General features: G+C 42.7%; 1 protein-coding gene across 1 annotated transcript; it reads left to right on the top strand.

The window, feature by feature from the left end:
• Positions 1–26,240: 26,240 nt before the first annotated feature.
• On the top strand, positions 26,241–63,584 carry ZNF268 (zinc finger protein 268; the record flags this gene model as incomplete). Its single annotated transcript, XM_079717269.1, is given in 7 exon segments — positions 26,241–26,273; positions 43,182–43,382; positions 56,471–56,597; positions 56,892–56,978; positions 57,426–57,496; positions 63,408–63,464; positions 63,468–63,584. Coding segments are annotated over 7 exon segments (693 nt in total).
• Between the last annotated feature and the right edge of the window lie 8,505 nt (positions 63,585–72,089).

Below are 72,089 nucleotides of genomic sequence, written 5' to 3'. Positions count from 1 at the left end.
TTTTTTAATCAAATAGATTAATTGAGGGTGTGTATGTGTTTAACCTAGTTTTACTTTTCAGAGATAGCTCATAATTATTATATTTTTATTTTCTCTTGACAGTTAAACGAATCAAAGTTGTACATAAACTAACACCTGGTATGAATGTGAAAGATGAGGTTGACATCAAAATTACCTAGATCCCACCCAAAGTATGTGGAGAAGGTGCAAGAATTTAAGTTCTGTCTTTACTTCATATACAGAATATACTGTTAAAGAAAAAAATAAGACGTAAAAGGGAAGACAGGTTGTCATCCACAGTGCTAGCTGAAAAATATTAGTCACCTTAGTGGTGTTGACTAAGGTTAACCTGGGACATAAGTAGCACAACCCCTCCCTGCCCCTTTTTAAACTACCTCAACGCCGCAGTAATTTTCTTCGGTGACCTAACTAATCTCCTCTTTTCTTGTTTCATTAAAATTGTCCCTCTGTCTTGCAAAGCTTCCTGGACAGTGGATGGCACACACTCCTGCCCTTCTTGAAAACTGTTCATTTGTTCTTTCATTCCCTCTCTCAACACATATTTCTTGAGCTCTTAGCATGTGCCAGTCACAGGGCCGGTATTTGAGATATATATCATAAGTTAAATGATGAAGTCTGCTTATCAGTATTTTATATAAACATCTCAAACTTTTGTTTAGGACACGATATTAATAGTATTTACATAGATACAAGGTGTACCTTCTGGAAAAGAGATGACAAAGTATCTAATTAATTAACTCCATCCCCAGCATGTACAAGAGATTTAGTTAATATCAGTGAGTTTAGTAAAGGGACTGGAAAGAGCCTATATATTAACAGGTTGCTTAACTGTCCTCAGGAACAAATTTGCAAATACCTTTGTAGAAGAAAGTCTGTTCACAACAGGAAGAAGATGCCTAGTAATTTTAACTAGAAATGTATCTGAATAATAAGAGAAAACTTAAGAATAATCCTAGGAGTCACAAATAAGAATAAAGGATGAGTAGGAATGAGAGCAGTTCTGTTTATGGATTAAATGCACTTGTCAAGGAAATATTTCTGGGATTGTTTTTTGAAAGAACCCCATGCAATTTGTTCTTTCTTTTATATCTCCATCTTATTAAAAATGTTATGAAAGTGACTCATTCCTTTGCCTTTTAATTAGATGAGAAAATGTTTCTGTTAAAGGAAAAATACTCCTAGAAATGATGAGTTCCCTTGGTTTTCATCACATAATTCAAACACTGAAAGCTTAGTAGCATATAGTTTAAAAAACATTTTAGTTTTAAAAAATTTTTGTTTTAAGGAAAAAGAAGTTTCATTGCGTGATATCTCCGTTTTGCTTACAATAGACTTTCACCTGTAGTTTTCCTTATAGCATGACTCAGATCAGCCAGGGTCTTAAATCTTCTGGCTCTGAAGCAAGCTCAGGACTGGTGTGTCACCGGCTGTATATGCTTCTCTGGCTTAGAACCAACACCAGGAGCATAATTTTTGCCTCTTTCCACACAATACCTTTCTGCTGTCTCATCCTTACCTTTTCTGGTCAATATTTTATTATGAAAAAGTTTGAACATACAGCTAAACTGAAAGAAGTTTACAGTGAATACTTGTAACCTCCCCTCCTAGACTCTACCATTAACATTTTACTATACTAATTTGAACATATATCTGTCTGTCCCTTTCTTCATCAGTCCCTCTTTTTTGGGATGCATTTCAAAGTAAATTGCAGCCATCAGTATGCTTTCCTGAAATACTTCTGAATGCATGTGCATTGTTAACCAGAATTTAAGGTTTGTTTCGCTTTTGCTTTTGATGTGAAATTTACATAAAATGAAATGCACAACCTGAGAGTGTCCATTTGTTGAGTCTTCAGAGATCTTTGCCTTTTGTATCTTTGAGTATGTCTTTGCTGTCCCTGCTGCTGGGTCCTTTTGCTGATGATCCCTTGTCCTTCACAGATGCCAAATACCAGTGAACTTATTCAGAACCTTAAGAGATCTGTTCTCTTTTGTTAAGAATTACATACTCCATATGCCCAAGGGAAACGCTATCCCTGAGAAGGTCTCGCTGGTCCGTGGGCGCTGGTCCTCAAGCACTGGGTCTTCCAGTCTCCATTGCCTGCCCTGAGGGCAGACATCTGTGCAAACCACAAGTTATCGCCAAGTGTTTGACAAATGCCAGAGTGAACAAATACAAAGCACAAAGCACTGTGCTGGCCTCTTGCCAGGTTTTAGAGTGAGGTTATCCCAGTTCTCAAGTGGTTCTTCATCTTATAGGGAGGTGGACAAATGAGCCGAGTGTTGAAGTGCTAGGAGCGTGGACAAAAGACTCCAGGGATTTTCTCTGGGACGATGGGAAGGCTTTTGGAAAAGGTGGCATGTGAATGAGGCTTATAGAACATGGGGCAAGTGCAGTAGGATTGAAGGTTGAAAGGTTGTCAGGGCCCAGAATGTGGATGGTTGTGATCAGAGCTGTACATGGAACCTCTGTGCCTCAGATCGTAACTTCCATAGCCTTCTTGCTGGTGCTGGAAGCTTCTTTCAGGCCATCTCCGCCCTGGTGGTGGTCAGAATAGCAGCTTTCAAAAGACATCTGAGTCCTAACTGCCAGAAACTGTGGCTGTATCAGCTTATTGGCAACAGGAACCGTGTAGATGTGATTCAGCTGAGGACCTTGGAACGGGGAGCCTGCCCTGGGTTATGTGGGTGGGACGGGGGCAGAGGGTGGGGGTCCGAGGACTTGTGACAGCGGAGGCAGCAGGGCACAGATGGCAGTGACCTTGCTGCTGCGGGCTTCCTGCCTGCAAGTCTGGTTCCTCCCTCCGAGCTGTTGAGCCCACCCCTGCCCTGCTTCCCGCCCACAGACACGCCCAGGTCCCCACTTGATCCTACCGCCTCTTCTAGCTCTGCCCTTTCACTGCTGTTCTCGCCTCCAAACTTTTCAGCCCTATTGTGGAATTTGTCTGCTGTTCCCGCTTTAGTGAACCTTCATCTAGCCAGTCAGGGCACTAGAATCCCTAATTCATCTGAACGCTGTTAATCCTCCCTTCCTTGAAATTCTCCCTTCTGGCTTCTGATATACATCTCTACAGCTCTTCTATAGATCTGTCTGTAGATCTTCTCATTCTCTGGTGGATCTTTCTCTGCTTCCTATTTGGGCTTCCTTTTCTCCTCTGTTTTCTTCCTAGATACTAATTTATCCCACATTTTTTCCCTTTTAGATCCCCATGATTTTTTAAAAATTAATTAATTTATTTATTTTTGGCTGCGTTGGGTCTTTGTTGCTGCTTGCGGGCTTTCTCTAGTTGGGGCGAGCGGGGGCTGCTCATTGCGGTGGCTTCTCCTGTTGCGGAGCACGGGCTCTAGGCACGTGGGCTTCAGTAGTTGTGGCTCGCGGGCTTCAGTAGTTGTGGCTCGCGGGCTCTAGAGCACAGGCTCAGTAGTTGTGGTGCACGGGCCTAGTTGCTCCGCGGCATGTGGGATCATCCTGGACCAGGGCTCGAACCCATGTCCCCTGCATTGGCAGGCGGATTCTTAACCACTGCGCCACCAGGGAAGTCCCTATCCCACAATTTTCTGGTCCTACAGTTTATTTTACTCTCCATGGTATCTTTGGTTGATTTTATACACTGCCATGGTGTCATCTGATAATGCCGTTACCCAGCTTTACCAGATGTTCTGTCTCCTGGTGGGCTTTATAGGAATCATGTCGCAGGGATGTATAATCTCCCTTAGACCCCATCTGTCTCCTTCACCCGCATCAGAGTAGACAAATACATCACCCCCAAATCTGCGACTAAAGATCCACCCCCACTCCTCCTCAAGAAGTTGTCCTGTTTGAGAATATAGCTGTGCAGCTTGAGTAGATCCAGGTAGAACAGAAATATGGATGGCGGGTGATACAGCTGGATAACCCTCACATCTAAACGTGTCCTTCTCCCTCTCCCTTCTCTGGCTCACGCACCGTGTGCACAGCCAATCCTACCCCCAGACATTATTGTTCATTCTGTCACCCAGAAGCCTGGGGTCACCTTGAACCCTTGACCTGTATCCCACCCACATCTAATCAGTTCCACTGCTGCCCTCCTTTGTGCTCCTGTCTTCTGGATCAGTTTCCCTCCTGCCTGGTTTCTTTGCAGGTGTTTCATCCCCCTCTAGTCCATCACACAACTACCTCAAAGGGAGACACATCTGTTGTCATTGCCCAGCTGACAGCATGTAGGCAACAGTCTGTGTTTCTGAGGACGGCACTTCGGGCCTCTGTGACCTCGACCTGGCCTGTTTCTGGCTGCTCCCTGCCCTGCACCACATTCGACGGCCACACTGAGCTTCTCCCGCCACGTCACCGTCGAAGGCCCTGCCTTTGTTCATGGTTCCCCACCCTCGCTTATCTGGCTGAACTCCGACGCGCTCTGGACTCAGCCTTAGACCCCCAGCTCGTGCTAGACTAAGCCTTGAGACTCCCAGCTCGTGCTCTGGACTCAGCCTTGAGACCCCCAGCTTGTGCTGGCTGCTGTCTGTGCTCCATGGAGGTTGGTTTCTTCAGCTTGGCTTAGCTGCTGAGGGCAGGGATAAATGCTTCACTCACGTTTTATCCCCTGGGCGTGGGACACAGCTGGGATCATAGTAAAGTGTTCAGGAATGATTTAGAAAAATGACAGAAGATCACAATAGTTATCAGCTTACCTGCTGTTTCCCTAAATACAAATGAAAACTCATCCCGGTGTCCCTCCCCTGGCAATATCTGTTATGTTAGAGAAGTCAGTTTTGTTCAGTTGCATAAGAAGATCCTTTGTAAATCTGGTGTCTGATGGAAGGATCTGATTACCCCCAAGAAATGGTAGAAACTGAGAATTAAATAGACTCCATGACAGCTTGGATCAGTGGCTCTCAACCATGGTGCATGTCAGAACCACCTGGAGTGCTTCCTCTCCAGAAAATTAAATGAGAATCTCTTGGTGGGGAAGGGTGGCATGGGACCCAGGTATTAATAATTTATTAATATAGGGGGAAAGTCCAGTGTGCAATCAGGGCTATAAACTGCCAGTTTAGATAAAGTTTTAAGTAAATTATCTAGAAGTGGGCGTTAAGGGAAATTAGGGTGACATAAGACTATTTGCTTTAAATCATAAAACAGGAGAGTCACTGGAATGAACCTTAGATGTCCATGTAAACTGGAGGCTGTATATAGTTTGTTTTTTTTTCTTTTTAAATAAGATCCTATTGAAAGTTTATCAGTGACCAGAAATTTCCTGCCTCTTTCCGTGACCTGATCTGTTACCAGGTGTCGTTTGATTAATGGTGTCTTATTATTATTGACTTGTAATTGACTTCTTTGTGACTCCACACATTTCTCCTAATTCTGCCCTCTGGAACAACTCAGAATAAATATTATCCCTGTGGACTTCCCTGGTGGTGCAGTGGTTAGGAATCTGCCTGCCAATGCAGGGAACACGAGTTCAATCCCTGGTCTGGGAATATCCCACATGCCGCAGAGCAACTAAGCCCGTGCACCACAACTACTGAGCCTGAGCTCTAGAGCCTGCGAGCCACAACTACTGAGCCCGCAAACCACAACTACTGAGCCTGTGCTCTAGAGCTCACGAGCCACTACTGAGCCCACAAGCCACAACTACTGAGCCTGTGCTCTAGAGCCCATGAGCCACAACTGCTGAGCCCGTGTGCCACAACTACTGAAGCCCGCGTGCCTAGAGCCCGTGCTCCACAACAAGAGAAGCCACCGCAATGAGAAGCCTGTGCACCGCAGTGAAGAGTAGCCCCTGCTCGCCACAACTAGAGAAAGCCCATGCACAGCAACGAAGACCCAACGTAGCCAAAAAAATAAAACATAAAATGTTTAAAAATATATATATTATCCCTGTTCCACAGGACCTGTAAATGTGTGAAGACCATTCTCTTGCTTCACCCAAGTAATTTCTTATGCAGGCTGGACGTCCGTGGTTATTTCAGCCTTTACTCACCTGAGCTTAGTGAGGGAGGGGCCTGTCTGAACAGTCGCTGCTCTGGGCTCAGCCCCTGGAATAGTACTTGGCATGTGGTTCGTGAGCCCTTGGTTAACATCTGGATCAAGAAGGTGTGAACAAGGAACACACACGTTCATCCCACCTTTCCATCCTGCTGACTGGATTCTGACTCCTAGAAATGAGCCTGTGCTCCTCTGATGATACCCCACAGAGAACACGTGTCCGCTTCTGTGTCTTAACTCCCACAGCTGGTGTGTTCAGCTAAAATTACTCAAGTTTCTGGGGAAGGGTTAAAAGCAGTAAGGACAGACCTGTGCCTGACATCAGAGACCTCACCCCAAGCAGACATGACCTTGGGCAGGTAGCTGTGCTCTCTGGCTGTACTTTTGTTCAGTTCATGTTGCTTCCTGTCCTAGGGACTGTGGGAGCACAGAGGCGAAAGAACACTAAACCTCCCTGGAGAAAGTAGGGAATGACACAGGAAAGGGTGCTGTTTGATCTTGCGGGAGGAGTAGGATTTTACCAAGCGGCACGAGAGGGCAGAGCCTTCCTGGCCTAGGACCAGGGCGTGTGAAGAGGTTGGGTAGTTCAGGTGGTGCAGCATGGATTGGGGGGGGGTTGATGGGACATTTAGGGCTAGTGAGGGAGAAAAGGGCCCGCCACAAAGAACCCTCAATCCATGCTGAGGACTTGGCCCGTTTTCCTGTGACTACTGGGAGATCAGCAGAGAATTCTAATCAAGAAGCGCAACTTACGTGTTTTACAGAGATGATGCTGATGTGGACACTCATCGGAGTGAGAAAGACCAGAGGCGGAGAAGCCAAGCCTGAGCCAAGGCCGTGGGATCTGGAGGGGTGGGCTAGCGAAACGTCCGGGGGGGGGGGATTTACAGGTTGTAGTAACTGATTGGATGTTAAGAGGACAGAGTCTAGAAAGATACCGGCGTCACTTGTCCCTAGATGTCGTGTATGTTTTTAATTAACAAGCAGATAATGCTTACCGTGTGTCAGGCACTGTTTTCTGTGTTTTACAAATATGGACTCATTTAATTCTCATAATAACCCTACGGTAGGCACTATTTAGTCCCCACTGTACAGGTGAAGAGACCGAGATACTGAAAGGTTAAGAAGCCGCCTGTGAGCAGTGGAGCGGGGTCTGAACCCCGGAAGTCTGGCTGCAGCAGCCACGCTGTTAACCACAGTTGGGAATATGCACTTGAGGTTGGGGAAGACCTAGGGTCAGAGGACAGGGTGATCTGTTCACTCCAGCCCAACACTGAGCCTGTCGCGAGCCAACAACGGGATGGACCGTGGGGTAAAACGAGTAGGCGTGCTCCATGCCCTGGAAGTGCCCAGGGGGCCATTGAAACGGCGGAGACTGGGAAAGACGGAGAAGCAACAAAGGGTGACCTACATTGAAACTAATCATAATTTTTAATTTTTATGAGTATTTTTAATCTTTAAAAATGGATGTATAGTTGATTTACAATGTTGTGTTCATTACTGCTGTACAGAGAATTCCCTGCTGGTCCAGTGGTTAGGACTCTGTGCTTTCATTGCTGAAGATGTGGGTTCAATCCCTGGTCGGGGAACTAAGAGCCCGCAAGCCGTGCGATGTGGCTAAAAGAAAAAAAAAAAGTTAACTGCTGTACAGCAAAGTGATTCAGCTATATATATGTGTGTGTGTGTGTCCATTCTCTTTTTTCATATTCTTTTCCATTATGGTTTAGTAATAGGCTATTGAGTATAGTTCCCTGTGCTCTACAGTAGGACCTTGTTGTCTGTCCATTCTATATATAATGGTTTGCATCTGCTGACCCCAAACTCCCAATCCTCCCTTCCCCCTCGGCCACTACAAGCCTGTTTTCTATGTCTGTGGGTCTTTTTCTGTTTCATAGCTAAGTTCATTTGTGTCATATTTTAGATTCCACACATAAGTGATATCGTATGGTATTTCTCTTTCTTTTTCTGACTTACTCCACTTGGTATGATAATCTCTAGTTGCATCTAATCATAAGTTTTTAAGTCATTAGAGAAGACTAAGAAGTACCAAGCTATATAGAGGAAAACTAGGTGAGGGGCTAGCAAAGTCAATAAACAGGTTCAAGAACAACTGAGAGGCCAGCAGTGCCTCTATAACAGGTGTCATTGGTGAAAACCAGGTTAGCACTGGTGAGGGGTCAGAAACCGTAGTGCTTTTATTCATGTACAATAAGTATGGGTAGAATTGAAATGGAAATCCTTAAGATCTCCAGAAGACAAAGGGGGCAAACAGTGTGAAAGAAAGCAAATACAAAAGAGCCATAAACAAACATATGGAAAATATTCAAACCTAGTATTCAAAAGGTAGAAATTAAAGATACCATCTAAATTTAAAACAAGTTAAAAGTGCAGTGTTTATAGACTTCTACTTCTGTCCAAGATGGAGTAACAGGGAGGGGATTTACCTATCCTCTTGCCCAAACAAACAGCAACAACAACAAAAAGACAAAATACATGAAGCAATCGTTTAAAGACATTCGATATCAGACCACAAAGGACAGTTATCCCTGAGAGATGGAAAACCAAGCAGGTTAGCCCTCTGACTGCCCCGGTTTGTTGCCTTGAGAGGGTTTCCAGGTTACAGCAGAGGTAGGGGAAGCTGAGAGGGGCTGAGCAGACCCTGAGTCCAGAATGCAGAGCTGAGGCTGGGGAGGGCAGGGCAGCAGCCTTCACAGAGTGCAGAGGGTGCCCTTGAGTGATCACACAGAGCACACACGGGGGAGGAAGCTGCAGGGAACAGCACGTGGCGTTCACATGGGGGTTATGGCCATTACTGCTGGCCAGGCTGGAAAGCTCTTCTGATTCCTGGAGCATTGGGAGTGGAGCTCTATGAAGCACTGAAAGGAAAAATACCTGTCTACTTAGGATTCTATATTTGGCAAAAGTATATTTCAACAACAAAGGCAAGACAACCTCCAGAATGGGAGAAAATATTTGGAAGTTATTTTATCTGATAAGGGTTTACTATCCAGAATAGATAAAGAACTACAATTCAACAACTAAAAGACAAATGACCTGGGCTTCCCTGGTGGTGCAGTGGTTGAGTGTCTGCCTGCCGATGTGGGGGACGCGGGTTCGTGCCCCAGTCCGGGAAGATCCCACATGCCGTGGAGTGGCTGGGCCCGTGAACCATGGCTGCTGAACCTGCGCGTCCAGTCTGTGCTCCACAATAGGAGAGGCCACAACAGTGAGAGGCCTGTGTACAGCAAAAAAAAAACAAAACAAAACACAGTGAGATACCACTTCACCCCTACTAAGATGGCTATAAAATTTAAAAGGTGCCACAACAAGTGTTGGCAAGCATGTGGGGAAGTTGGAACCCTTGTACATTACTTGTGTGAAAGTAAAAGGATGCAGCCACTATGTAAAACAGTTTGGTGGGTCCTCAAAAACCTAAACATAAAATTACCGTATGAGCCAGCAATTCCACTCCTAGGTATACCCATCAGCAAATGAGTGGATCAACAAAATGTGATGGGTCCACACAGCAGAGTGTTATTCAGCCATTAGAGTGAACTACTGATACAGGCTACAACATGCATGAACCTTGAAAACATGATGCTGAGTGAAATAAGCCTGACACGAAAGGGCAAATATCGTATGATTCCCTTTTAACCTATAAGGGAAAAGAATCTGAAAAACAATATATATATATATATATATGTAAAACTGAGTCACTTTGCTGTACACCTGGAACTACCACAACATTGTAAATCAGCTATACTTCAGTAATAAAAAGGATTTTTAAAAAATAAGAGGATTTGATGTAGTATTAGAACCATTTGGTTCCAAATGAAATATAGCATGGAACTCTAGAGATTGCAGGGTGCGGGAGAGGCAGTCTTCGGAGCTCTTTTCTTCCTACTCCTGGGGATTTCGGGCACTATAGGTGTATTTCTGGAACAGTCAGATGTCGTCTGGATGTGTGGATGTATAGGTACAGCAGTTGGTCTGAGGGAATCCAGGCTCGCGATGAATGAGCCCCAGGTCACAGCACCTCTCCTCACGTTTCTGCCTTTTCCGCAGCTTCACCTGCTTGGGATCTCCTGTTCCTCAGGAGGCGTCAGGAGCGAGGAGGGCATGGAGGCCGAGCCGCTAGCCGCCCCGTCCCACGTAAGTTGGGCTGCCTTCATTCTTCTTTGTTTTCCGACTGAGAATCCCTCTTTAGTTAAGGGTTCTTAAGGGGTCCGTATCTCAGACACTTCCTCCAATAGACTAGCACTGTTTGTTTGCTTTATTTATAGCTGTAGTTTTATTTCCTTTCATATCAAAGAAACACAACTTGAACAGAGATGTGTGAAATATTGAGGACTCTGATGAGATGCTCTTTCGTCTACAATGAGGAATGACTGAGCACACAGCAAGCTTTCTCCCTTCAAGATGATGACAGAACTGGGATGTTGGTGCCTTTCTGAGGGATTCTCTGGTCCCTGGTGGTCTTGGGTGTGGGGCTGGTGTGTTCATTCCTCCCTGGGGACTGCCTATGGAGGAGCTTGGGGACAAGTTAGGTAATTATCCAGGAGTAACTGCAACCAAGGCAGGAAGAGCCCCGGGGGAGGGTGGGTCCTCTGGGGACAGAGAGATGGGTGGGGGACCCTCCTTCAGCCTCACTCAGCTTCGCCCCTAGATGATCCCTCATACTTTACTTCTACGTATATTCAAAACCCCACCAGAAGGCATAGTCTTTGCTTTTGGCTGTCCTACATATTTTGAAGGATTTAAGAGAAGAAAAGTAGTCTATTGTATTTACCCAGATATTTACTCTTTTTCTTTCTCACTCATCATTCCTGAGATTTAAAGTTTCTCTCTTGTATCCTTTCCCTTCTGCCTGAAGAATTACCTTTAGCATACTTTTAGAGCAGGTCTGCTGGTAACAAATCCTGTTTGTTTAACTTTCTTTGAGAATGTATTTTTCATCATTCCTGAAAGATATTTTCACCTAATAATTGAAATTCTGGCATGACAGTTCTTTTCTTTCAGCATTAAAAAATCCCCACTATTCCACTGTTGTTTTACCTTCACAGTCTTTGATGAGAAATGCTCAGTTATTCAAATGGGTTTTTTTCTGTGTGCCATCTATATAGATCCTTTTGATGTGTCTAATAAAGGCCTTGCTTCTGTATCTATTGTTTTGTTACTATTAAAATATAATCTCTTCTCCATTTTTTAAATGCCTACCAATATTTTGGAAAAATGTTTTGGAAATTTATTTTAGGTCATAAAACATGGCTAGGTTGGTCTCTTAAGCGTAAAGTTGCACTTGAACTCAGGACTGTTTTTCCCTTCTTCTCCTGCCTTGTATTAGGTTCTAATTATTTCACATAAGTGTAGATTAACTGATTCTCCTTGCTTTAGCTGTTTACAACATACTTGATTTAAATGAAAGTGTTTATGACAGTTTCTAAACTGAAAACATAACAGGGAACTGGTTTCTAGACAGTATGTACTTAATACCATTCCTTTTAGGACTTGTCCAGAATTCAACCTAAATACTACTCACTCCTAGAATGGATTCTGTTCTATCCTGTTTCCCTACCCAAGTGCTATCTGCCTAATCTCTCTTTCTGTCAATATTCGGGAAAGGGAGGGCAGAGATATACATCAGGCTCAAATTTGCTTTGTGTTGTAGACACTGGTGACCTTCAAGGACATACTTGTGAACTTCACGAGGGAGGAGTGGAAGCTGCTGGACCCCGCTCAGCAGCTCATGTACAAAGATGTGATGTTGGAGAACTACAGAAACCTGATGTCCTTGGGTGAGATGGACCTCTGTTTGGGGGGTTTGGGTTCCTCATTGATCAAAAGGTATGGGGAGCCTGAAGCATACATTGGAGTGTGAGCTTGGGGCCAGGGACCTAATTTCTTTGGGGCATGGAACAGGGTTTTCATACTCCTTCTGCTTTTATGAAAAACACATTGTTTTGATTTGTTGAATTTTAAGAAATGTGTATTTTGCTGCCTCTGTAGCCCTACCTTGTCTACTCTTCAGAGCCCCCCAGGACTATTGAAGGGGCCGGGGGTTGGGGGTGAACTGGGATGCTTCTTTGTGTCCAGCCCAGAGCTCCCAACCCTCGCCCAGTTCTTTATCTTTCACTGGGAACAGGGCATCAGCTTCCCAAGCCAGAGGTGATCCTGCAGTTGGAGAAGGGGGAGGAGCCGTGGCTGGTGGAGAGACGGATTCACCAAGAGACCCATCCAGGTGAGGACCAGACTGCCCGTTAGGGGCAGGAGTCCCTGGCGAGAGTGGTCACTAGTTCTCTGCATTTCGAAGGTGAGGACTGGGTTTATTTAGCTTCGGTTTCCCCACTGCTAGTCTGCTTTCTACAGTCTTGTCACACTTCCATTTGCATTCATTAAAATTACCTTTCTGTTTCAGTGCTTGGTTCCAGCCCTGTTCATATTGCTTTCCTGATTATTACTACTAACTCAAGCATCTGCGTTCTCTTATCTTTCATAGAATTATTCTGTTATCTTTGCCTGTCTTTTCCCTGTCCTGTGTCCCTTCCCACAGCCTTTGATCCGCTGCTCTGTGTAAGCTCTGCCATGGGACCCCATCGCCTGCCCCTGCTCTGAGTTTGTTTTTTGCCGGTTAGCAAATTGCAGCAGAGGCCTCACCAGTCCTGTTGACTTAACCCTCCTTCCTTTCCAGAATTGCTGCTCTCAAAAACACCTGTTTTCTCATTATAATCTAGCTCTTTATTTAATTTTTTTTCATTTTAATCTTAATATCTGTAAAATGCAGACCACTCTGTGGATTCCTAGCATCAGTCCTTTCCCCAGCTTCCCTGTGTAGAGAAGATCAGCCTTCTGGGTTAAGAAATGAAGGCAGTGCTTCATCTTCCTCCTATTCTGTTCTCTCTGGGCGATGCTGTCTCTGACCCCTGTCTCTAAGCTCAGTGCTCTGATGTCTTTCTCCTTAGCCCAGCCATCTGGGGGGTTGCTGTCTGGATCTTGCTGCCGATGGCCAACTCCATGTGCTAGTGACCCACGTGGGCTCCTGGGGACACATGGCCTCCCAGGCCCGGTGCAGTCTAGGCACCTCGTAATCCTCTGGCACTCACGTCCACTCATGTCAGGCATTTCCCTGCACCTCAGGCTGTGAGTGTGATGTGAATGAAGTTGCCAGCGTCTCAGTCGTCCTCTGTGTTTCGCCTCCAGTCCTTTTTTGCGAAACCTTTTGGCTTATTAAGTACAGGTTCCTTCTTTTTCTGAGCTTCCACTTTGTTTCTACTTTTAAATGTCGTAAATTTTGTTTTTGACTTTTTTTACATTGGGCCTCGTAGGTGACTGTAGCCAGTACCTGTCTCAGGGCAGGTCCCTCAGACACTGGGAAGTACTTGATCAGTCAGCTGCTTTGGGGCCATGGCAGGAAAGACTGTTCTCTGTTTCCTTTCATTTCCCTATTTCTTCCTGTCCTTATTTTTTCCATTCATGTGTTCAGTTTAGCAGGCTTTCCTGGATGTCTGTTGACAAGTGTCCAAAAATAACTGACCATAACCAGCAGTTTAAATTTTTAATGGGAAATTTGTTGTCAAAAGAAATACTGAAATTCCATGTATGTGCTTAATCAACTGGAATTTAAGGGAATCTACAAGCTATGGGAACTTCATTATCAAAATGAAAAATATAATGGGTGATGGCTTTAAAAACTCAGATGATGAATTCATTAATGGATGCTGCAGATTTTGAAGATAACGCACCTGAGTTATCTTCCACGTTACAAAACACATGGAAGATTTTTAGGACTTTAATGCATCCGTGTTTTCTGTCGCTTTCTCCAGACTTGTCTTTCCATGCCCATCCCTACCCCTTATCACACATGTTCATTCTGGAATTTTCCAGTTGGCATTAGTAGTTTGAAAAACTTCTCCATGGGATTCTGATGCACTGGGTGGAGGAGAGGGAAAAGATGGTATATGTCCTGTCAAAACTCATCAAGGTAGAGATGTGTGTATATGTAATGGAGTATTATTTATCCTTAAAAAGGAAGGAAATACTGCAGTTTGCTACAACGTAGATGAACTTTGAGGACACTATGCTGGGTGAAATAAGCCAGTCTCAGAAGGACAAATAGTGTATGATTCCACGTATGTAAGGTACTTGAAGTAGCCAAAATTATAAAGACACAAAGTATAATGGTGATTACTGGGAGCTGGGTTGAGGGGAGATTGGGTCCTTATTGTTTAATAGGTATGGAGTTTCAGTTTTACAAGATGAAAATGGATGGTGGTGATGGCTGTACAACAATGTGAATATACTTAATACTTGAATTGTGCACTTAAAAATGGTTAAGATGGTGCATTTTATGTTATATGTATTGTTTTAATCACAATTTTTTAAAAAAGAAATCAGGGTGGGGAAGAAACTAGCAACTAACAGAGCTGGGAATGAAAATGAGGACTGGGAAAGGGGTTTGGGTTGTACAAAGGAGGCAGTTAGGAGCCTGGCACAGGGATTGTTTACCAGGGATTGTTTCCTGTGGCAGCCAAAACAAAGTTCCACAGACTGGGTGGCTTAAATCAACACATTTATTGTTTCACAGTTCTAGAGGTCAGAAGTCTCTAGAACTGCGTGGGCAGGCCGTGTGCCTTCTGGGGCTCCAAGGGAGGGTCCTTCCCGCCTCTTCCAGCTCTGGTGCCCCAGGTGCCCCTTGGCTTGTAGACACATCACCTCACCCAGCCTCCATCTTCACATGGCCTCCTCCCCTGTGTGTCTGCCTCTGTATCTTCTCTCCTTTTCTTGTAAGGACACCAGTCAGACTGGATTAGGGCCCTCCTACACCAGTACTACTGCATCTTAACTAATTACATCTGCAATGATCCTATTTCCAAATAACTAATTACATCTGCAATGATCCTATTTCCAAATAAGGTCATAACCTGTGATACTGGGGGTTAAGACTTCAGCATATCTTCTCTGGGGAACACAATTCACCCCATACACCAAGTAAGAGTAGAGTATTGCCCCACTTATGTAGGAAGAGGTGGTATTGGGTAAATAGTGGATTTTTTTCTAGATTTCAGAACCAAACATTTTAGCTGAAAGGCATTGAGAAACAAACGCAGGCTCTGAACCAGGGAAAATAATTTGCAGTAATACGCATGCATATAAACAGAAGGGCGAAAAGTCCAGGAGAATGTGAGTTAGGGTTCAGGTTCTGAGTTAGTGTCCTGCGTTAGTCCTGTCAGTTTTAATTAAGTCTTGGTGTCTCAAAACAAAGGAATCAAAGTAGAAGATGGGGATGATGATAACAGTGAGCATTACAAACCGTACTGCTTCAGTGATGAGCTCCCGCCTTATACGATACTTAGGATAACCTTATAGGTCCTTAGATGACAGAGAAGCAATATGATTTTTGAAAAGTTTAGCAACTTGTCTAAATTCACCACTAGTAGTAGCAAAGCGTAGGTTAGAACCTGTATCTGGGTCCCTTCTGTGCAGTCGTCCTGCCAGCCGACCCCATGGCCTTTCTGAGAGGTTTGCTCTGTCAGTCACATGTCATCATTCTGTACTGCTTTGGTGGCATAGATAGAAGTCATTTCCTGCCACATGGCTGCTTTCATGGTTTAGGAATGTGAAGAATTCATGTCGGAGAAGGGCCTGGCAGCAAGGAGTCACGTCAGGTTCTTGTATCATTAATAGTCGGGTTAGATCGTGGCAGTGCAGTGCTTTCTGCGTTTCCTTAATTGCCACCCCAGCACTGAATATCCTGGTCCCATGTGTCGTAGCCAGTCCTGTGGCTTCTCTTACCCTCTTTGCTCCTTTTATGTGCATATTATAGCCTGGCCAGTTTCCTGTTAATGGACCTTCCTTCCCTTTCTCACTCTCTGTCAAGGTTACAAAACCATATTTAAAAACAACTCTGCATGACTTACATACTTTTTTCTACATATATCCTGCCATTCTGACCTTAATACTTTTCTTAGTTATGCAAAGCTTTTCCATTTCTTTCAGATTTGGAGACTGCAGTTGAAGTTAAATCATCAGCTTCTAGTAAGAGCATTTCTAAAGGTAAACACTCTTGTGATGTTAAAATGAAAAGAATGGCAAAGAGTGATCTCTGGTATTTGTCCCTGGAAGAAGTCTGGACACGTGAAGGTCAGTTGGACAGGCCCCAGGACAGCCAGGAGAGACATCTGAGGCAAGTGGCATTCACCCAAAAGAAAGCACTTCCTCAGGAGAGAGTCTGTGAAAATGGGAAATACGGGGGAAACTGTCTTCTTCCTGCTCAGCTAGTACTGCGAGAGTATTTCCATAAACATGACTCACATCCTAAAAGTTTGAAACATGATTTGGTTTTCAGTGGTCATCAGGAAAGTTATGCAAGCAACAGTAATGACTGTGGTCAAACCTTCTGTCAAAACATTCACCTTCTTCAATTTGCAAGAACTCAAGCAGGAGATAAATCGTACAGATGCCCTGATAACAACTCTCTTACTCATGGTACATCCCTTGGTATATCAAAGGGTACGCATAGAGAGAAACCCTATGAATGTAAGGAATGTGGAAAATTCTTCAGCTGGCGCTCTAATCTTACCAGGCACCGGCTTATTCATACTGGAGAAAAACCCTATGAATGTAAAGAATGTGGAAAATCTTTCAGCCGGAGTTCTCACCTCATTGGACATCAAAAGACTCATACTGGTGAGGAACCCTATGAATGTAAAGAGTGTGGGAAGTCCTTCAGCTGGTTCTCTCACCTTGTTACCCATCAGAGGACTCACACAGGAGACAAACTGTACACATGTAATCAGTGTGGAAAGTCTTTTGTTCACAGCTCCAGGCTTATTCGGCACCAGAGAACTCATACTGGAGAGAAACCTTATGAGTGTGCCGAATGTGGGAAGTCTTTCAGACAGAGCACGCATCTCATTCTGCACCAGAGAACCCATGTTAGGGTGCGGCCCTACGAATGCAGTGACTGCGGGAAGTCTTACAGCCAGAGGTCTCACCTTGTCGTCCATCATAGAACTCACACTGGGCTGAAGCCCTTTGAGTGCAAAGATTGCGGAAAATGCTTTAGTCGAAGCTCTCACCTTTTCTCACATCAGAGAACCCATACTGGGGAGAAACCATATGCATGCCATGACTGTGGAAAATCCTTCAGCCAGAGTTCTGCCCTCATTGTGCACCAGAGAATTCATACTGGGGAGAAACCATATGAATGCTGTCAGTGTGGGAAAGCCTTCATTCGGAAGAATGATCTTATTAAGCACCAGAGGGTTCATGTTGGAGAAGAGACCTATAAATGTAATCAGTGTGGGATCATCTTCAGCCAGAACTCTCCACGTATAGTATATCAAATAGCTCACACAGGAGAGCAGTACCTAACATGTAATCAGTGTGGGACAGCACTTGTTAATAGCCCTAACCTTATTAGATACCAGACAAATCATATTAGAGAAAATGCATATTAATGTAATAAATATGGAATTCTTCACAAAGAGCAATAACTTTATTTAGCGTTGGAGAACTCCTTCTGGAGAGGAGCTGCTTTCAGTCTTGTTACTACCCTTTCGTGCACTAGAGAATTGGTCCTGGAGGGGGAAAAACACACAAATTTCACTTTAGTATATCAGATTGTCTTCTTTTCCCAAATTCCCGCAAAAGTACTTGGCCTGGGAGCATTCTTCACCCAGCATTGAATGCTAAAATCTGAGAAGGAACCATTAAGTAAGTGAGTTATTGATAGATGATCCAGCTTTGTTTCCTTCAAAAAAATAAATGAGAGTTCTACCTCAAAAAGGCAAATAAATGGGAGTTGCTGCTGAAGGGAATAAAAAATGGGTATAGTTATTGTAACAAACAATGGAAAATGATATTCCAGTGAATTAAGATGCCATTTTTTACTTGATTGTCCCTCTCTCCTGGGACACTTTGTAGTGTTTAGTCTGTTTTATGTGTCTGATATACACCACATTTTGATTAGCAGCAGGGACAATCTTATCATGTGAGTCAGAGAAGGAAGAACATATTTACTACTGTTAGTATCCAGTTTAAATATATTTGCATGTGGGTAACAATTGAAAATGTATCTATGGATAAATGAGCAGAATTGACTTGTTAGATAAGGGAATTATGAGTGAGTTTTATAGTCTATTAGGTGTCACTGTAATAATTATTTGAAGACGCTTTTAAATATTAAAAAAGGATATCCAGTTTCTCCTGTTCTACCATCAAGGAAGCTTGAGAACCTCCTGCTAGCAAACTTTCCCATTAATTCTAAGTTGTTTGGGGTCATAGAGTTGTTCTCCTTGGGACAGGCTGCTAAAGACTCTTGGGAGGTTAAACACAATGATCCTCTGGATGTTGGGACCTAAAGGAGCATTGGGTACTTGGAACACGCCAGGGAGAGGCTCCATTTGAGTGGGAGCAGGTACCCAGGCAATACTTGGAGCAAGTATGCTCCTAAAATAGACACAGCACTGCTTGTATCTTTATGAAGAAAACAGTGGTTAAGAGTATACGTCTGAGCTGGGCTCTCCAAGTTGAACTCCCACCTCTGTCCTTCCCTTGCTGAGTGAACTTGGGCATGCTGCCTAGCTGCTCTGTGCCTAACTTACAGATGTCCTCCTCTGCAAATTAGGGATACCATTACTTACCTCATGGGATCGTGGTGAGGAGCAAACAAGTAAACATATAAAGAGCTTAGAACATGCCTCATGTGTATGAAGTGCTTTATTACATTAGGTGTGATTGTTAACATTACATTATTGCCCCACCTAGTGTCTGTCATTCACTTTAAACGGCTTGATTGCCAGTAAGAACTGATGGAGTTCTCACTTCCCTTCCAGTCACACATGTCTTCCCTTTTACCTGCATCAGAACTTACCAACCAAGGAAATCACTGACCCGTAGTGGGTATATGGATGCATTTCTGAGGATCAGTAAACAGCTTTTTTTTTTTTTTTTTGCGGTACGCGGGCCTCCCACTGCTGCGGCCCCTCCCGTTGCGGGGCACAGGCTCCGGATGCACAGGCCCAGCGGCCACGGCTCACGGGCCCAGCCGCCCCGCAGCACGCGGGATCCTCCCAGACCGGGGCATGAACCCGCGTCCCCCGCATCGGCAGACGGACCCTCAACCACTGCGCCACCAGGGAAGCCCAGTAAACAGCTTTTAATGTTGCATGCAAAAGCATTCTCTTTGTACGGAGGTTTTCCCTTTAAGAGAGAGGAACCTAATCTTCAGATTCTCTGGTAAGTCCATGACCCAAAAAAGATTTAGAAAGAGAATCTGTTTTAATTCTCTGTTTCATTCTGTAAATGGATCTTGTGTGTGTAGGGACTGACCATTATTTGCCACTTTCCAGCAAACAATGTGTATGTGTTAGATGCTCACTGATTGTTGAATGATACAAAGATTGTTGAGAATAACAGGACGACGACCTTGCTGTCTCTCCCAGGACTAATCTAGAAATGCTTGTTAGACTCGAGAGACCTGAGAACTGCAGGAGCAAGAGGCCACAGCTCACTCTTCTGGCACAGTTGGGATGAAGGCCTCATGTTTTGAGAACCTCCTGGCGCCTCAGTTATGGCTGAGTAACTCCTCAGTGATTACACACCATTCACGTATGTAACATACTCCTACCAGAAGTGGTTTTCATTACAAGCAGTGGTTCTCTGTGGGCGTAAAAGACGAGCCCTGTAGATGGGCCTCTTAGAATTTCCGATAACCTATGGCTCAGTTTTCCTGAACTGTGTAGTGGAGATACTACTGGTACCTATGTCCGAGGATAGTTGTATGGATTAAGTGAGATACTGTGTAAAGTACTTGAAACAGTGCCTGGCACATAGGAAGTACTGTATGTCTTAGCTATTAATAATAATAATATTACTATTATTAACACCCTAAGGAATGTATGTCTGTGGATGATCACTGAAACAGTACTTATAATACTGCAAAATTTGTAATATGAAATGTATAATAGAAAAATTTTTATTTATAGACATTAAGGTTACACAAACAGAAAGCTTGGTAACATGAAAAATGTTCTTGTGATGTACAAAAAATGCATGATAAATAATTGTCAATACCGAGTAAGCTCAGATATGTAAAAATAAATGAATTTCAAAAAATTGAAATGAATCTTGCTCAAAACTCTAAGGAGATTTGTCAAAAGATTAATAGCAATTAACCTACATATTGGGAGAATTGGTGTTTGCTTTTCTTTTTCTTTTCTTTTTTTTTGTACTTTTCAAAGTCTCTTCAGAGAATATATATTACTTTCAGGATCAGGAAAACAATCTTTTCAGTGATGGAATATTTTCTCTTCAAAAGTTCTTGTCTACAAATAAGCTACTGGAACTTTAATAAGGGAATTTGGCAAGGTTGCAGGATACAAGATCAATATACAAAAATTGATATGTACAAGCAGTGAACAATTTGTAAATGAAATCAGAAATACAATCTCACAATGATACAAAAATATGAAATACTTAGATATGTTTAATGAATTGAGCAAGATCTGTACAGTGAAAGTATAAAACATTGCTGAAAGAAATTCAAGAACACATAATAGAGAGCATGTAATAAATATTATAAGTGAAGAAATACACCATGGTCAAGGATGGACAAACTCAATATAGTAGGAGTGCAATTCTCCACAAACTAATCTTTTGTGTGTGTGTGTGCGTGTGTGTGTGTGTGTGTGGTTCACGGGCCTCTCACTGTTGTGGCCTCTTCTGTTGTGGAGCACAGGCTCCGGACGCACAGGCTCAGCGGCCATGGCTCACGGGCCCAGCCGCTCCGTGGCATGTGGGATCCTTCTGGACCAGGGGATGAACCCGTGTCCCCTGCATCAGCAGGGGGACTCTCAACCACTGCACCACCAGGGAAGCCCCCACAAACTAATCTTTAAGTTCAGGGGCATTTGTGTGGAAACTGGCAAGCTAATCAGGAAGTTATATGGAAATGCAAATGACCTAGAATAACTGAAGAAAATTTTTTAAAAGGATAAGGTGGTAGGGCCTACAATACCTAATTTCAAAGTTTACTATAGAACTATACTAATAAAATGCTGGCATGAGGGTGGATATAGATCAATAAAACAGGATAGAGAGTTCAGAAATTGACCTACACATATACTGTCAATTAAATTTTGACATGAGAGCCAAAATAACTCAATGTGGAAAAGACATTCTTTTAAATGAAGGGTGGTGTGACAACTGGATATTTGTATGGAAAAAACCCTCCCCTTATCTCACATCACATCCAGAAATAACTCAAAATGCATTGCAGGGCTCCCCTGGTGGCGCAGTGGTTGAGAGTCCGCCTGCCGATGCAGGGGACATGGGTTCGTGCCCCGGTCCGGGAAGATCCCACATGCCGCGGAGCGGCTAGGCCCGTGAGCCATGGCCGCTGAGCCTGCGCGTCCGGAGCCTGGGCTCCGCAACGGGAGAGGCCACAGCAGTGAGAGGCCCGCGTATAGCAAAAAAAAAAAAAAATAGCATTGCAACCCTAAATGCAAAAGCTAGAATTTTTCAGTATCTGGAAGAAAACATAGGAGAAAATGTTTATGACCCTGGGCTAAGTAAAGATAGAACAAAACACATGAATCATAAAAGAAAAATGATAAATTGGACTTAATAAAAATTTTAAAACTTCTCTTTTGAAAAGAACATGAAAAGGCAATCCATAGACTGGTATATTAACAATATGTATATCTGACAAGGGCTTGTATCCAGAATACAAAGGATGCTCATAACTAACTCATAAATTATACAGTAAGAAGGTGAACAAAAAAATGTGCAAATGATTTGCCAGATGCTTCACAAAAGAATGTGTATAGATGGCCAGTAAACCCTTGTAAAAATGCTCGATAGCATCAGTCATTAGGGAAATGCAAGTCAAAACCAGGAGGAGATAGGACTTCACATCTAGTAGCATGACTAAGATAAAAAAGATAAGGCTAGTTATTGAGGATTGGAGAGATTAGAACCCTCACACGTTGCTGGTGGGATTATAGAATAGTACAGCCACTTTGGAGAACAGTTTGGCATGTCTTCAAAAGGCTAAACATACAGTTACCACGTGACCCATCAATTCCATTCCTAGGTAAATAACCAAGAGAAGTGAAAATATGTCCATGCAAAAATGTGTGCCTGAATGTTAAGCGTTGTGATCGCCTAAAACCAGAACAAACACAAATACAGTAAATTCAACAGATGTCATGTATAATAATTAACAGCATGTGAGTAGATAAACACATTGTAGTCTAGCCCTGCAAAGCTAAATGGTTAAATCTTAAAAGCATTCTAAGAATTCAGACACAAAGGAGTACATACTATATGACTCCCATGTATAAAATTCTAGAAAGCATAATAGATAAAGGAGAGAGGTTGGGGGTCACCTGTGGCCCGGGTGGGAGAGCAATTGACTGCAAACAGGACCATAAGGGGACCACTGGGAGTGACCTGTGTCTTGGTTGTGGTAGTGGTTCCATGACTGTCTTCATTCGTTAAACTCATTGAACTGGACACTTTAGCTGGATCCAGGTTGTTGTGTGTAACCTTTAACCTCAATAAAGTTGTTTTTAAAAAATCGGAAAACCAAGGATTTCTGGGAAACAAGAAAATCTGCAGCTCCAAGCGAATGCTAATAACGAACGTATGGTGGTTTTTATTTTTGTAACGCATCTTCATCATAGATAGCTTGATATGAGATAGGCGATCTGCGAAGCCCCTTAATGCATTAGGTTATTTCTGTCTATAGCCCTATGAGGAGCATAATATTATTCCCCTACAGTTAAGGGCACTAGAGTTTGGAAATTTTAAGTAATTTGCCCCAAATCATGTAGCTAGTAAGTGGTAGAGCTTCATTTGAAAAACAGCCAGCAGGGACTTCCCTGGTGGCGCAGTGGCTAAGAATCCACCTGCCAATGCAGGGGACACGGGTTCGAGCCCTGGTCTGGGAAGATCCCACATGCCGGGGAGCAACTAAGCCCATGCGCCACAACTACTGAGCCTGCGCTCTAGAGCCCACGAGCCACGACTACTGAGCCTGTGCTCTAGAGCCCGCACGCCACAACTACTGAGCCCGTGTGCCACAACTACTGAAGCCCACGTGCCTAGAGCCCGTGCTCTGCAACAAGAGAAGCCACTGCAATGAGAAGCCTGCGCACTGCAACAAAGAGTAGACCCCGCTCGCCACAACTAGTGAAAGCCCGTGTGCAGTAACAAAGACCCAATGCAGCCAAAAAACAAAAAAAGAAAGAAAAACAACCAGCAGACCTTAAAATAGAAAGATTATCCTGGATTGTTGTGTGGGCCTAATGTCATCACACGAGTCCTTAAAGGTGGAAGAGGGAGACAGAAAAGGAGACCAGAGCGACGCAGCGCGAGGAGGACTCAGCCCTCTGTTGCTGGTTCTGAAGGTGGAAGACGGGGGCCTGAGCCAAGAAGTGCTCGCGGCCCCTAAAATCTCGAAAAGGCAAGGAGAGGGTTTTCCCCAGCAGCCTCCAGAAGGGCATGCAGCCCTGCCAATGCTTTGCTTTAGCCCAGGAAGACCTGTGTCGTACCTTCGACCTTCAGAACTGTAAGATAATAAATGTGTGTGGTTTTAAGCCACCAAGTTTGTGGTGTTTTGTTACAGCAGCACAGAAAACTAACACAACATGAGAACTTAGCAGATAACAGGGATTGGTTAACAAATCAGTGGGCAAAGGATGCTAACTCTACATTTCAACCTAAAACCTGTAGAGCCTTCCTTTCCACGTTTAATATTTAATCTATTTTTTAAAAATAAATTTATTTATTTTTATTTTTGGCTGTGTTGGGTCTTTGTTGGTGCACGTGGGCTTTCTCTAGCTGCGGGGAGCTGGGGCTATTCTTTGTTGCAGTGCGCAGCCTTCTCATTGCGGTGGCTTCTCTTGTTGCGGAGCACGGGCTCTAGGCACGTGGGCTTCAGTAGTTGTGGCACACGGGCTCAGTAGTTGTGGCGCACGGGCTTAGTTGCTCCACCGTGTGTGGGATCTTCCTGGACCAGGGCTCGAACCCATGTCCCCTGCGTTGGCAGGAGGATTCTTAACCACTGCGCCACCAGGGAAGTCCCATATTTAATCTATTTAGAATTTATTTTAAATATATTGTGAGACAGCAGTTTTTTTCTATTCTTGTATAGCTATCTCATTGTTCCTGCACAATTTTTATTTATTTATTTATTTATTTTTGGCTTGCACAATTTATTGAAGTTTGTCTCTTCCACCATATTTTCCTCCAATATTTTATTATGAAAATTTTCAAACATACAGAAAAGTTGAAACAATTTTACAGCAAGTAATGATATTCCAAACTCAAGATGTTGCCTACTGTGTTGAACTTGCTCTGATGGTGCAAAAGCCATAGGGGTACCACTATGGGCACTGCCCATGCGTCCAGGAAGTGGCACCAAAGACATTTATTAGTCGTCATTATGTTCTTCATCATCACATTCACAGTTAAAAAAAGAAGAGAAAAGGACCAATTTCGCTTCTGGATGTCCTTGATGGAGCAGTGAAAACTAATTTTATTAAATCTTAACTCTTGAGTCCATATCTTTTGAGTATCTATGCAACAAATATTCTGTGCTGCGTCCTGAAGTTCCATATCTGTCTCCAGAAAATGCACTTGTGTGATTATGTGAGTTGGGAGCTGAACTTTGCGTGAAAGTAGGACTGAAAGGTGAGGCAGACATATTCTCAACTGCCAACCAAGTAAGCTGTCACACAAGGGGAACAAGTGCCAGCATTGTCTGCCAATACAAAGCTAGAGTTTTCAAGTGCAAACAGAAGTTTGGAAATCTTGTATCTGCCACTGTGAACTTCACAGATTCCCAGTACTTAAGATCAATGATGATATTGATGAATACGAGCTTTCATGTTGTATAAGGAGAGGTGTCAGTGTTTGGAAGATCTGCATTAGTCAGTGAACCAATATTTTCCCAATGACCAAAGCATGTTGTTACAAAATCATGCCTGATAAAACTATGCATTCAAAGTGCAAGACAGACCAATGGGTTCTAATATAATAGAGTAGAAAAAGCTCACCTCTCTGGTTTCAGATCGTACACTGAAACTGACCTATTCCTTGTTCAGCTTTTACTACAAAGAATATGCAGTTATCTAAGCATATTAAAATACCCTGTCCTTTTCCAACTATTGATACATACCTATGTGAGGCCAGATTTTTTTACATATTGATACTTCCACATAAGCAACACATGCAACAGAGTGAACGCAGAAGCACATATGAGACTCCAGCTGTTTTATATTAAGCCAGACATTTAAAGGATTCCCCCACCCCCATCCCCAAAGGAAGACAATACCACTCCTAATTTTCCTGGAAAATAAATGTCACTTATACAACGGAACGAATCTTTGCGTTATTAGAGTATAAATTAGGACTTTTACCATTTGGAAAAGCAGGAACCTTAGAACACTTTTAACTGAACTTATACGCCTCCCGCCTTTGCGCTATTGCTGTCAATTATTTTAATCCTGTGTATCACTGAAAGTCTGCGCGCCCACGCCCAGGGGTGGGGCGGGAAGGGACTGCGCTTCGCGGCCGCAGCGCCCCCTCCCGGCGGCCCTCGGCTGGAGCCGCCCCGCGCAGGAGGAACGCCCGCAGAGGCTTCCGGGAGTTGTAGTTCGTCCTGCCCTCGGGTCATCCTGACGCATTTCCTGTGCGTCCGTAGCGGCAGCCGTCGGCTCGGCTCCCGCCGGGAGAACCCTGGTTGGTGTTTTGCGTCCCCTGCCCGTCGTGGGGACCTGAGCTGGAGCGTGCCGACTTCGTCTGCCCGAGGGCCGTCGCCGAAGCACCCGGAGGGGGCGCCGCACAGTCGAGAGCGAGGACCGAGCGGCTCTGGCTGCAGATCCGGGAGGTCGGCTGCGGAGCCGTTCTCCCCCGCATTTCCCGCTGCCGGTTCAGGGCTTGGGGGGACCGCGCGCGCCGAGTCCCTCCCGTTTCAGGGCGGCGGGACCGTGCAGACTAGTCTGGCCTCCCCCGCGCCTGCCCTGAGCCGATCGCGTGTGTGTAGGTGGGGGCGGAGCTGGGGAACCCCGCCGCTGCGTGAGGGAAGGAGGCCCGGCCGTGGGAAGGGAGGGGCGGGACCTCGGGGGGGCAGGAGGGTCCCGCGTGGGCGTGGGAGTGGCGGGGAGACCGGTTCCCTCACGGTTCTCTTCTCTCTCAGCCGTCGGGTCCTGCCACCCCCGACAGGGCGCACAAAACTGGCCGTGAGGATGGCCACCAGGGTCCGGACGGCTGCCGTCTGGGTGAGTCGGGGGTTTTTCTCTGGTTTCTGAAAAGCGCCCTGAACACCACGTGTGCTCATCCATCTTTTCCAGGGTCGGAGCTTGCATGGGGCTTCCAAGCCACTGCGCCCCCTTTAAGATGACGTTGGGTCGTCCAGAGGTGCTTCTCGTCGTCAGACTTACTTTACTCCTTCTTTCAGTCTCTTTTCTGCCAATTCTGTACGTTGAGCCTTGAGTTAAACGAGGAGTCATCATCCATTTTCCAATTTCTTCGACACATATTTTCTTAGTTTTTTTCTTTCGGTGTCTAAGATTTTGGGGCCTCATTTGGGAAGTTATGCATTTGTCCCTTCAGTTATTCAACAGTTTTGTTTATTGTCTTTTGTTTGCTGGACTCTGGGGCAGGTGCTAAAGGTGCAAAGATAGGTCGTTCCTGCTTTGGAAGAGCCACGGTCTGGTGGGAATTGTGGGCAAGAAAGCGTATGAGCACAATGGCACGTTAGGGGTCCTCCGAGAGCCGGCCGTGGAGACACACAGCGCAGGGCCAGTTTTGGAAGTAAGGACACCCCAAGAAATGCTTCAGGGATTAATAAGGGAGTCTTAAACTGAGATTTGAAAGGTGAATGAGGTGAACAAGGGACTGAAGGTCAGCCTAGGAAAAGGAAGCAACGTGCAAATTTGAGAGGCTTGAAGTGATGTAGTACGTTGGTGACCTTGGAACACTTTACAGTTGCTGAAATGTAGAGTTTATGGTTTTGTAGGTGGCGGTGGTGGTGCAGTGTGTATTAAGAAATGAGGCCAGAGCCATAGGCAGAGATTGGATCGTAGAGGGCTTTGAGGATCACATTAAAAACTTGGATTTGGGGACTTCCCTGGTGGTCCAGTGGTTAGGACTTGGTGCTTTCACTGCCATGTCCCCGGGTTCAATCCCTGGTCGGGGAACTAAAATCCCACAAGCTGCACGGCACGGCCAAAAAAAAAAAAAAAGAAAAAAAAATACTTGGATTTTATCCTCTAGGGAGAAAGATGGTAGGCTCAGAGGCAACTGGACTTGGTAACTAGTTGGGTGCTGGTGGTGAGCAAGCTAGAAGAGCCAGGCATAACTGCTGGAGGTCTGCTCTGTGGGCCTGGGTTGGAAGTGGTACCATTCTCTGAGTCAGGGAAGACCGTCAAAGTTGTTACGGAGGGCTGGGTGGACATTTCCTTTAGATATGGTGGGACCCTGCGGGTGTTGGTGGGCAGGTGGGTAGGCATCTATCTCGAGAGAAAGGTCTGGACAGGTATCACTGAGTAGGTATAGCCAGATTAGCTCAAGGAGCACATGTGCCCTGGGAAGAGCACTGAGGGCAGTGCTCAGGGATGGACAAGGGAAGATGGTGGAGGAGGGGCTGAAGGTTGAGCAGCCCCATAGGAATGAGAGAAATGGAGAGACTTGTGTTTCAGAGTCAAAGAAAAAGAAACCTCAAAAATGGTTGCCATGTGAGATGCCCCAGGGAGGTCAAGTAGTGTTACGTCACAGAAGTTCAAGTCGGACTTGGTGGTGATGGTAGTGGTGGGTTTCGCTGTGATGTTTCCAGAGCAGAGTGTGAGTGTGGGTGTTTGCTGGGCAGGAGGTGAAGGAGTGGGGTAGAGGGAGCAGCGGCCGGTTGCAGAAGTGGGAGAGTGAGGCAGGAAGCCAGCCACGTGGGCTGCGTCAGCGTGCCCTGTGGTTGCGGGGAGAGTGGTAGCTTGAGGAGAATCCAGGAAGGTTCCTTGGTACAAAATCAGTCTAAAAGTCAGTGCGTTTCCTGTTTATAAATTGTATCTGTTTAGAAGTTATAATGAGGTTAATTAGCCTATTTACAATGGCAGTAAAACAGGTGAAAGAACTGAAAACCTGAGCAATGCAGAGGACTTGTATAAAGAAAACTTTACGACTTCAGTAATACTAGTTAACATTTCTACAGTGTCTACTCTTCCTAGCCATGGGTCTCAGCACTTTACAGATACAAACTGATCCTCACAGCAGCCTCATAGGAAGGTAGGACTCTTAGCCCCATTTAAAGACAAGGAAAGGTGACAAAGAGAGGCAGGCGGTCTGCCAGGATCACTCAGCAGGAGACAGAATTCAAACCCAGGGGCTCACGCTCCCTGCTCTGCGTTCTTTTATTTATTTATTTATTTATTTATTTATTTATTTATTTATTTATAGTTTATTTTTGGCTGTGTTGGGTCTTTGTTGCTGCACACGGGCTTTCTCTAGTTGTGGTGAGGGGGGGCTCCTCTTCGTTGTGGTGCACAGGCTCTAGGCGCGCGGGCTTCCATAGTTGTGGCACGTGGGCTCAGTAGTTGTGGCTCACGGGCTCTAGAGCTCAGGCTCAATACTTGTGGCACACCGGCTTAGTTGCTCCGCAGCACGTGGGATCTTCCCAGCCCAGGGCTCTGGAACCCCTGTCCCCTGCATTGGCAGGCAGATTCTCAACCACTGTGCCACCAGGGAAGCCCTCCCTGCTCCGAGTTCTTAACAGGACAGCATGTACCGTCTCGGGTGGAAGAGTGAACTGATAGATACAAATCCCAGGCTTTGGTCTTTGAAGTGTTCATCATGTTTCCAGTCCCCAGGTACTTATTGAGCACCCACTGTGTGCCAGGCCCCCTTCCAGGTCCAGGCATGTGGTGGTGAACGAGACTGACAGGATCCATGCTTTGGGAGTTTGCACTCTGGTGGAGGAAGGCAGTTGCCATGTAAATGATGGAGAAACTACTTACAAGTGAACAGGAAACGTCGTTGTCCTGTTGTACATGGAATTAACATTGGTTGATGTGAAAGATTGGGTGTTTGGGGAAGGTCCCACGGAGGAGGTGACGTTTGCAGGTCTGAGTTGCCAGAGTAGCCTGCCTTGGGAAGAGCAGGTGCATGAACATGCAGGGTGGGAGCAGCCATCGCCAAGGCCCCGAGGTGGGGGAGGGTCCGTGCCTTTGTAGCAGGGAAGGAAGGCCTGTGTGGCCCGGGTTGGCGGGGAGGGGAGGGGAGCAGACAGACATGGAGGGGCCAGAGGCCCGATCAGGCCGGGAAGCTGTTGTGTTAGGAAAGGGGGTTGGGCTTTTCAGAGACCCTCTGGCTGCTCAGTGGAGAATGGGCGACTGCAGGGGTGCAGACGAGAGGCGGAGGAGGTGTTGCCTGGAGCAGTGGAAACGGAGAGACTAGACAGAATTGGAGGTGTTTGAAAGGTGAGTCCTCTTTTCTGACAACCAGCTTATGCTTTTCACCTAGTCCATTGTCACTTTTTAGAGTGGTTTATTTTGTGTAAGTAGTCCTATATTTCTTACCATTCCAGCCCAGTGTGAATGCTCAGTGCTCACGGTGCGTGGGGTTCTGTGCTGCATCTGGTGTAGGTATTCACCAGTACCTCTTAGGGCTTAGGGCCAGGTTACACTGCTGGTTTGTGTAGAGCCAGGATTTGAACCTGGGTGGGATGGCCCTACACCCATTTCCCTGGCCAGTGTACTCTACTGCCTCAGGGTGTAGCCTGAGAATTTCTCAAGAGACAGATTCTAGACTCCTGGGCCCTAATGGTAGTTACTGTTTTACCCACAATGGGTCGCTGATCAGCTGCTCCTTGGACTCAGGAGCAGTTAAGTCCCTTGCCGTGCCCTGGACGCAGTGGGTGTGTGTGGCCCAGTCCCTGGGGAATGATAGAATGTGGATGACCCCACTCAGGGATGCGCTGAAAGCGGAAAGGATATCACATGCAAGACATTTTAAAACTGTGCAACACAGGGGTCCCTTTCCCGTGGCCGGTGACATCCTCGACCCATATTCTGGGTGTCCCCTCCTGGGTATCCAGGGTGATACCTAGTAATTAGAAGGCTGTAGACGAGTGTACATTCAGAGCAGAGGGAGGTGGTCCTCGGTGGTGACGTTGCACTGAGGCCTGTGAGCCCCTAAGTCCCTGTTTCTTTCCTCGGAGGATGCTGGGCACTTACTGGCAGGTTTTGTTTTTTCAGGTTGGCTACTTGCTGCTGTTGACACTTCCTCCCTTAAATGTGTCATTACAGCTTCACTTCAGGGAGTCTCCATTCCTAGGGGCTTGGAAAGATTTTCCTTGTCCTCCTCTCCTGTAGGAGCTGACTTATTTATTTATTTTTAATTAATTAATTAATTAATGGCTGTGTTGGGCCTTCGTTTCTGTGCGAGGGCTTTCTCTAGTTGTGGCGAGCGGGGGCCACTCTTCATCGCGGTGCGCGGGCCTCTCACTGTCGCGGCTTCTGTTGCTGCGGAGCACAGGCTCCAGACACGCAGGCTCAGTAATTGTGGCTCACGGGCCCAGTTGCTCCGCGGAATGTGGGATCCTCCCAGACCAGGGCTCGAACCCGTGTCCCCTGCATTGGCAGGCGGATTCTCAACCACTGCGCCACCTAGTGGACTTAGTTTAAGCCAGGGAACCTTGTTTCCCTTTTCCTCCGGCGTTGGGCAGAGCCTCTCCTCCCATGGGCCACCGCCCAACACCGTCACCATGGTCACCACCATGACGTGCTAATAGCATAGTTTGCAGTGCAGTGAGTTGGGGCTTCAAGACTGATGCGAGGGGGTGTGGGAGAGAAGGGAATTCCGCCTGACGGGGCCTTTCTGAGGAAGGTTGGCCAGTGCTCCCGTGCATACCAGGCTAGATGTCTTCAGCTGTGACCAGACTGACCCTCTTGGCGAATTAAAGGTTAAAATGATAATTCCCTGTTTTTTTTAATATATAAATTTTTATTTATTTTATTTATTTATTTTTGGCTGCGTTGGGTCTTCGTTGCTGCGCGCGGGCTTTCTCTAGTTGTGGCGAGCGGGGGCTACTCTTCGTTGAGGTGCGCAGGCTTCTCACTGCGGTGGCTTCTGTTGTTGCGGAGCACGGGCTCTAGGCACGCGGGCTTCAGTCGTTGTGGCTCGCGGGCTCAGTAGTTTTGGTGCACGGGCTTAGTTGCTCCGCAGCATGTGGGATACTCGCAGACCAGGGATTGAACCTGTGTCCCCTGCACTGGCAGGCAGATTCTTAACCACGGCACCACCAAGGAAGCCCCGATAATTTCCTGTTAAAATGTGGCAGTGTTCATGAATTACTCTTTCAGAACTAACAACCCTCACGCACCCTTGTTCATATCCAGGTACCAGTTAGGCACCGAGGATGCACGGGTCGAAGGCAGCCCTGGGGGTTGAGAGGGGACGGCGGGCAGGCCAGGTGGCCGCGGGGTTCGCGCAGGGGCAGAGGGAAGCCCAGGGAGTGACCTTGGCAGCTGCTCTCAAAGGACCTGTGGAATTAGCGATGCGAAGGCAAGGCAGGAGGAGGCTGCGTGCAGAGGGAGCCCCTGTGTGCTGCCAGCAGTGGGCCGGGAGTGGCCAGCCGCCGTCAGGCCTCTGGAGCTGGCTCAGCACTCAGCTGTAGGGGCTGGGGGGGCGGTCAGGTAACGTGGCGGCCTGTCACCCGCTTGGCTGACTTGGAGCAGGCTGCTCACCCCTTCCAGACAAGCTGAAAACTACATTCTCCTTGTGACTCGAGGCTTTGATGATTGTGGAGTCACCTTATGTCCAGGAATCCTTTTTTTGTCCTAAAGTCTGTTTTATATTCTTATAGCTGTAGGAGCCTCCTTTTGGTTAATTGCTTGTCATATATTTTTCTTTAGCTTTTGACTTTTTTATATCTTTATCTTTTAGATGTGTCTTTTTTATTTTATTTTTTGTGGTACGCGGGCCTCTCACTGTTGTGGCCTCTAGCGTTGCGGAGCCCAGGCTCCGGACGCGCAGGCTCAGTGACCATGGCTCACAGGCCCAGCCGCTCTGCGGCATGTGGGATCTTCCCGGACCAGGGCACGAACTCGTGTCTCCTGCATCGGCAGGCGGACTCTCAACCACTGCGCCACCAGGGAAGCCCTAGATGTGTCTTTTTTAAATAGCATCATTTTTTAAAATCAGTCTGTCAATCTTTGTACTTAACTCAGACACTTGGTCTGTTATGATTAACGTAATTACTGTTATATTTGAGTTTAAATCTACCATCTTACTGTGTTTTTTCTATACTGTGTTTGCTGTACCTGATCTGTTTTTTTTGTTTTGACATAATTTTAGATCTTAAAAAAGTTACAGGAACAATACAAAAGTTCTTCTGTACCTTCATCCAGATTCCTCAAATAGTAATATTTTACTGCACTTGCTTTATCACTTTCTCTCTCACTCTCTGTTCCCAGCTCCTCTCCTCTTTCTCTCTCCTCGTACATACACATTTTTTTTTCTTAACTGAAACTAATTTGCAGACATGATGTTCCTTTACCCCTAAATACTGCAGTACATCTCACAAACAAGAACAGTTTTTTACACAACCACTGAATCAGGAAATTGACATCAATACAATGCTGTTATTTCATTTACAGGTCTTATTGTGATTTTGCCAATTGTTCCTTTATAGAAAGTTTGGAAATACTGTCCTTTATGGGAGAAGAGTAACTTGCATCATGTGTTGCGATGGGCTGTGCTGGCTCTTTCGTGTAACCTGGAACAGTTCCTCAGTCTTCTTTGTCATGACGTGGTGTTTTCGGAGTCCAGGGCGTTCTGTGGAATATTCCTCAGTTTGGGGTTGTTTGCTCCTCCTCCTGATTCGTTTCATAAGTGCTGCATTCTTCCCTGCATCACATCAGGGGCATTTGTGGCTGCTGATGTGAACTTGCCTCATTTGGTGAAGGTGGTGTCTGTGTTCTCTCCCCTGTAGTCACTCTCTCTTCCCTTTGTAAGTCAGTATCTGTTGGGAGATACTGAGATGAAATAAATACCTTTTAGTCCTCAAACTTTCACCCACTCATTTAGCCTGCATGGGTGATTCTTGTGTGCATTTTTTTTGTTTGTTTGTTTGTTTGTTTTGCGGTACGCGGGCCTCTCACTGTTGTGGCCTCTCCCATTGTGGATCACAGGCTCCAGACGCGCAGGCTCAGCGGCCATGGCTCACGGGTCCAGCGGCTCCGCGGCATGTGGGATCTTTCCGGACCGGGGCACGAACCCATGTCCCTTGCATCGGCAGGTGGACTTTCAACCACTGCTCCACCAGGGAAGCCCCTGTGTGCATTTTTATTATGCTAGTTGACAAATGAGTTTTATCTAATTTCATTATTCTTTCTACGTTCATTAGATACCTGCCTGCTGTCGGAAAGCTGTGCCCCACCCCCCATTTTTAAATTTGCTCTGTTGTTTCCTTTTAGACTCTAGTGCAGCTTATGATAGACCTTCTCAGTCTGTGTGTCACTGCTCTCCTGTCTTGCCCATCTGTCTCTCCATACTACTTTCTAGATAATTTCTTCTGGTTTGTCCTTTCGTTTACTAATTCTTCCTAACCTGCTATTAAAGAGACTTCAGTTGATGTGTTTTTTATCATTCCTATAAATTCTTTCTAGTTCTTTTTCAAATGTGCTTGCTAAGTTATTTGTCCAAGTCCTTGCCAAGTCATAAGGCTTGCCTTTCTCTCCTTGAATATAATATTTGATTTATAACCAGTGTCCATCAATTGCACTGTCTGTTGGCTACAAGGTTTTCTTTCTGTTGTTTGTTGATTTTAATTGGTTCTTGTTCATGTTGTCTTGTTTTCTGAAAGCTTTATTTTCTTGTGTGGTGGTCACTGTTCTTGAAAAATTCTTCAAAGGAAAAATTTAAGGCGTAGGATAAAGGAAAGGTACCTTACTCCAAAATACTCTGAAGTATTTTGAAGCAGATTCAGTTCTCATGTTATTTCATCTGTACATCACTAGGCATTAAAAACATACATTTTCTAATATAATTATAATACCACTATTACACCTAACAGAATAATTCCTTGGTATCATGGAATTATTCCATGTTCAGATTTCATTTTCCTTTTTAACGTTGGCAAGTTCAAATCAAAATCCAAACAAGGTGCACATTTCTTACTGTTACATACGTTAAGTCTCTTTTAATCCAGAGTAACCCCTCCTTCTTTCTTTTTTTTTCCCCCCATTGACTTTTTAAAGATGCTGAGCCATTTGTCCTTTAGAATGTCCTTCATTTTAGATTTATCTCTGTGGGCTTCCCTGGTGGCGCAGTGGTTGAGAGTCCGCCTGCCGATGCAGGGGACACGGGTTCGTGCCCCGGTCTGGGAGGATCCCACATGCCGCGGAGCGGCTGGGCCCGTGAGCCATGGCCGCTGAGCCTGCGCATCCGGAGCCTGTGCTCCGCAACGGGAGAGGCCACAACAGTGAGAGGCCCACATACCACAAAAACATAAATAAATAAATAGATTTATCTCTGTTTCCTTGTCACATTTAACATGTTCCCTGTCACCAGTATTTCTGGTAAACTGAAATTTATCTTTAGAAACTTTAGGTTCATTTATTAATGTTTTTGGCAAGGATACTTGATAGTGCTTTGTCTTGTCACCTCAGGGGGCACGTATGTCTGGTTGACTCGCTCTAGGTGATGCAAAGATTGGTGGGGTCAGGGGTGACGGGGTGGTATTGTTGTGAAGTTTCCCATCAGTCTTTCTAACGGTTTCATCAGTTACGACCCTCCCCTCGGCCAGTTATTTCACAGCATCTACAAAGTGGAGACTTTCTAACCCTATCATTCTTTCCATTTTTGTAGCAGGAATTCTCTGAAAGAATTTACAGAATCCTTCTCTAAAAAAGAACATTTCTTCATCAACAGAGCCGTTTGGTTACCCAGAGACACAACTTGTGTAGGGATGGCAGATCCATGCTTAACCCTTTCCCTTTAATTGCCAGTTTTCTCTAAGGAGATGATGCTCTAGTTACATCCATTGGTGACAGCAGTGAGTTTTTCATTTGATTTTTTTTCTTTTTGTTAATTTGAGTATGATTAAGAAACTCGTAAATCTTGATACTGTTTACAGTTAGTTTCAATTAGTTGCAGTCAGTATTATTTTAGAGGGTTTTGTTGTCCCAGCCTTAGCCAAAGGGAGCCTTTCAGCTTGGCTCTGAGGCTTTTTGGAAAGACTCTGTTAGTCTTAGCTGGCTTCCTAGCCTCCTTGCTTTTGGGCCCAAGAAGATATTCTCCGCTCATTTGAGTATTTCCCGTCCCAGATCTGGAATCAACCTTTTCTCCAGGAGCCTGTATCTTTTCGTAGGGAGTGTGCTCAGGGACCACAGTTGATACTGGAATGTCATTACTTCTGGGCTGTTTCAGTAGACAGACCTAGGGATCTTTGGAAAGGAAAAAAGTTATGATTCATGTTGATATTTCCAATTCAAATTACAGAGTTTAAAAGATTTATTTTTTTGAAATTACTCTTTTTTGGGTGGAAGTAACCCAGTTGTTCACTAAGAGATGAATGGATAAACAAAATGGGGTGTGGGTGTGTATGTGTATATTCAGTCTTAAAAAGAAATGAGTTCTGACACCTGCTACAACATGGTGAACCTTGAGGACATTATTTTCTGTGAAATAAGCCAGTCACAAAAGGACAAATACTGTAAGATTCTACTTAAGTGAGGTTCTGTTACTGAACCAGGTTTGTTCGCCCAACACGCAGCAAGCCAGATGCTGAGACGCTGCAGTTTGTAGCAGAGAAGGAGTTTATTCACGAGACAGCCAAGTGAGGAGGTGGGAGAACAAATGTCAGATCTGTCTCCTCGCAGGTGAGGGACTTGAGATATTCACGGGATAAAGAAGCAGGGAGGTCTTAGGTATGGGGAAGTGATTGGAAGTAGGGAAAAGGGGAGGTAATCAGTGTTCTGTGCAGGCATATCGGGGTACATGCTTCTTCGTGGGATATGTGTTCAAAAATGGAGACACTTAGCATGATCTGAGGGTGGAGGTTTTGGCCCTCTGACATCAGGCGGTCATTCTTCAGACACGTGTGCAGGCCCGGTTTTTAGGGTCAGTGGTCCCAACTGGTCTTGGCTGCCTTGAACTGGACAAGAGCTGACTCTGGGTTTCTGGAAAACAGCTTAAGTGCCCATTGATATAGTGACCCATACGTCAGAGGTGTAACCTATAGGGGACAGTTAGTATTCAGGCAGGCTTGGTCACTGAGGGCGGGTTCAGGCGGGGGGGTTAACAAGCTGTCCCTTGGCTGCTGCTCTGTAAGACGAGCTCGAGAATTTCTGTTAGTCACCACTGCACTGTCTGTTAACCCTGTGGAACATGGTTTCAGTTCCTAGAGTAGTCAAGGTCATAGAAAGTGTGGTCCGTGCTGGTTGTCAGGGAGCTGTGGTAGGAGGAGAATGGGAAGTTACTGCTCAGAGGATATAGAGGTTCAGTTTTGCAAGATGAAGAGTTCTGGAGATGAATGTGACTGCTGGGAATGGTTACACAGCACTGTGAAGGTACTGAATTCCAATGAACTGTACACTTTATTTATTTTTTTTTTTGCGGTATGCGGGCCTCTCACTGCTGTGGCCTCTCCCGTTGCGGAGCACAGGCTCTGGACGCGCAGGCTCAGCGGCCATGGCCCACAGGCCCAGCCACTCCGCGGCATGTGGGATCTTCCCGGACCGGGGCACGAACCCGTGTCCCCTGCATCGGCAGGCAGATTCTCAACCACTGCGCCACCAGGGAAGCCCTAACTGTACACTTTAAAATGATTAAGATACTAAGTTTATGTTACGTACTTTATGTTATCACAAGTAAAAATTTTCTAAGAAGATGAGCTGTGACTCTTACCTCACCCAATACCAGAAGATTACCTCAAAATGGAACATAGACTTTAAGAGCAAAAGCTATAAAATTTCTGGAAGAAATCATAGGGGAAAATATTCATGACCTTCTCTTAGGCTAAAGTTCTTAGAAAGCTCTTTTATAGGTTGTGCTTTTCGAGATAGAAATTGGGCCACATCAAGATAAAAACTTTTGAACTTCAAAGTCACCATTCAGAAAATGAAAACACAAGTCCCAGACCGGGACTTTAAGTATTTAAAGTCTGGGAGATAGTATTTGCAAATCGTGTACCTGTTAACAGGGATATATCCAGAATATATGAAGAATGCTTACAACTCAGTAAGAAGACAGATAACCCAATTTAAAACATGGGCAAAGGATTTGAACAGACATTTGACCAAAGAAGATGTATAGATGGCAAGTAAGCACCGGAAAAGATGTTTAACATCATGAGTCACTAGGGAAATAAAATTCATATCATAATGAAGTCCCAGTTTATACCCAATGGCTATAACCAAAAAGGCAGACAGTAAGTGTTGGCAAGGATGCAGAGAACTTGGAACCACTGCAGACCTGCTGGTGGGGATATAAAGTGGTGCCGTCGCTTCGTAAAGGTTCTGGCAGTTTCTTTAAAAGGTTAAATATAAACTTACTGTACAGTGCAGCAGTTTTACTTCTAGGAATTTACCCAAGATAAAGGAAGACATGTTCACAGAAAGACTTGTATAGTAGCTCAAAATTAAGAAGAATCTAAATGTGGATTAAGTGATGAACCTATAGATGAAATGGAACACTATTCAGCCATAAAGGAGCAAACCGCTGGTGTGTGCTGTAGCAAGAATAAACCTCCAAAGTGTTGTGCTGAGCGGAAGAAGCCAGACGCAGTAGCTAGTGTGGTCCTGGTCGTGTGAAATGTCTGGAACAGGCAGATCTGTGCACAGGAGCGGAGCAGTGGTTGGGGGTCGGGGGTGAGCGTGGGCCTCGGCTCCAGAGGAATCTCTCTGAGGCGGTAGGAACGCTGTAAACCTGGATGAGCAGACTGTTGCAAAACTTTCAATTTATTAAAAATCATTGAAGTTAAAAAAATTACTCTTTGTATAGAAGCATTATGAAGGTATAATTTATATACCATAAAATTTACCCTTTTAAGGTGTACCTTCAGTCATTTTTAGTATTCACAGAGTTGCCTAAATATCACCGTATCCAATTTCAGAACATCATTATTACTTCCAGAAGAAACCCTGTCCCCATTCACAAGCCACTCTCCATCCCCTCCTTCCCCTATCCCCTGACAGCCATTTAATCTACTTGGTGTGTTCAAGAATTTCCCTATCCTAGACATTTAATATAAACAGAATCATGTCAGAGGTGGCCCTGTGTATCTGGCTTCTTTCATTTAGTGTAGTGTTTTCAAGATAGCTTTGTGTTGGTCTCAGCCTGGCAGGAATGATGCTGTGACGCAGAGCGCCTGGGGCGGGGCTTGCCGGGACCCGTGCTGTTTGTGGCAGCCCCACAGACATTTCCCTGACTGGAGCCAGCGACATGGCTGGACCAGCCCTTGTGGTTCATACTGTGACTGCAAGGCGCCTCTCATCAGCAACCATCGGGGAACTCTGAAAACATAAGGTTTATTACTCACAGACCCTGCAGGGTACGTGGCTCACCGGGGGCCACACAGCAGAGAGAGGGAGAGGACAAGAATGCGGACCTGGGGTTCTGCCTTTACTGGGGTCAAGGGGGGTTGAGGTTCTGCCTTTATTATTGGGGTCAGGGGGGGGTTGCAGGTTCATTATTTATTGGTGAATTTAAAATAAGGCTGAGAATTCAGACACTGGAAGGGAAGAGCGGGGTCCCTCAAGTGAGCAGTTATCTAGGTCACCCAGGGCTTTCTGGGAGGGGAACGTCAGGTGGGGCGGCCTGGCTCCTTATCTAGCTGTGTGGCTGGCAGTGCGTTTATCTAAGACGGATGACTTTGAAGTGGTGCCTCAGAAATCAGAAGCTTTCAGTACGATCAGGTACTTGCATTACAGTCAAAAAAAGCTAATTGTCAGGGCTTCCCTGGTGGCGCAGTGGTTGGGAGTCCACCTGCTGATGCAGGGGACACGGGTTCGTGCCCTGGTCCGGGAGGATCCCGCATGCCGCGGAGCGGCTGGGCCCGTGAGCCATGGCCACTGAGCCTGTGCTCCGCGGCGGGAGAGGCCACAACGGTGAGAGGCCCACGTAGTGCAAAAAAAAAAAAAAGCTAATTGTCAGGTACCTATAGTACAAAAGTTCATCATGTAGTAGCATTTTTCGGTGCTTCATTCTTTCTAATGGCTAAATAACGTGCCTTTGTATGTATAGATCACATATGGTTTATCCCTTCATCCATTGATGGGTATTTGGCTGTTAGGAATGAGGCTGTTAGAGCCATTTGTGTGCAAGCGTTTCTGGGGATGTAGCCTTTTAATTCTGTTGAGCGGATACCTAGGAATGGGATCGCCAGCTAATACAGTAATTCTGGGTTTAACACCGAGGAGCTGCCAAGCTGGGTCCAAAGTGGCTGCTCCATTTTACATTTCCACCAGCTGTGCGTGAGGGTTAAAAACTTTACTCTTGCAACTTTTTGTCATGTGCTAGATATCTTGCTTCTTAAAAAGAGTGATATAAGTGTCATGTCCTATAGCATACATAAGACAGTTTTAAAATAATGATTTGTTACCTTTAACAAGGGTGCTAAATGAGGTTCAGTCTGTCTTTGTAGCCCATTTTATCCAAAGAATGCACAGTTAAATACCACATGTTAAGTCAGTTGGTAAAATGATTGTCTGTTGTAGTTTTGTTTCCAATTGTATAAATAAATGTATTTGTTGACATTTATTTTCAACGTTAGGGATTGCCCTCCCTCCTCTTTTAGATCATGTGAAATATTTACGTGATGCAGAGTAGAAAGTATGCAGTGTCATTCAGACAAGGCTCCATCCCTCCTGCTCGGTCCCTTCCCTCCCCGGGAGGGAACCATTTTTACAGTTCCTAGTTCATCCTCTCAGTGATTCTTTTGGAAATACAAGCAAACACACACATACCTGACCTGACTCAACGCTAAGCCTTGTCAGGAAGCCTTTTTTCTGCCTCTAGCCCTGTGTTTCCTAGAGTTCAGCATGCCTTGTATCCTAACATGTTTCTCTCAGTTTTACCCCTTGTATTTTGTTGTTATAATAGCTTCTGGAATGAGCATCCTCTGGACCCTTCCCCCTGACTGCCGAGTGCCTTTCTCTCTTCCCTTTTCTCTCCTTGCCCTCTCATTCTCAGAATCTCCTTTCTCTTGTCCCTCTCTTTGCCTGAATCTTTTTTTTCCTCACTTCTTGTGCTGATCAATTTGGGCTCCATTTCCAGCAGCTTTCCCTCGCAGTGAAGACCCGTCCTTGTAGAAGGGACGGCTTGCCCATTATTTCTCAGACCCTCGTGTTCCTAGGTGACCACAGTACTGTTAGGTCACTCAGCGACTTTGGGAATGTCTTTTTTAGTCACCTGCAACTCTGAACCTGAGAGGCTCAGATTCCCCTCGGGAGGTGCTCTCCTGTTGGGGGTGACTTTGGAGATTGGCAGCATGGGGCCCCCGGTCCCCCGCCCCAGTTCTGCAGTTAGGTCACATCTGCCTGGATCCTGGGTTTGTGAGGAGCCCTGTCACCTGGGTCCATTTGTCTGTCTGTGGACATCTCTGGGCTTCTTTTGCTATTCTGGTGGGCCTCTTTTGTTTTTATTGGGAGATTAAAAGGCTACACTGTTCCCCTGATCTCATCCTACCCTCAATGTTTAACAACAAAAGTAAGACTCAGTGAGAGAGATGACGTGAACTGTTCACGGACATCCAGATATTGAGAGAGGAAGCTCTACTGAAACAGACTGTTTCGTCCACAGCCTATTTCTCGTGTACATTGCCTCTAGCAGGGTCGTTCCCTCCTTACCATCTGGCATCATGTTCTTTTTTTTTTTTCTTTTTTTTCTTTTGCTTTCTTTTTTTTTTTATTAGTTTCTGCTTTATAACAAAGTGAATCAGTCATACATATACATCTGTTCCCACATCCCTTCCCTCATGCATCTCCCTCCCTCCCACCCTCCCCATCCCACCCCTCCAGGCAGTCACAAAGCACCCAGCTGATCTCCCTGTGCTCTGCGGCTGCTTCCCACTGTCTATCTAACTTACGTTTGGTAGTGTATATATGTCCATGCCTCTCTTTCGCTTTGTCACAGCTTACCCTTCTCCCTCCCCATATCCTCAAGTCCATTCTCTACTAGGTCTGTGTCTTTATTCCTGTCTTACCCCTGTGTTCTTCATGACATTTTTTTTTCTTAAATTCCATATATATGTGTCAGCATACAGTATTTATCTTTCTCTTTCTGACTTACTTCACTCTGTATGACAGACTCTAGGTCCATCCACCTCATTACAAATAGCTCAATTTCATTTCTTTTTATGGCTGAGTAATATTCCATTGTATATATGTGCCACATCTTCTTTACCCATTCATCCGATGATGGACACTTAGGTTGTTTCCATCTCCGGGCTATTGTAAATAGGGCTGCTATGAACATTTTGGTACATGTCTCTTTTTGAATTATGGTTTTCTCAGGGTATATGCCCAGTAGTGGGATTGCTGGGTCATATGGTAGTTCTATTTTTAGTTTTTTAAGGAACCTCCATACTGTTCTCCATAGTGGCTGTACCAATTCACATTCCCACCAGCAGTGCAAGAGGGTTCCCTTTTTTCCACACGCTCTCCAGCATTTATTGTTTCTAGATTTTTTGATGATGGCCATTCTGACTGGTGTGAGATGATATCTCATTGTAGTTTTGATTTGCATTTCTCTAATGAGTAAAGATGTTGAGCATCCTTTCATGTGTTTATTGGCAGTCTGTATATCTTCTGTGGAGAAATGTCTATTTAGGTCTTCTGCCCATTTTTGGATTGGGTTGTTTGTTTTTTTGTTATTGAGCTGCATGAGCTGCTTATAAATTTTGGAGATTAATCCTTTGTCAGTTGCTTCATTTGCAAATATTTTCTCCCATTCTGAGGGTTCTCTTTTGGTCTTGTTTATGGTTTCCTTTGCTGTGCAAAAGCTTTTAAGTTTCATTAGGTCCCATGTGTTTATTTTTGTCTTTATTTCCATTTCTCTAGGAGGTGGGTCAAAAAGGATCTTGCTGTGATTTATGTCATAGAGTGTTCTGCCTATGTTTTCCTCTAAGAGTTTGATAGTGTCTGGCCTTACATTTAGGTCTTTAATCCATTTTGAGTTTATTTTTGTGTATGGTGTTAGGGAGTGATCTAATCTCATACTTTTACATGTCCCTGTTCAGTTTTCCCAGCACCACTTATTGAAGAGACTGTCCTTTCTCCACTGTACATTCCTGCCTCCTTTATCAAAGATAAGGTGACCATATGTGCGTGGGTTTATCTTTGGGCTTTCTATCCTGTTCCATTGATCTATATTTCTGTTTTTGTGCCAGTACCATACTGTCTTGATTACTGTAGCTTTGTAGTATAGTCTGAAGTCAGGGAGCCTGATTCCTCCAGCTCCATTTTTCGTTCTCAAGATTTCTTTGGCTATTCGGGGTCTTTTGTGCTTCCACACAAATTGTGAAATTTTTTGTTCTAGTTCTGTGAAGAATGCCAGTGGTAGTTTGATAGGGATTGCATTGAATCTGTAGATTGCTTTGGGTAGTAGAGTCATTTTCACAATGTTGATTCTTCCAATCCAAGAACATGGTACATCTCTCCACCTATTTGTATCATCTTTAATTTCTTTCATCAGTGTCTTATAATTTTCTGCATACAGGTCTTTTGTCTCCTTAGGTAGGTTTATTCCTAGATATTTTATTCTTTTTGTTGCAATGGTAAATGGGAGTGTTTCCTTGATTTCACTTTCAGATTTTTCATCATTAGTATATAGGAATGCCAGAGATTTCTGTGCATTAATTTTGTATCCTGCAACTTTACCAAATTCATTGATTAGCTCTAGTAGTTGGCATCATGTTCTTGAGTGTCTGCCCGAAGTTGTTTAAATCTCTGGGTGGTTGCCGCACTTTCGGGGTTCCTGGGGGCCTGTGCAGAGTCTGGGCCGGGGGGGGGCTGTGGTCGTGTGCTGGGTTCCCCATTTCCGTTTCCTCTCACTTGTGCCCCCCCAGCCGCACTGACCACAATCTGCAGAGCCCCCAGCCCAGCCTGGGTGAGCACGTTCACCAGCAAAGGAGACCGAGGTCGGGGCCCAGAGGAAAAGTGCTGGCAAAAGTGAGCTTGCTCTTGGGTCTGCAGGTCCCACCTCTCCAGGAGCGAGACAGCACACGCGATGGCATCAGAAGGCTGCAAGGGGAGGGCTTCATCCTGGGTCAGGAGACCCCTGACCAGAGGCCTCTCCCTGGAGGACCCCGGCAGAGGCACAAGAGTCCCGGGACAGAGCAGGTCCTAGAGTGGCTGTTTATTTCCCAGGAGCAGCCGAAAGCGAAGAAGACCTGGGTGAGTTACTGGTTTGTTCATTTCCACTTCTTTTCTTTATTTCTTTTTCATTTTTTTGGTGGGGAGAGGGATGGAGGTCCTCAGGTGGGAGGTCGTGTGAGGTCCCTGAGGTCCCTGTTTCCTGGTTTCCCCAGACTCAATTTTCAGCTCCTTTTCCACGCCCCCCCAAATGTTTTTAATGGATATTGTTCTGTTTATATGTGTTTACAAACGGTGTATTGTTTCTGATGTGAATGCATTTTAAATATATGTTGGTGGCGTGTACGCATGTGTATCCTGCTGTATTGCTTCTGTTTTTCGTTCACCGTCCTCTTGTATGGCCATCAGCAGTGTCTGGGTGTCCACTTGCCTCATGTTCTCTGCCAGCTCTTAATTACTGTTGTTCTTTTTATTTGAGCCATTCTGGTATGGTGGTGTCTCTGTATGGGCTTACTTTGCATTTCCTGCTAGCATGCTTTTTGGACATTTTGTTACCTTTTGTGGGTGTTTTCTGTCTGTTTTCTTATTGACTGAAAGGAGTTATTTATTTTCTGGAAGCTTGTTAGAAATGCCGAGTTTCAGGCTGCACCTCAGTCCTGTTATATCAAGACTTTTCATCTTAACAAGATTCAGTGATTCATGCACATTGACGTTTAAAGCAAACTTGATACCAAATCCATATTTACCTGGGGTGCTTCTCTTACCTCCAGTATTCTGTTATGACAGTTTTCAAACGCAGGGCAAAATCGAAAGGATTTTGCAGTGAACATCTGTATACTCATCACCTTGAATTTACCTTTAACATTTTACTGTACTTGCTTTATCACATTATCCATCTTTCCATCCCTCTGCATCTCTTACCCCATCTTATTTTTGCTGTATTTCTTAATATATTTTAGACATCAGCATGCTTCCCTCTAAATACTTCAGTATGCACAGCATTAACTGTTGTTCAGTATTTGTTTACAAGCTGGGTTTTTTTTCCCTGTCTTGCCTTTTCATTCTGTTAATTAATGCTGCCTTTTGATGAACAGCTATTTCTAATTTTAACTTAATTTAGTTTTTAAATTTTTTCTTTTATTACTGGTGTTTTTTGTTTCCAATCTAAGAACTTTTTTGTTATCCAAAGCTCATGAAGATAGTTTTCTTTGTTCACATTTACCTTTCACATGTAGATTCACAATACATCTAGAATTAATATTTATGTTTAATGTGAGTAGGAGTCAAGCTTTAGTTTTTTCATCAAGTTGCCTAATTGCCCCAGTGCCCCTGAAGTGATTGACCTCTCCCTGTGGCTCTGCGGTGCCACCTTGTCATGTATCAGGCGTCCATAAATGTAGTTTGGTTTCACAGCTCTTTATTCTGTTCCGTCGGCCTACGTTTCTATCCTTACGCCAGTTTCACGCTATCTTGATTTATAATAAGTCTTGATATCTGGATGCTTCCAGTTTTGGGTGATTATGAATGCTGTCAACATTCACATGTGGGTTTTTATGTGGACATGAGTTTTCAGATCAGTTGGGTAAATACCTAGGAGCATGATTGCTGGATTGTATGGCGATTCTATGTTTAGCTTTGTAAGAGACTGTCTTCCAGAGTGCCTTGCAGTTTTGCATTCCCACTTGCAGTGAATGAGCGTCCCTGTTCCTCATCCTGACCAGTTCTTGGTATTGTCAAGTTGTTAAAAATTTTGCCATTCTAATAGATGTGAGGTGATATTTCACTGTGGTTTTAAGTTGCATTTCCCTAATGGCTAGCTAGTGTTATTGAGTATATTTCTGTATGTGTTTTATTCTTTCTATATCTTTGGTGAAGTATCTGTTTTCTTGTCATTGATTTTTTTTTAATTTTAATATTTAAAACAATTTTTTATTGGCATATAGTTGATTTACAATGTTGTGTTAGTTTCAGGTGTACAGCAAAGTGAATCAGTTATACATATATCTACTCTTTTTAATTTAATTTTTTTTTAAGATTTTTTTTTTTTTGATGTGGACCATTTTTTTTTAAGTCTGTTGAATTTGTTACAATATTGCTTCTGTTTTATGTTTTGGTTTTTCTTTTTTTGGCCCTAGGCATGTGGGATCTTAGCTCCCCAACTGGGGATTGAACCCGCACCCCCTGCATTAGAAGGTGAAGTCTTAACCACTGGACCCCCAGGGAAGTCCCTCCATTCTTTTTTAGATTCTTTTCACATATAGGCCACTACAGAGTATTAAGTAGAGTTCCCTGTGCAGTAGGTTCTTATTAGTTATCTATTTTATATTTATTAGTGTGTGTATGTCAATCCCAATCTCCCAGTTTATCCTTCTTCCCATCCCCTGGTACCTTAAGTTTTTTTTCTACATCTGTGACTCTATCTCTGTTTTGTAGATAAGTTCATTAGTACCATTTTTTTAGATTCCACATTTAAGCAATATCATACGATATTTGTCTTTCTTACTTCACTGAGTATGACAATCTCTGGGTCCATCCATGTTGCTGCAAATGGCATTAGTTTGTTCTTTTTTATGGCTGAGTAATATTCCATTGTATATATGTACCACATCATTGTAAAAAAAATTTTTTTTTATTCTTTAACTTATTTATTTTGTCTTGAGAGGGCAGAAGCCAAACTTACTGAGTGTGATGGGCATGACATTAAGATATCACATACGGCTCTTCAGGATTTGGGGCTACAAAATCATGCTTTCTTATTCTTTTTTTAATATCTTTATTGAAGTATAATTGCTTTACAATGTTGTGTTAGTTTCTGCTGAATAACAAAGTGAATCAGCTATATGTTTACATATATCCCCATATCCCCTCCCTCTTGAGCTTCCCTCCCACCCTCCCTATCCCACCCATCTAGGTCATCACAAAACATCGAGCTGATCTCCCTGTGCTATGTAGCAGCTTCCCACTAGCCATCCATTTTACATATGGTAGTGTATATATGTCAGTGCTACTCTCTGACTTCATCCCAGCTTCCCATTAGCCCAGTTTGTCCTCAAGTCCGTTCTCTGTCTGCGTCTTTATTCCTGCCCTGCCACTAGGTTCATCGATACCATTTTTTGAGATTCCATGTATGTGCATTAGCATACGGTATTTGTTTTTCTCTTTCTGACTTACTTCACTCTGTATAACAGTCTCTAGGTCCATCCACCTCACTGCAAATAACTCAATTTGTTCCTTTTTATAGCCAAGTAATATTCCATTATATATATATGTGCCACATCTTCTTTATCCATTCATCTGTCAGTAGACATTTAGGTTGCTTCCATGTCCTGGCTATTGTAAGTAGTGCTGTAGTGAACATTGTGGTACATATGTCTTTTTTTTTTTTTTAAAGAAGATGTTGGGGGGTAGGAGTTTATTAATTAATTAATTAATTTTTGCTGTGTTGGGTCTTCATTTCTGTGCAAGGGCTTTCTCTAGTTGTGGCAAGCGGGGGCCACTCTTCATCGCGGTGCGTGGGCCTCTCACTATCGTGGCCTCTCTTGTTGCGGAGCACAGGCTCCAGACACGCAGGCTCAGTAGTTGTGGCTCACGGGCCTAGTTGCTCCGTGGCATGTGGGATCCTCCCAGCCCAGGGCTTGAACCTGTGTCCCCTGCATAAGCAGGCAGATTCTCAACCACTGCGCCACCAGGGAAGCCCCATATGTCTTTTTGAATTATGGTTTTCTCAGGGTATATGCCCAGTAGTGGGATTACTGGGACATATGGTAGTTCTGTTTTTAGTTTTTTAAGGAACCTCCATAGTGTTCTCCATAGTGGCTGTATCAATTTACATTCCCACCAACAGTGCAGGAGGGTTCCGTTTTCTCCACACCCTCTCCAGCATTTATTGTTTGTAGATTTTTTGATCATGGCCATTCTGACCAGTGTGAGGTGATAGATATGTCATTGTGGTTTTGATTTGCATTTCTCTAATGATTAGTGATGTTGAGCATCTTTTCATGTGTTTGATGGCAATCTGTATGTCTTCTTTGGAGAAATGTCTATTTAGGTCTTCTGCCCATTTTTGGATTGGGTTGTTTGTTGTTTTGATATTGAGCTGCATGAGCTGCTTGTATATTTTGGAGACTAATCCTTTGTCAGTTGCTTTGTTTGCAGATATTTTCTCCCATTCTGAGGGTTGTCTTTTCGTCTTGTTTACGGTTTCCTTTGCTGTGCAAAGGCTTTTATGTTTCATTAGGTCCCATTTGTTTGTTTTTGTTCTTATTTCCATTACTCTAGGAGGTGGGTCAAAAAGGATCTTGCTGTGATTTATGTCATAGAGATACCACATCTTCTTTATCCATTCCTCTGCTGATGGACACATAGGTTGCTTCCATGTCCTGGCTATTGTAAATAGTGCTGCAGTGAATATTAGGGTGCATGTATCTTTTCAAATTGTGGTTTTCTCTGGGTATATGCCTAGGAGTGGGATTGCTGGGTCATATGGCAGTTCTATTTTTAGTTTTTTAAGGAACCTCCATACTGTTCTCCATAGTGGTTGTACCAATTTCCATTCCCACCAACAGTGTAAGAGGCTTCCCTTTTCTCCACATCTTCTCCAGCATTTATTGTTTATAGATTTTTTGATGATGGCCATTCTGTGACTGGTGGGAGGTGATACCTCATTGCAGTTTTGATTTCTATTCTCTAGTAATTAGTGATATTGAGCATCTTTTCATGTGCTTTTTGGCCATCTGTTGTCATGGATTTTTAAGAATTCTTTGTTATTCTAGATTTAAATCCTTTATAAGAGAAGTGATTTGCAAATATTTTCTCCCAGTCTCTGGTTTGTGTTTTCATTTCCATGACACCAACTTTCACAGAGCAAAATGTTTTAATTTTGACAAAGTTTATTTTCTGAATTTTAATTTTTTAAAATGTGTTTTGCTTTTGGTGTCATATCTAAAATTTCATTGCCCAAACAAAAGTGCACAAATTAAAAATTTTTTTCTCTGGAATTTGTAAAGTTTTAGCTTTCACATTTAAGTCTGTGATCCATTTTTAGTTAATTTTTGTATAGGGTATGGGGTATGTGTTGAGGTTCATTTTTTATGTGTATGGATGTACAGGTGTTCCAGCACCATTTGTTGAAAAGATTATCCTTTCTCCATTGAATTGCTTTTGTGTCTTTATGAAAAAATAATTTTTTTTTCAAGAGACAGTGTTTATATGGGTCTATTTCTAGGCTCTCTTTTCTGTTCCATTGATTTTTGTGTCTAATCTTTTACCAGTATCATGCTTTCTTGCTTTTATAGGAAGTCAAAGTAGGCTAGTGGGAGTGCTGCACCTTTGTTCTTCAGAATTGTTTTGGCTGTTCTAGTTTTTTGCCTTTCCATATTAATTATAGAAGAGCTTGTGGATAGCTACAAAAAAGCTTGTTAGGACTTTGATTGGAATTACAGTGAATCTATGAGTCAAATTAGGGAGATTTTACATCTTAACAATACTGAGTTTTCCAATCCATGAACACCCTGTATCTTTCCATTTTTTTAGATCCTTGATTTTTTTAAAGCACTGTTTGTATTTTGGAGCATACGTATTTCTGCATATGTATTTTCTTTTATCATCTTAACCATTTTAAGTGACAATTCAGTGGTATTAAATACATTCATAACATTGGCAATCAGAACCACCATCCATCTCCACAACACTCTTCCTCTTGAAAAACTGAAGCTCTATACCATTAAACATTAACGCCCAATTCCCCCCTCCCCATAACCCCTGGCAAGCACCATTCTACTTTCTGTCTCTATGATTTTGACTACGCTAGTTACCTCATGTAAGTGGAATCATACAGTAATTGTCTTTTTGTGACTGGCTTATCTCCCTTGACATAATGTTCACAAGGTTCATCCTTGTTATAGCATACTGCAGAACTTTCTTCCTTTTAAGGCTGAATAATAATTTGTTGTATGTATATACCTCATTTTGCTTATCCATTCATCCATCCATGGACACTTAGATTGCTTTCACGTTTTAGCTACTGTGAATATTAATGCTGCTATGAACATGGATGTAGAAATATCTCTTTAAGACCCTGCTTTCACTTCCTTTGGGGATATACCCAGAGATGAAATTGCTGGACTGTATGGTAATAATAATTTTTAATTTTTTGAGGAGCCACCAAACTGTTTTCCACAGCAGCTACACCATGTTGTATCCCCACCAGCGGTGTTCCAATTATTCCACATCTTCGCCAACCCTTGTTATTTTTATGGTTTTTGATAGCCATCCTAATGAGTGTGAGCGGAATCTCATTATAGTTTTTTTTAAATTAATTAATTAATTTATTTATTTGGCTGTGTTGGGTCTTCACTGCTGCGTGGGCTTTCTTTAGTTGTGACGAGTGGGGCCACTCCTTGTTGCAGCACACTGGCTTCTCACTGCGGTGGCCTCTCTCGTTCGGAGCATGGGCTCTAGGTGCGTGGGCTTCAGTAATTGTGGCACACAGGCTCAGTAGTTGTGGTGCACAGGCTTAGTTGCTCCGTGGCATGTGGGATCTTCCTGGCCCAGGGCTTGAACCTGTGTCCCCTGCATTGGCAGGCGGATTCTTTTTTTGTGTGTGTGTGTGTGTGGTTCACGGGCCTCCCACTGTTGTGGCCTCTCCCGTTGTGGAGCACAGGCTCCAGACGTGCAGGCTCAGCAGCCATGGCTCACGGGCCTAGCCGCTCCGCAGCATGTGGGATCTTCCCGGACCAGGGCATGAACCCGTGTCCCCTGCATCGGCAGGCGGACTCTCAACCACTGCGCCACCAGGGAAGCCTGGCAGGCAGATTCTTAACCACTGCGCCAACAGGGAAGTCCCTCATTATAGTTTTGATTTGCATTTTTGTTATGATTAGTGATGTTCAGCATCTTCATGTGCTTATTGGCCATTTGTATATCTTCTTTGGGGAAATGTCTATTCAAATCCTTTGATTATTTTTGAATAGGTTGTTTATTGTTCTTGAGTTTTAGTTCTTTATATATTCTAGATATTAATCCCTTATAAGATATATGACTTGCAGATATTTTCTCCCATTTTGGGAGTTGCCTTTTTACTATGTTGTTGTTGTGTTTTGTTTTGTTTTTTTTTGCAGTACGTGGGCCTCTCACTGTTGTGGTCTCTCCCGTTGTGGAGCACAGGCTCCAGATGCGCAGGCTCAGCGGCCATGGCTCACAGGCCCAGCCGCTCTGCGCATGTGGGGTCTTCCCGGACTGGGGCACAAGCCCATGTCCCCTGCATCGGCAGGCAGACTCCCAACCACTGCGCCACCAGGGAAGCCCTGATGTTGTGTTATGATGCAAAAAATTTTTTAATTTTCATGAAGTCCAATTGGTTGGTTTTTTCTTTTGTTGCTTGTACCTTTTGTGTCATTTTCAAGAAATCATTGCCAAATCTAACATTGTGAAGCTTTTGCCCTATGTTTTCTTCTAAGGGTTTATATAGTTTTAGGTCTTACATTTAGGTCTTTGATCCATTCTGAGTTAATTTTTATATAGTGTTAGATGAGGGTCCAACTTCATTTTTTTCATGTGGATATCCAGTTTTCCCAGTAGTATTTATTGGGAAGACTTTCCCCATAAATGGTCTTGGAACCATTGCAAAAATCATTTGACCATATATGCAGGGGTTTACTTCTGGACTCTGTTCTATTCCATTGTCACCTTTATGCCAATACCACATTGTTTTGATTACTGTAGCTTTGTAGTAAGTTTTTTTTTAAAAATATTTATTTATTTATTTGTCTGCATTGGATCTTAGTTGTGGTATGCAGGATCTTCGTTGCAACATGCAGGATCTTTTTGTTGTGGCATGCAGTCTTTTCCAGTTGCAGTGTACAGGCTTCTCTCTGGTTATGGTGCGCGGGCTCCAGAGTGTGTGGGCTCAGTGTGGTGTGCTGGCCTTGTTGCCCCGCAGCATGTGGGATCTTAGTTACCTGACCAGGGATTGAACCCGCATCCCCTGCATTGGAAGAAGGATCCTTAACCACTGCACCACCAGGGAAGTCCCGTGTAGTAAGTTTTGAAATCAGGAAGTATGAGTCCTCCAACTTTGTTCTTTTTCAAGATTGTTTTGGCTCTTCAGGGTCCCTTGAGCTTCCATATGCATTTTAGGGTGGGTTTTTCTGTTTTTGCAAAAAACATCATCGGAATTTTATTCGGGATTGCATTGACTATGTAGATCACTTTGGGTAGTGTTAACATTTTAATATTAAGGAACAGAGGGTGTGTTTCTATGTATTTATATGTTCTTTAATTTCTTTCAGCAAGGTTTTCAGTTTTCATTCTACAAGTCATTTACCTCCTAGGTTCAGTTATTACTTTTTGATGATGCTATAAATGGAATCATTTTCATGATTTGCTTTTCAGATTGATCATTGTTAGTGTATAGAAATGCACCTGATTTTGGTGTGTGACTTTGTATCCTGTTATTTGCTGAATTCATTTGTTCTAACTAGGTTTTGTGCGTGTGTGTGTGTGTATGTGTGTGGAATCTTTAAGATTTTCTATATATAAGAATATATTGTCCATGAATAGAGATAATTTTACTCCTTTTCTAATTTAGATGCCTTTTATTTCTTTTTCTTGCCCAGTGGCTCTGGCAAGAACTTGAAGCACTATGTTGAATAGAAGTGGAGAAAGAAGGCATTCCTTTTTTTAAAAAAAAAAATTATTTATTTATTTATTTGGCTGCATTGGGTCTTAGTTGCAGCACGCGGGATCTTTCATTGTGGTGCGCAGCCTTCTCTCTAGTTGTGGTGCATGGACTCTAGAGTGCGTGGGCTTAGTTACCCTGCAGCATGTGGGATCTTAGTTCCCTGAACAGGGATTGAACCCACGTCCCCTGCATTGGAAGGCAGATTCTTAACCACTGCACCACCAGGGAAGTCTCGAGAGCAGGCGTTCTTGCCTCATTCCTGATCTTAGAAGAAAAGCTTTTAGTCTTTCATCATTGAGTGTGATGTTCACTGTGGGTGTTTAAGATGTGGGTTTTATTATGTTGAGGTACTTTCCTTCTAGTTCTTCTTTGTTGAGTGTTTTTTATCATGAAAGAGTGTTGAATTCTGTCAGATGCTTCCATTGAGGTAATCTGCATCGAGATAATCATCTTTTTAACTTCATTCTGTTAGTGTGATATATTGCATTGAGCAATTTTCAAATGTTGAACCATCCTTGCATTCCAAGAATAAATCCCATTGGTCGTGGTGTATGATCTTTTTAATAAGCTGCTGAATTTGATTTGCTATTATTTTAAAGATTTTTGCATCTATGTTCATGAGGAATATTAGTTTGTAGTTTTCTTACAGTGGCTTTGTCTGGATTTGGTATCAGAGCCTTAGGAAGTGTTCCCTCCTCTTTAGGTTTTTGGAAAAGTTTGAGAAAGATTGATGTTATTACTTCTTTAAATATTTGTTAAAATTCACCAGTGAAACCTGGGCTTTTCTTCTTTGGGGGCAGATTTTTGATTACAGACCCAATCTCCTTAGTAGTTATAGATCTATTCAGATTTCCTATTTCTTTGTGATTTGATCTTGATAGAAACACAAATGGAATTCATTCCTTTCAACTAAGTTATCCAATTTGTTGGCATACAATTGTTTATAGTACTTTCCAATAATCATTTTTATTTTTGTAGAATCAGTACTAATTTCCCCACTTTCATTCTTTTTTTTTTTTTTTTTTTTTTTTTTGCGGTATGTGGGCCTCTCACTGTTGTGGCCTCTCCCGTTGCGGAGCACAGGCTCCGGACACACAGGCCCAGCGGCCATGGCTCACGGGCCCAGCCGCTCCGCGGCATGTGGGATCTTCCCAGACCGGGGCACGAACCCATTTCCCCTGCATCGGCAGGCGGACTCTCAACCACTGCGCCACCAGGGAAGCCCCCCACTTTCATTCTTGATTTTAGTAATTCTAGTCTTCTCTTTTTTATTTCTCAGTCTAGCTACCTGAAGGTTTATCAAATTTTGTTGATCTTTTCAAAGAACTAAGCTCTGGTTTCATTGATTTTTTTTTTCCTATTGTTTTTCTAGTTTCTATTTTGTTTGTATTCTAATCTTATTTCCTTCTTTTTGCTACCTTTGTGTTTAATTTGTTCTTTTTCTGTTTCCTTAAGTTGTAAAGTTAGATTATTGATTTGAGATGTTTCTTGTTTTAAATGTGTTGTTTTTTTTTTTTTTGAAGATATTGGGGGTAGGAGTTTATTAATTTATTAATTTATTTTTGCTGTGTTGGGTCTTCGTTTCTGTGCGAGGGCTTTCTCTAGTTGTGGCAAGCGGGGGCCACTCTTCATCGCGGTGCATGGGCCTCTCATTATCGCGGCCTCTCTTGTTGCGGAGCACAGGCTCCAGACGCGCAGGCTCAGTAGTTGTGGCTCACGGGCCTAGTTGCTCCGCGGCATGTGGGATCCTCCCAGACCAGGGCTTGAACCCGTGTCCCCTGCATTAGCAGTCAGATTCTCAACCACTGTTGAGAATCTTTAGGAAAGCCCCTAAATATGTGTTTTTAACTGTAAAATTTCCCCTTAACACTGCTTTTGCTGCATCTCAACAACTTTATGCTGTGTTTTGTTTTCATTCATGTCTAAGTACTTACTAATTTCCCTTTTGACTTGTTTGATCCATTGGTTGTTTAAGGCCATGTTGTTTAATTCCCACAAATTTGTGAATTTTCCTTTTTTTCTGCTTTTAGTGATTTTTAACTTCATCCTATGTGGTCAGAGAAGATACTTTGTATGATATTTATCTTTTAAATCTATTGAGATTTAATTTGAGGCCTAACATACGGTCTGTCCTGGAAAATGTCTCATGTGTACTTGAGAAGAATGTATATTTTGTTCTTGGGTAGAATATTCTGTATATGTCTGTTAGAGGTAGTTTATTTAAATTCTGTTTCCTTACTTATTTTCTTTCTGATTGTTCTATCCATTATCTGGAGTGGGGTTTTGAAGTTTCCAACTATTATTATAAAACTATTTCTCCCTTCAATTATGTAAGTTTTTGTTTCATATATTTTGGTGATCTGTTACTAGGTGTAACTGTTTATAATTGTCTATCTTCTAGCTGTACTGAAACTTTAATAATATGTAATTTCCTTCTTTGTTTCTAACAACCTTTTTGATTTGTCTGATGTTAGTATAGCCACCCCTGCTCTACTTCGGTTACTACTTGCATGGAATATCTTTATCCATCTTTTCACTTTTGATCTGTTTGTGTCTGTGGATCTAAAGTGAGTTTCTTATAGACAGCATATTTGAGTCATGTTTCTTAATCCATTTTGCCAAACTCTGTCTTTTCACTAGAGAGTTTTATTGATTTACACTTACAGTAATTACTCATAAGGAGGGATTTATTTCTGTCATTTTGCTATTTTCTTTATACCTTATAGGTTTTTGGTCCTTCAGTTCCTGCAATCACTGTCTTTTGTGATTAGTTGAATTTTTGTAGTGAAATGTCTAAATTCCTTTCTCATTTGCTTTTTGTGTAAGTTTTATAACTGTTTTCTTTGTGGTTGCCGTGGGATTACATTTAACTTCCTAAAGTTATAGCATTCTGATTTGAATTTATAACAGCTTAACTTCAATAACATACAAGCACTGTGCTCCTTTACAGCTCTGTCCCACCCCTTTTGATTGCTGATGTCACAGAATTACATCTTTATACCTTGTGTGCCCCGAAATGTCAACTAATAATTATTTCAAATGCATTTGTCTCTTATAATTATGTAGAGAATGCAATGTAGAGGCACAAATATACTACCATTATAATTGCCCAGATATTTACCTTTATTCAGATCTTTATTTCTTCGAATAGCTTCAAGATATTGTCTAGTGTTCTTTTATTTCACATGCATGACTCCCTTGAGCATCTCTTGCCAAGCAGGTCTAGTGGTAGCAAACTACCTTTTGTTCTTCTGGGAATGTCTTCATTTCTACCTCACTTTTTAATTAATTAATTAATTAATTTTTGGCTGCGTTGGGTCTTCATTGATACATGTGGGCTTTCTCTAGTTGTGGCGAGTGGGGGCTACTCTTCATTGCAGTGCACATGCTTCTCATTGCGGTGGCTTCTCTTGTTGCAGAGCATGGGTTCTAGAGCACAGGCTCAGTAGTTGGGGCCCACGGGCTTAGTTGCTCCACGGCATGTGGGATCGTGGGATCTTCCCGGGCCAGGGCTCGATCCCGTGCCCCTGGCATTGGCAGGAGGATTCTTAACCACTGTGCCACCAGGGAAGCCCTCTACCTCACTTTTGAAGCACAGTTTTGTCAGATATAGGATTCTTGGCTGGTAGTTTATTTTTCTTTTAGCTGTTTGAATATATGGATTTATTGCCTTTTGGTCTCCAAAGGTTCTGATGAGAAATCTATTTATAATCTTACTGAGGAGCCCTTGTAGGAAACAAGTCATTGCTTTCTTGATGCTTTCAAGGTTCTCTCTTTGTCTATTGAAAATTTGAGCATGTGTGTTTCTTTGAGTTCATCGTTTTTGGAGTTTGTTCAGATTCTTGGATGTTTATATTCATGTCTTCATCAAATTGGGAATTTCATTTTCAAATTTGGGGTCCATTTTTGATAATCTTAGCCATTCTAGATGTGTAATGGTGTCTCACTGTTTTAATTTGCAATTCCCTAAGATATATGATGTTGAACATCTTTTCGTATGCTAATTTACCATCTGTGTATCTTCATGTTCAGATCTGTCGCCCCACACCATGGCTGCTACTTACAGCTGTTGCCTTTTTTATTTCATGAAATTTTAACGTCTTCTCTTCAGTGGTAGCTCCTGGTGCATTCAAGCAGCATTGTTTGCTTTCCCCTTTGTGCCCATGTTCTCTGCATGTCCTTTTGTCATAGCATCTTTGACTGCCTGTTACATTTTTATGGGTTTAATCTTTGCTGTTCTCTGCAAGGCTGAACACTTCTGTCTTTCATCCATTTTATATTACCTGCTCCTAGTTGAATACCTGGCACATGGTATTCTTACATGCTGAAAGAGAGGTTAACTGATTTAATGCATATTGATGGGATATTTTCAGTAAACATTTGCTTTTCTCCCAAAGTAGAATGTAAATAATGGACACCCTTAGCAGCCTTTTGTTTACTACAAACTCAGTAAAATGATTTGCAATTGAATGGGGATATGCTGTTTCAGGGACCATTGTCATTCATGGATGTGTTTGTGGACTTTACCTGGGAGGAGTGGCAGCTGCTGGACCCAGCTCAGAAGCACCTGTACAGGAGTGTGATGTTGGAGAACTATAGCAACCTGGTGTCCCTGGGTAAGTACCCCTTCCCTGAAAGGAGTGTGTGTCATCTCCAGGCTTTCCCTTGTTAGTTGCTGAAAGCTGGAGCACTTTTGTACAATACTTGGTGATTTGGGGCTTATATTTAGAGGCCAGATTTTCTTATTCTCCCTTTGGCATCAGAATCTGCTGGTTGAATGGTGTTTACTTTGCCAAAGTGCAAAAGGGCAGCTTCATCACGCTGCCTCTAAACCGGGTCTTCCACATTCTGCTGAATCCCATGGTCCTAGGCAGTTTTGGGCCAGGTTGTCTGTGATTTTCTATTCACAGGGTATCAACACACCAAACCGAATATCATTTTCCAGTTGGAACAAGAAGAGCTATGGATGATGCAAATTCCAAGTGAGGGCCATCTGGGTGAGTGGTCAGGACATTTAGATCTTTTCCTCCTTACTCAGAATTGGTGTGAGTTCTGACGTGATGTTCCCTTCATGTTTGTACTTTTGGGTCATTTGTAACCATTGTCTCTTAGTTAATCTCCTCTGTGGCATTCTCAGCTTCCTTCTTACTTTCCCGTGGTGTTAGACTCATTTCATTATGCATTTAAGCAAGCTTTTCCTCTCTACCTCTTCATGTGACTTTCACACCCCTTCTACTTTTTTTCTATTTTTAAAAAAATACTTCCATTCACATTCACCAACCACAGTTCCGATTTCCTTCTTGAAACCTATGTGTTAGGAGGTTCTACCCTTTCTGCTTCTCCTTCCTAGTGGCTTTGTCATCACTGTTCTTTCTGAGTGTACTCCTGCACATTTGATAATATCAGTTCTCTTGCCTGAAGCCTTTGCCCGCACCTTACTCAAGTGAACCCCATGGAACCCACCCTCACACTGCACAACACAGTGCTTATTCTCCTCATGCTTTACTGCCCTCACGTGCTCTTTCCTCTGAGTCCAAAGGGGTCTTTCTTATATTCCCCACTTTCCTCGTATATTGTAAGTTTTAAAAGACTTCCATTCTGAAGATTTAAGCTTTTTCTTTCTGTATTGGTGACTGACAGCCCCATCCCTCTTGCATCTGCCCTTTGGTACTGGGTTTGATTAGTCCACAGGGCATCTTCCCTGCATGGGCCACTCCCTTGTCTCATTTTTCAGAAACTGGAATTGGAATGTCTCCTCTGCTGCCCCATAGCTGTATGATAACTTCTTCTCACCTTCCTGTTTGTTAGTTCTGCTATGCTCCTGGTTCTTCCTCCTGGCACTGGGGCGTGAGCCTAAATCTCCTTTTTATGCAGTTCTCTTCACTAGTGTTGCTATAATCTGTTAGTATTTTGGTCCTTCAAAAATAAGTCTTTTAGGGCCTCCATCTTCTCAATTCCCACCTCCTTCTCATTGGGAATGAGGTAATTCCGAATAGTATCTTTTTTCTTTTTTTTGGCTACACCACACGGCTTATGGAATCTTAGTTCCCTGACCAGGGATTGAACCCGGGCCCTTGTTAGTGAAAGCATGGAGTCCTAACCACTGGACCACCAGGGAATTCCATTATTCCATTTCTTGCTTGTTCTACTTATTAGCCAAATTTATACCTTTTACTCTTTTTATACTATTAGTTCATCCTGATGTTACTGTCAGATATATTTCCCTAAGCAACTATGTATTCCGTCATAAGTGTGGCAGGATAAATCAACAGTTAACCTTTGTATTATTAGGGTTGTTTCAGCTGCAATTTTTGATTAATCCTAAATCAAACTATTTAGGCAGAAGTGCTTTATTACCAAACATCACAAAATGTCCTGATGTGGGACTGACTGACTTACTAAATCCCCAAACGTCTGTCTCTGCCTTACCATTCTAACTACGTCAGTATTTCTCAGATTTCCACCCCTCATGGTCATCAGATGCCTCTTACAGTTCCAGCTAACACCTGCAGATATACCAGTGGGCAGTGGAATAAGAAAGACTGTTTCTTCCCACATGGCCCTTTTAATCAGGTATTAAAATCTATTTCAGGAGGCCCCAGCAGACTTACCGTGTTGAGCAGGCTAGAATTTTATCACATATCCCTGTGTAAAGAAGACTCTGGTGAGGGAAACAGGGCCATCACTGTCGGCTCAGCTATATCATGCTTCACTGTCAGCAGGGGTATGGAGGTGGGTCCCCATTTTCTTAACTGCAGCACATGGCCTTACAAATGGAGGTAGGAAATAAAATCAGGTTTCTGCCAGCCAGGAAAAGGGCAGCAGAACAGCTGGGTAGGCAGCACTGTCCACCTCCATCTACCTCTTTGGTTAGGCATCATCCAGTCACACCCTTCTTTCCATCCATTCGTCTTCAAAGTATTCTATCACCCCTCTTGTCATTCCTCTAGTATATTAATGCAAGTCTAGGCTCCTTGTTTCTAATCAGACGTGGTGGTTCTTCATGGTCTGGTGATCTGTAATTAAAGATAAGTTATCTATGTACAACCAACCAGACAGGTAGAGTGGCAGAGAGAAGTACAGGGTGGGTACAGCAGGAACCTCGTTCTGGGAGAGCAGCAGGAGTGGCACAACAGAGAAGCATTGGAACCCGGTCTGGGCAGGCTGTACCGGGGCTTCCTGCTGTGGCCATGGCCTGGTGAGCCCGGGTTCTGCTGTCTTAGCATGATTTCCTCTTCCATTGTCTTCTGTGGCTAAACTCAAGATGGGCCACAGCCAGTAATCATGTTTAATGCAGTCTTGAATCATGTTTAAATAATCTTTAATCGTGTGAATTCCTGTCTTCTACTCACTGGCTCTGGTATTCTGTCCTTATTTCTTGAATTCTTTGTGCTCTCCCTAGAGATACCAGCAATGATTAATTTCCTGCAATTATTGTTGTAAAGAAAATGCTCAACAGCAAGTACATTAGATTTCCTGGGAAATGAAATGAAGGAAGCCAGAGATGTGGGAACCAAGGGAAAATAAGCAGGAGTGTGGTGCCAGCAACAGAAGGATTGGAAGGGTGAAGTATAGAAACTGACAGATTCAGTATCCATGAACTTTCAGAGTCTACAGGGACAACAGTGACAGCCAAACATGAGCAAATATGATTTGAGGGCAAAGGTTAATTACTCACTGGCCTGTTGTCTTCTTGATGGAAACACTTCTGACTTTAAGACCGTGTATTGGGGGCTTCCCTGGTGGCGCAGTGGTTGAGAGTCCGCCTGCCGATGCAGGGGACGCGGGTTCGTGCCCCGGTCTGGGAGGATCCCACATGCCGCGGAGCGGCTAGGCCCGTGAGCCATGGCTACTGGGCCTGCGCGTCCAGAGCCTGTGCTCCGCAACGGGAGAGGCCACAGCAGTGAGAAGCCCACGTAATGCAAAAAAAAAAAAAAGACCGTGTATTGGGTTGGCCAAAAGGTTCATTCAGTTTTTTCCGTAAGATGGCTCTAGTAGCACTTAGTTGTCTTTAACTTCATTCGAAACAGTTTTGTTAGATTGTATTGTGACAGCTGTCGTATCAGTGTGCATTAAAAAAAATCAAAATTGGTGAATATTTGTGTAGCCATTTTAATATTGAAGATAGAAGAAAGCAACATTTTTGGCCTATTGTACTGTATTATTTCAAGAAAGGTAAAACCGCAACTGAAATGCAGAAAAGGATTTGTGCAGTGTATGGAGAAGGGGCTGTGACTGATCTAACGTGTCAAAAGTGGTTTGCGAAGTTTCATGCTGATGATTTCTCTGGATGATGCTCCACGGTCAGGTAGACCAGTTGAAGTTGATAGCAATCGAATTGAGACATTAATTGAGGACAATTAACATTATATCACAAGGGAGATGGCCGACATATGCAAAATCCAAATCCAAATCAAGCGTTGAAAATCATTTGCACCAGCTTGGTTATGTTAATTGCTTTGATGTTTGGGTTCCATGTAAGTTAAGCGAAGAAAACCTTCTTGACCATATTTTCAAACGCGATTCTCTACTTAAACATAATGAAAACGTTCCGTTTTTAAGACGAATTGTGACAGGCGAATGAAAAGTGGATACTGTACAATAATGTGGAACGGAAGAGATCGTGCGGCAAGCGAAATGAACCACCACCAACCACACCAAAGGCTGGTCTTCATCCAAAGAAGGTGATGTTGTGTATATGGTGGGATTGGAAGGGAGTCCTCTATTATGAGCTTCTTCTGGAAACCAAATGATTACTTCCAACAAGTACTGCTCCCAACTAGACCAACTCTAAGCAGCACTCGAGAAAAAACATCCCAAATTACTCAATGGAAAACACATAATCTTCCATCAGGATAATGCAAGACCACATGTTTTTTTGATGACCAGGCAAAAACCGTTACAGCTTGGCTGGGAAGTTCTGATTCATCTGCCATATTCACGAGACAATGCACCTTTGGATTTCCATTTATTTCAGTGTTTACAAAATTCTCTTAATGGAAAAAATTTTAATTCCCTGGAAGACGGTAAAAGGCACCTGGAACAGTTCTTTGCTCAAAAAGTTTAAAAGTTTTGGGAAGATGGAATTATGAAGTTGCCTGAAAAATGGCAGAAGGTAGTGGAACAAAATGGTGAATATGTTGTTCAGTAAAGTTCTTGGTGAAAATGGAAAATGTATCTTTTATGTTTACTTAAAAACCGAAGGAACTTTTTGGCCAACCCAGTAATAGCCAGTAATGCTCCCTCCAAAGCCACTGTAATAGTCAAACATGCTCATGTTCATTTCTCACTGCAGGGGTGTGGGTACTGTCCCAGTGGGAATTGATGTTTGGGAAAATATAATTTGGAGGTTGTGTACAAAATGAATAAGAGGGCTCAGATTTAGGATGTAGGGAAACCTGAAATGAGGTGTTAAGATCCTGTGATGTTGCTGTCTTCAAACCTGACCTGCTTCTATGTTCTCTTAATACCCTTTTCTGTACATTGCCTTGGTCAGCATATTACTTTAGGACATCTAGGTCAACTCTACCCGTTCTCTCTTCTGTTCAACCTCCAAATATTTTTGATTATGACTGAGGACTTAGTCCTGTGTCTAGTTCCCTATCTACTTTGTATTTTTGGAATTTGGTTGGGGGGTGGGAGTTGGGTTGGGTTTATGTTTAAACAGCATTCTGGCCACCCTGCCCCATCTGTTTTTCATTCCCCTCAGAGAAAAACAATTTCATCTCTTTAGTTCTTTATGGTATTTATGTCCATGTTTTCTAAATAACCAGCTTATTCTCTTGCACCTTGATTTCCTCCTAATTACTTAGTGTGAAGGGTAAAGATTTAATTCTCTTTCATCCTCCTCCCCTCATACTCCCCATGATATACACACTGTCTCTTCCCATACCTCCATCATCCTAATCAAAAGCTGTTTCATACTTAGATCAGTCTTCAGTTTTTATATCTTTACGACCATGTACTTTCTGTTCACAGGTAAGTCATGCAAGTGTACAATGGCTAGTTTTCGTTCATAAATCATTTTTTCTCTTGAGTTGTTTTACTTCCTTGCCCAGTTTTCAGTGTTATCATTAATGTATTTATAATTAATTTAACCCCAGACTCTTCTTCACATGTCTAAATATTCTTTTGGTACATTCAGCTGAATTAGTGATTCTGTCAATTTCATCTTCCTGGTGACATCACTCCCATGTCTTTTGACTTGCTCCAGTGTAAGCTGATTTTTCTCAAAACCTGGTTGTACAGTTTTTAACCTGGAATCTCCTTTCAGATTTTCTTTTCTATTTTTTTGTGTCATCTTTTTTCTTGGTTTGTTTTCATAGTAGCTTTCTGTGAAAGGAACACCCTTCATAGTAGCTTCCTGTGAAAGAGTGCATTTGATATAAAATTTGAGACCTATGCCTCTGAAAATGTTTATACTTTACTCCTGAATGCTCTGTTTTTTCTCTCCTAGCGATGCTAATGAGTAGTCAGATTCGTTCTAAATTTTGACCCATTATATGAAGCTTTTTTGGTTTCTCTGAAAGCTTTATTAGCTGCTGCTTGTCAGTGTTCTGAAACATGTCGATGATGTTTCTTGTGAGTTTATTTTCATCTATTTGGGTATTCAGTGGAACTTTATTCCCAAGAGGACTGTAAACCAATCTGCAGTGGTTCTGCTCTTTCTCCTGAGCTTAGCACAGTGTTTGGCACGTAATAGATATTTAACGATTATTTGTCGAATGAAGCTAATGCTCAGAGATCCTTTCCCACGTCTTTATATATATATATATTTTTTAATAAATAAATAAATAAATAAATTTTTGGCTGCATTGCATCTTCGTTTCTGTACGCGGGCTTTCTCTAGTTGTGGCGAGCGGGGGCTACTCTTCCTTATGATGCACGGGCTTCTCATTGCAGTAGCTTCTCCTTTTGCGGAGCATGGGCTCTGGGTGCGCGGGCTTCAGTAGTTGTGGCACATGGGCTTCAGTAGTTGTGGCTCGTGGGCTCTAGAGCGCGGCTCAGTAGTTGTGGCACGTGGGCTTAGTTGCTCTGCAGCATGTGGGATCTTCTTGGACCAGGGCTCAAACCCACGTCCCCTGCATTGGCAGGTGGATTCTTATCCACTGTGCCACCAGGGAAGACCCCACCTCTTTCTGTTTTGCTCATTTTTCTTTGTGCTTTCTAAAGAAGGCATTTTGTAAAATTTTGAAACTCAAGACTACCTTTATTTATTGTCAGTTCCCTTTGCCTATTACATGTTTTGATTTGCTTTGTTTTCCCCAGTGCCCAGGAGTTTGGGTACATTTACACTTGAGATTTTACTTACATTCAGAACTGATATCTGAAACTAAGAAAAACCTCATGATACGGCATTTTTAAGTCAATTTTATGCTATACTAGGATCATGTTACTATTTATAACATGAGTATTTTCATTTCTAGACGAAGTCTGGGAAATTGATGGTCGTATGGAATGGCATAAGGAAAATCAAGGCAAGCTAAGAAGTATGTCAAAAGGCTATCAGTGTACTGCCTTTGGAAAACTATGTCTTCTTAGTACAGATTATGTTTCTTCAAGACAAAAACTTCATAAATGTGTCACAAATGGAAAGAGTTTGAAATATAATACAGATTTCGGTAATAATTATGCTGGAAAGAATCCTAATGGGTTTCATGCACATAGGGAATCGTCCTTCCATTCTAAACATGAGCAAGCTATTATTGGGATAAAATACTGTGAAAGTAATGATTCTGGAAAAACTGCCAACAGAAAGTCACAGCTCATATGCCAACAAATACGTATGGGAGGAAAACCCTTTGAATGCAGTTACTGTGGGAAGGCCTTCAGCAGCAAGTCATACCTTGTGGTGCATCAGCGAACTCATGCAAAAGAAAAACCCTACAAATGTAATGGATGTGGGAAGGACTTCAGCAGCAAGTCCTACCTCAGTGTTCATCAGAGAACTCACACAGGAGAGAAACTACATGAATGCAGTGTTTGTCAGAAAACTTTCAGTTTCAATTCACAACTTGTTATACATCAGAGAATTCACACGCGGGAGAATCCCTATGAATGCTGTGAATGTGGGAAAGTCTTCAGTAGGAAAGACCAGCTTGTTTCACACCAGAGAACTCATTCAGGACAGAAACCCTATGGGTGTCATGACTGTGGGAAAGCTTTTGGTTTGAAATCACAACTCATTATACATCAAAGAATTCATACAGGGGAGAAACCCTATGAATGCAGTGATTGTCGGAAAGCCTTTAATACAAAGTCTAACCTCATGGTACATCAGAGAACCCACACGGGGGAGAAACCCTATGGTTGTAGTGAATGTGGGAAAGCCTTTACTTTCAAGTCACAGCTCATTGTACATCAGGGAGCACACACTGGGGTAAAACCCTATGGGTGTAATCAGTGTGGAAAAGCGTTCAGTTTGAAGTCACAACTCATTGTACATCAGAGAAGTCACACAGGAGTGAAACCCTATGGATGCATTGAATGTGGGAAAGCTTTTAGGAGCAAGTCCTACCTCATCATACATATGAGGACTCACACAGGAGAGAAACCACATGAATGCAGTGAATGCGGGAAATCCTTCAGTTTCAATTCACAACTTATTGTACATCAGAGAATTCACACAGGGGAGAATCCCTATGAATGCAGTGAATGTGGGAAAGCCTTCAGTCGGAAATACCAGCTCATTTCACACCAGAGAACTCATGCAGGGGAGAAGCCCTATGAATGCAGTGACTGTGGGAAAACTTTTGGTTTGAAGTCACAGCTCGTGATACATCAGAGAACTCATACAGGAGAGAAACCCTTTGAATGCAGTGAATGTCAGAAAGCCTTTAATACAAAGTCGAATCTTATTGTACATCAGAGAACCCACACAGGAGAGAAACCCTATGGTTGTAGTGAATGTGGGAAAGCCTTTACTTTCAAGTCACAGCTCATTGTACATCAGGGAGCACACACTGGGGTAAAACCCTATGGGTGTAATCAGTGTGGAAAAGCGTTCAGTTTGAAGTCACAACTCATTGTACATCAGAGAAGTCACACAGGATTGAAACCCTATGGATGCATTGAATGTGGGAAAGCTTTTAGGAGCAAGTCCTACCTCATCATACATATGAGGACTCACACAGGAGAGAAACCACATGAATGCAGTGAATGCGGGAAATCCTTCAGTTTCAATTCACAACTTATTGTACATCAGAGAATTCACACAGGGGAGAATCCTTATGAATGCAGTGAATGTGGGAAAGCCTTTAATAGAAAAGATCAGCTCATCTCACATCAGCGAACTCATGCTGGGGAAAAACCTTATGGGTGCAGTGAGTGTGGGAAAGCCTTTAGTAGCAAGTCATACCTCATTATACACATGAGAACTCATTCTGGAGAGAAACCATATGAATGCCACAAATGTGGGAAAGCCTTCATTTGGAAGTCGCTACTCATTGTACACGAGCGCACTCATGCAGGGGAAAACCCTTATAAATGCAGTCAATGTGAGAAGTCCTTCAGTGGAAAATTACGGCTCATTGTACATCAGAGAATGCACACAAGAGAGAAGCCCTATGAATGCAACGAGTGTGAAAAAGCCTTCATTAGGAAATCTCAGCTCATTGTACATCAGAGGACTCATTCAGGGGAGAAACCCTATGGATGCAGTGAATGTGGAAAAACCTTCTCTCAGAAATCAATTCTTAGCGCACATCAGAGGACTCATACAGGAGAGAAACCCTGTAAGTGCAGTGAATGTGGGAAGGCCTTTTGTTGGAAGTCACAGCTCATTATGCATCAGAGAACTCACACAGATGATAAACATATTGGTGAAGTAAATGTAAGAAAATTTCTCTCAAAAGTCAATTCACAGGAATTCCCAGAAAATTTGTACAGGAGAGAAACTCTGTAAATGGAATCATCTCATTGTACGCCATGTATATATGACATGTGGGACGCTGTTTTTTATACACACAAAAAATATCAGTACATGTGCACAAGGGGCTCTATGAATTCAGTGAACCCTATGAAAGTTCTTAGCAGGGAGTCTTGTAAGTTTGTGCAGGTGAGGAACATTATGAATGAAATGAATTTCAGAAAGCCATTTTTTAATATACTAACATCCACAAAGAGGAAATTCCATAATGCAAATGAATATAGAATACAGTCCTTTGAAATTCATAGTTTATTAAGATTTAGGATTTTAATGAGAGAAAACATAAATGAATGGATTGCAGGTATTATATTATAAGCTCATACCATGGAGAAACCATGCTATAAGTTAGGGAAATTCTTCATCTAGGAATGACAAACTTCTAGTAAAAAAAAAAAAAAAAAAGAAAGAAAAAAAATATTTGAATGAATGAAGATCTATGAATATTTCAGATGGGGTAAAGCCTCAGCAGGAAGGTTTATTTACTATTATTTTGATTCATTTGGAAAAAAATAATTTCCTTTACAAATTAAGGGAAATTATGTTCCAAATGTTCCAAACTTTTAGGAAATGATTAGAGAAAGTATTCAACTATCAATGTTAGGTATGCTCATAGTAGAACATAAAGATCTTTGAACCTGTGTAAATAAATGTAATAATCAGGATAACAATAAGGATTACATCATAAGACCTGCAGGGATGTTTAGGTGTTATCTTCCTTTCTGTACTATAAAATATGTTTTGTGTAGTTTTGCATATTCTTGTGAATGCCACATTTGATAGATAAATTAGCTAGATAACAATACCATTTTCCAGGGGTTTCTACTCTGCATAGCAACATTCTTATTTTAAAATACAACTTCTTACTAGAATAATATGGCATTAAAAGCGCATTTCCATACTTTAAACCTTTTCTATTATTTTGTACCCTTTGTAAATGGTCCTGAAAGCTACCTCTTTAGTTATATAATCAATATAGTGCACGTTTCATGTGATTGTGTATCTGCAATCTGTTCTGCCTTCTCTGGTTAGAACACCTTGATTTCCTTTAAGAGAATTCACAGTGTATGCAGTCATGATGGGATCATCATTCAGTGTGCCCTGCCAGGAGTTGGCTGAGATAGTTCAGAATATAAATTTTTAATGGACTCCTTAGTACGGAAAATCAAACTTAGCTTTTGTTCTCAGGTAGCATCTTACTGCTAGTATTAATTAGTTTCTTCTATATAGATTACCCAGAATAGCTTTAGTTATTGTCCCTTTTTAATCCTAGTTCACTTCTCTTTTAATTTGAACTATCTTGTATCCTCTCAGTACATTTAAGTGATACCTTTAAGTGATGCTGCTGAAGTGTGTATGTATAGCTATAGATTCAGGATGGTGAAAAGTCATTCTACCAGTTGCTTACTTACAAAGTCAGGTTTTTTTTACAGCCTCACCAATTACCTTATGTGAATGAGCATTAATCTGAAAATTAGGTTAGGCTATCTTGGAGGAATATGAGGATTCAAAACTGCAAATATTCTGAAACACCCACTACTTTGTGCTCTTTACTTCAGTGGGGAATCCCATCTCTTACCCAAAGACACTGCATCTTCCTTGAAGGACGTAGTCAATGATTTATGAATCCCAAGTCCTTATGTGTTCAGCTTATTATTATTATCCAGTGTCAATAGACCTGGGGTGAAGAATGATGATTTACAGAAGGGAAGAGAAGGCTTGCATAAGGAAAGAATTTTAGATATCGGCTACAGTCTGTCCCTTAAACCTGGAAAATATCATGAATATGTATTTTGTCATTGATGTTCCAAGGAAGATACATACACAAAATAAAGAATAAACACGTACTCTGTTTCCTACTATCCAGGGTCAATTAGATTTTAAAGGTGCTGTATTGTGTGATGCAAATCCACATTCAGCCTCTCCCAGTAGAAGCCAGAGATGTCAGCATAACGTTGAAGGCATAAATCAAATACTGTGTGAAAGGATAATGCTGTATTGGGTCTGATTTTAAATGAAATGGAAAATTTTCCAGATAAATGAACCTTAACAAAAATCAGTAGATCAGCAACCAGTAAACAAAATAGGAAAGTTAAAAATTGAATTTCTGGCTTGAAAATCTACCTACTTCCTCTAACTCTGCCCCAGCCCCAGAAAAGAAAGAGGTTCTAGAGACTTTCAGTAATAGTTGATAATTTTCAGGAAAGTTAAAGGGAAGATAATTCTAACATTTTACAATATTTCACAGGAAGTAGACATTTTGGGGGGGGGAAATGACAAAGTCATTTGTGAACATAGATTTAAAAATCCTAAATGGAATTATAGCAAAAATGCATCTAGTAATGTAGAGTTTTTATTTTTTTAAGTCATGACATTATTAAGTGTAGCAGACTGTTAGTAGCGAACCCGATATTTCTTCATTACCAACAATATCACTGTATTTTTCATAATGGTGATGTGCTCGGCTAAAAAGCTGCATTTCTCCATTCTTTTTTTAGCTAAGTGTGATCATGCTGCTAATTCTGAGTAATGAAATGGACATAGAAGTTACCGAGAGGGATAATGGGAAGGTTTTTCAAAAGGAAAACAAGTGGGGAAAGGCCCCTAGTGTGCTTGCATCTTTTTTTTTTTTTTTTTTTTTTTGCGGTACGCGGGCCTCTCCTGTTGTGGAGTGCAGGCTCAGCGGCCATGGCTCACAGGCCTAGCCGCTCCACGGCATGTGGGATATTCCCGGAGCGGGGCACGAACCCATGTCCCCTGCATCAGCAGGTGGACAGTCAACCACTGCGCCACCAGGGAAGCCCCATCTTTTCTTTTTAATATGCAACACGCTGGATGTTCGGAGACTCAGCAGCCATCTTAGAACCTGAATTCCTCTTGAGGGTGGAAGCTGTCTGCTTGAGTGCAGTAGAGAGATAAGAGTGATGTGGCTCTCTGGTAATGATGGAGCTGCTGTGCCAGCCCTAGACCACCAAGTCTGGGCATATTTTTACACAAAAGGGAGATGAACTGTCTCGTTCATGGCATCTTTTCTTTTTTTGTTGGGAGGAGAGTTGGTTCTGTTATGTGCACCTGAATCTGATCCTAATTAAAACACATCAGGGTGTTTGGAAGATTTAATATTAGAAAATCTTTTCGTAAAATTAACCACACTGCCAGGAGAAAGCCATATGAGTATCTCAGTATGTGTAGATAAATCATTTGATGGGCTATAATATCCATAGATGATTTAAAAATGTTATTAAATTAGAGATAGAAATTAACTCCTTTAACTTTGCAAGGAGTATGTTCCAAAAACTGACAAATGTCATATTTAATGATAAAACAGTAGATGTATACCTTTAAATTAAGAAAAAGAATGCCCATCAATTTTATTGAGCAATATAATGGCAGTTCTAGCCAATATGTGAGAACAGAAAGTTGTAAGGAATTGGGGTTTGGGGCAGAAACAAAAATCCTATTGTTTGCACATGTGATTGTCTATTTAGAAAAAACAAGATAAACTACAGGCAAATATTTAAACTACAGGCTGTAGGCAAGGAGTTGTTTTGCACAGCTCTGAGAGCTGGCAGCTTGGCTGTGAGCACAAACAAATCTCTACAATGTCTCCATGCTCAGATTCCAGGCCCTGCTGAGGGAAACATTCTGTTTGCCCTCAAAATATCTGAAGGCAGTTTTGCACTAACTCAACCAAAAGCTTCAACAAAGCTCAGTCAGCTGAAATACAGATCAGATTGATTCAGCCCCACCTTATCTCCCAGCCTGAGAGCTGACATTAGAAAATATGTACCCTTTTCTGGAAGTAAATATATATTCAAAGAGCAAAGAAAATTATCAGGAATATATAGGTACCTTATATAATGAAAAGCATCATTTTATCAAAAAGACAATCCTAAATGTGCATGCACTTAACAAGAAAGCTTCGAAATCATGCAAAAACAGAGCTGAAATGAGAAATATACTCTACCATTCTAGTTGGACACTTCAACAGTTATTTCTCAGTAACATAACTTGGAGACCAAAAATCAGCAAGGCTGTAGAAGCACTGAATAATGCCATCAATAAACTAGACCTGGTAGACATGCCTAGAATATCCAACAGCAGAGTATGTATTCTTTTCAATTACCTGTGAAGCATTCATCAATACAGGTCATGTCCTAAGTCATTAATCTTAACATTTTTAAAATAATTGAAACCATTCAAAATTTCTTCCATCTATAGTGCAGTTTAACAAGAAACCAATTGCAACAAGAACAGAAAAATCGACAAACACTTGGAAATTAAGCAGCACAATTCTAAGTAATTTATGGCTCCAAGAAATTTCAAGAAAAATGGGAAATATTTTGAATTATTATATACAACATGTACAAATTAAAATACAACATATCGAATTTTTTGAGATGCAGAAAAAGCAGTGTGTAGAGGGAAATTAATGGCACTAAATGCTTACATTAGAAAAGAATAAGGGTTTCACATCAATAATCTAAAGTCCTACCTTAAGGAACTAGGAAAAGAAGAGTAAAGCCCAGTGTAAATAGGAATGAAATAGTAAGGATAAGACCAGAAACCAGTGAAACAAAAACAGTGGAGGGGTAAGCAACACAAAACACAAATTTGACAACTCTGATGGACTAAATTCTTGAAAGACACAAACCACCAAAACTTCATATGAAATGGGTAACCTGAATAGTGCTAACATTTATTAAAGAAATTCATAGTTAAAATTCTCCCAACAAAGAAAAATCCAGGCTCAGATCATTTCACTGGTGATTTCTATCAAACATTTAAGAAAGAAGTAATAGCCATTCTATACTAACTCTTCCAGAAAATAGATGACAAATACTTCTTAATAGTTTTTATGAAATCAGTGTCACACTGATTAAAAGAAAAACCTACAAATTTTTTAAAAACTACAAATGTTCTTCATGAACATAGATGTAAAAAGCCTCAATATTAGTTAGTTAAATCCAGTAATATATAAAAGGGTAATACATGAAGGCAAATTTGAGTTTATCTTGGGAATACAAAGCTGAGGCTGACTCAATATTCAAAATCCAATAACTAATTCATACCTGACCAACTAAAAAATAAAAATCATATGGTCACATCAACAGGTGTAGTAAAAGCATTTGTTCAAATTCCACAGCACTCATGATAAAAAACCTCAGAAAACTGGGAATAGGAAGTAGCTTCCTCAAACTAATAAAGCACACCTGAAAAATGTCTACAGCAGGGATCCCCAACCCCCAGGGAGCACCACAGTACTGGTACTGGTCTGCAGCATGTTAGGAACTGGGCCACACAACAAGAGGTGAGCAGCAGGCGAGTGAGCGTAGCTTCATCTGCTGCTCCCCATCACTCCCCATCAATCGCATTACCTCCTGAAGCATCCCCCCGCCCCCTGGTCCATGGAAAAATTGTTATCCGTGCAACTGGTCCCTGGTGCCAAAAAGGTTGGGGACCACTGGTCTACAATTAATGTCATAATGGTGAAAGAGTGAATAGCTTCCCTTAAGATTAAGAACAAGTCAATTATATCCACTCTCACCACTCTATTTCAGCACTGTACTGGAAGACTTAGCTGACTACATAAGGCAAGAAAAAGAAATTAAAAAGATACAGATTGGAAAGGAAGAACGACAACTATTCAGAGACAGCATGACTGCCTTCACTCAAACTCCATTTAAAACTTTACACACACACTAAAAAAGCCACCATAACAAGTCAATTTAGCAAGACAGCAAAATGTAAAATCAATATTCAAAAATCAGTTCTATTTTTACATACTTGTGATATACAATGGAAAATTAGGGTTAAAATGCACAGCTATTTATGATAGCACCAAAAACCATGGAATAGTTCAATGTGAGTGACATGAAATGTATGCTGAGAACAACAATGAAGAAGGGAATAATAATGACCTGGACAATGGGAGGAGGTGCCCTGTTAATGGATTGGAAGATTCAATGTCGTTAAAGTGTCAGTGTTCTCCACACGGATTTTTAGACTCAATCCCATTCCAATAAAATTCCCAGGAAGATTTTCTGTGGAAACTGACACACATTCTAAAATTTATGTGGAATAGCAAAGGAACTAGAATACTCACAATTTTGAATAGGAAAAACAAAGTTGCAAGACATATACTCTTTGATTTCCAGGCCTGTCATTAAGCTACAGCAGCTAT

The sequence above is a fragment of the Hyperoodon ampullatus genome (assembly GCF_949752795.1).
Source record: "Hyperoodon ampullatus genome assembly, chromosome: 13".
Taxonomy (NCBI): Eukaryota; Metazoa; Chordata; class Mammalia; order Artiodactyla; family Ziphiidae; genus Hyperoodon; species Hyperoodon ampullatus.
Note: the sequence above shows the minus strand (reverse complement) of the source record. Positions and strands in the feature narration are given on the sequence as shown.